General features: G+C 42.7%; 2 protein-coding genes across 2 annotated transcripts in view; both read left to right on the top strand.

The window, feature by feature from the left end:
- Positions 1–7,628, top strand: part of LOC115137093 (putative lipid scramblase CLPTM1) — a 20,050-nt gene extending 12,422 nt beyond the window's left edge. The window contains exon 15 of the mRNA XM_029673137.2: positions 6,598–7,628. Coding sequence (XP_029528997.2) covers positions 6,598–6,869 — 272 coding nt within the window. The 3' untranslated portion in view covers positions 6,870–7,628. The remainder of the gene's footprint in view (positions 1–6,597) is intronic.
- A 34,041-nt stretch (positions 7,629–41,669) lies between these two features.
- On the top strand, positions 41,670–68,160 carry LOC115137092 (galaxin-2-like). The gene is made up of 9 exons (XM_029673136.2): positions 41,670–41,800; positions 43,008–43,242; positions 51,242–51,384; positions 60,728–60,822; positions 61,590–61,819; positions 66,721–67,049; positions 67,275–67,331; positions 67,489–67,547; positions 67,754–68,160. Exons 2-9 carry the CDS (start codon positions 43,073–43,075, stop codon positions 67,775–67,777), a joined length of 1,107 nt encoding a protein of 368 aa, XP_029528996.2. The 5' UTR covers positions 41,670–41,800; positions 43,008–43,072; the 3' UTR covers positions 67,778–68,160.
- Positions 68,161–72,089: the final 3,929 nt, after the last annotated feature.

Genomic DNA, 72,089 nt, shown 5'->3' with positions numbered 1-72,089 from the left:
CAATCCCTCCATCAGTGCTCAGACTGTCCGCAACAGGCTGAGAGAGGCTGGACTCAGGGCTTGTAGGCCTGTTGTAAGGCAGGTCCTCACCAGACATCACCGGCAACAACGTCGCCTATGGGCACAAACCCACCGTCGCTGGACCAGACAGGACTGGCAAAAAGTGCTCTTCGCGTTTTGTCTCGGCATCCGGGAAATTTTGGCATAAAAACTATATCCATACTATGACCAATAAACATACTATATACTCAATTCATGTCACAGTGCAGTCGTATGATTATTGGAAGACTGCTCCGATGGCAAGGTGGGTGTTGCAGTGTGCAACAGGCACTAGCCTTTCTCTATCAGAACAAAAGGTGACTCCAGTATGTCGACAGAATCAAGCCATTCGACAATAATGTTCCTACATTATATTTGTCAAACATGACGGGCGTTTAGCCTATTGTGGCAGACCAAGGGGTTTGGTCAAGACGTTTACACAGATCAGACACGGACAGAGTAAGATTAGCTCGGTTTCAAGGGCGTTTATTTAAATAATAAATCAAAAGAAAAGGATAGGTCTCCCCCATGAGACCCTTTCCAGGATACCGTCTTCTGGGCTCCGGGTCTTGCTGTATCCTGTCGGGCACAAAAACTGAACTCCCTCCTTTTACCTCAGGCACCGTCTCCAACTATACGGAAGTCACCTTTCTTCCCCCAGTCCCTTTTTCTGTGTGCTACCCTTCTGGCAGCTTTATGGGACTCGTACAGCTGATAGAGCAATCAGCCAACCACATTCAGCCCCAATTAGTCCTGTCTGGAGAGCCCGTCGAGACCTGGTACATCCAGCAGAGGGAGCCATCGCCTCGTGGTGTAGAATCCGTCTGCCACCAGGCCTCGACGAGTCTCCGAGTGGTGGCTGACCTGCTGTACGCTACATTCTCAGGCGCCTTATGTCAGCATCGGTCCGGACAGGTTGTAGCCAATAAGCATAGGCTATCACCTACACTTTAACATGTACGCTAATTATTTATGTATATTTACAAACACTTGTGTTTTTCATAAGAATAGTTGGGGGGGTTGGCTATTTTGGTTAATGGCTTTGGTGCCCTGGCAGCTATTGAAGGCCGAATGGCCATGACCCTACAATCATGAAATTCCAGGCCTGGCTATACATACATTTTTAGTCCCTAAAAATAGAACTCAACTCGGCAAGTCTATTATCCTGCTGATGGCCCATCAAGGTTGGATGGCTTCTTTTGTATCCCAATAATAGTTTAAAAAAAAAAAAAAAAAAATGTCACCTTTATTTAACCAGGTAGGCTAGTTGAGAACAGGTTCTCATTTGCAACTGCGACCTGGCCAAGATAAAGCATAGCAGAGTGAACAGACAACACAGAGTTACACATGGAGTAAACAATTAACAAGTCAATAACACAGTAGAGAAAAAAAAGGGGAGTCTATATACAATGTGTGCAAAAGGCATGAGGAGGTAGGCGAATAATTACAATATTGCAGATTAACACTGGAGTGATAAATGATCAGATGATCATGTACAGGTAGAGATATTTGTGTGCAAAAGAGCAGAAAGGTAAATAAATAAAAACTGTGGGGATGAGGTAGGTGGAAATGGGTGGGCTATTTACCAATAGATTATGTACAGCTGCAGCGATCGGTTAGCTGCTCAGATAGCTGATGTTTGAAGTTGGTGAGGGAGATAAAAGTCTCCAACTTCAGCGATTTTTGCAAATCGTTCCAGTCACAGGCAGCAGAGTACTGGAACGAAAGGCGGCCGAATGAGGTGTTGGCTTTGGGGATGCTCAATGAGATACACCTGCTGGAGCGCGTGCTACGGATGGGTGTTGCCATCGTGACCAGTGAGCTGAGATAAGGCGGAGCTTTGCCTAGCATGGCCTTGTAGATGACCTAGGCTGCCGAACGATTTACACTTGACACGATCACTTTGCCTACTCCTAATTCTTGCCTTTATATGTTGGCATGCAGAACCTTTATTTAACCTATTCTGATATGTTGATAGGCATTGCACTGAATTGTACAGTATTATGCCTGTTGAGAGGAATTTTGATCATATTACCGTTCATATCAACACACTCCTAACTCCCGTTCAACAACTCTCTAAATCAATGTTTTTATGCGCTACAAATGGATAACTTGAAATAACGTAGGTTGATTTAAATAATCAAAAGCAAAATGTGATTATTAGCCTAGTGGTATTTTAGGCATATGTCAATTAGGCCTGATTTAAAATCATTGTCAAGAGAGAATTTTGCATGTAGGTGTAGATTATTTATGGGTTGATAATTATACGGAAAAAAGTAGAGGTTGCTTAACCAACGTGAGCCGAGGTGTAACCTAGAAACGTGTAAACAGCATTGGAAAGGAAAAGGCACAGCGCTCACTGACCATGAGAAATTGTTTTATTAAGCAAGTTTTAAAACATTGACGTTTCTGCCTTCAGTGGATAATCACAAAGTGAATGGACAAGTTTATATAGGGCAGGGGTGCTCAACTCTTACCCTACGAGGTTCGGAGCTTGCTGGTTTTCTGTTCTACCTGATAATTAATTAATTGCACACACCTGGTGTTCCAGGTTCAAGATCAGTCCCTGATTTAGAGGGGAACAATTAAAAAATGCAGTGGAACTGGCTCCGAGACCCAGATTTGGGATTGGGGGATCTAGGCCATGGGGAAGACAATTAGGGATAACTCTCTTCAGCTGGTGGTGCTCACGAGAGATGTGTGGTAGACTATACAGATTGGTGCTCAATGTCTCCACCTAGTGATGAAATACAGAAGTGGAACCAGTAAAAACAATTGGAAAACTTGGCAAGCTTTTTTCATCTACAGTAGGTGAAATTGATATACAACCATTAGTATATAATTCATGTTTAATATGTTAGGGCTGCTTATGAGGTGTTGACAACTAGGTGGAACTCATGTGACTGGAGAGGCTTCACGCATAGCAAGTTACGGTGTTAAAACTAAACAGTATGTACTCTTAGGCCTACAGCTCAATGGTGGTTATACAATGATACCATACTAAGCTTACTAATGATAATGACATTACTTATTATAGTGATGATCATAATAATTGTAATAATAACAATAAGGAGGTGGGGGGGGAAAGGAGGGTAGAGGAGCGAGAGCTGCTTGCAGATTGTGACTAATGACATGTTGGCTTACATTATTTTTCTGCCTGTTTTGGAACAGTGTACACAACACTATATAAATAAGTAATACCAGAGAGTCGTCTTACAAAAAAAGCCTTTATTACAGCATAGCAAAGATTAAAAACAGACATTTGTGAAATTGCTTTAGCTGACCGTTTTGCAGTTATTTGAGGCTTTGTGCTCACGCAATCAGTAGGCTATTAAACACTCAAACGGGCAACAAAAGCAGCATGTCTTATTCCTGTTGATTTACACTACATGACCAAGTATTTGGACACCTGCTCGTCAAACATCTCATTCCAAAATCATGGGTATTAATATGGTGTTGGTCCCCCCCCTTTGCTGCTATAACAGCCCCCACTCTTCTGGGAAGGCTTTCCACTAGATGTTGGAACATTGCTGCGGGTTCTTGCTTCCATTCAGCCATGCGCATTAGTGAGGTCGGGCAACTGATGTTGGGCGATTAGGCCTAGCTTGCAGTCGGCTTTCCAATTAATCCCAAAGGTGTTTGATGGAGTTGAGGTCAGGGCTCTGTGCAGGCCAGTCAAGTTATTCCACACAGCTCTCGACAAAGCATTTCTGTATGGACCTCGCTTTGTGCTTGGGAGCAACAGGTCTGAAGGACATTCCTGCAGTCAGCATGCCAATTGCACACTCCCTCAACTTGTGGTGTGACAAAACTTCATTGTTAGTGGCCTTTTGTCCCCCGCACAAGGTGCACCTGTGTAATGGTCATACTGTTTAATCAGCTTCTTGATATGCAACACCTGTAAGGTGGATGGATTATCTTGAAGGAGAAATGCTCACTAATACGGATGTAAACACACTAGTCAAACATTTTTGATAAATAAGCTTTTTGTACGTATGGAACATTTCATGGATCTTTTATTTAAACTCGTGAAACATGGGACCAATTACTATACATTTTGAGGTTTATATTTGTATTCAGTGTAATTAAGTGTTTCCTGTATCATCAATTTTCGCCACTATGCACATATCAACATATAGGGAAAGTTGACAATTCAATGGCGCACTGAAGGTTGTTTCAGCACCGTGTACAGCTATATTTTTCAGCACAGGGCCGAGTGATTCACTTGTTTGGGGCTTTCGTTCAAAACAAGTTATACTATAAAGCAGGGTTAAATCAATTCTTTCTGATCATCTTTAGCATACCCAGTCTTTAGTTTGAATTATGCGGATTATAATAAATTGACATTTTTTTAGGGGTTGATGCATTTTTCTTTAGGGTAATTCAGTTCTGTGATATTAAGTTAAATGTAAAACTTTAGAGGACTTAAAGGAAAGGGGGATACCTAGTCAGTTGTACAACTGAAATGTGTCATCCGCATTTAGCACAACTAAGCCTCGGATACATTGCAAGTTTGGCCATTAGGCTACACTTTACAATATGACTCAACTCTGACTGACCGCAGAATCTATCTGTGGTCTAAACTGGCACAAATTGGGATTTTTCACACCTAGCCGAGCTGTTAGACTGTCCCTTGTAAATTAATGGAGGTGTGAATATTTCTGTCAGTTGGCGGGTTGTTCCACATTACAGCTCCTAACACGAATCTGATAATTAATTATGAATAGGATTTATTTTGTTTGCATTCTTTATTGTAACCACAATATCAAATTATTTAACATATACACGAGCAGATTCACTTAGTCAAAACATTTATTTATTAAAGACTATCAGAAAGAATGTCTGTACTTATTTATTTTGATCCAAAGCTAAAAATGAGTGAGTCACTCAGCTTTATGCTGAAAAATAGCCTACTAAATAGGCCAAGCCTAAAGTAATTCATTCAATTGGGCGGCAGGTAGCCTAGTGGTTAGAACGTTGGACTAGTAACCGAAAGGTTGCTAGATCGAATCCCCGAGCTGACAAGGTAAAAATCTGTCGTTCTGCCCCTGAATAAGGCAGTTAACCCACTAAAGCTGAGGTTGTCAATGAATTTGCCAATGCACCATGTATTGCGCTTACTACAGGTCAGGGATAGGCAACCCCAGTCCTCGAGGACTGGTGTCACACCATCTCTATCACAGCTGATTAAACTAATTGCATTCTAAACTGAAGATCATGATTAGTTGATTATTGGAGTCAGGTGTGTTAGCTGGAGGAAAAGTGTGGCCCAGAGGACTGGAGTTGCCCATCCCTGCTACAGATGGACCTACAGAGAGCTACTTAGAAACATTTCACCCCAAAAACATCTATTGGTATTTGTTTCATTCGTATATTGTTGACATAGTCCCACATTTGTTTTGCATGTTAGCAATCACGTTTAAGATATAACTTTTTTAAAAATACAGAAATACAGCCGGTATGATGCGTGACAGCGAGAAGAGAGAAATTACGTTTTTAAGTTAATTTCCTGCAATTCTACACATGCTATTCTAGTAATTTTGCCATGTGGCGGAAAGAAAGAAAATGGCAGTTTTACAGCTAGTTTCCTGCAATTCTACACATTTTGCCATAGGGTGGAGGCAAATGTTTGCAGGTTTTAATATGCTAACTGATGGACAGTGGGCCTCACCCCGGTCAGTAATTCGACCATGCTTACTACAAGTTTAGTTAGCTGGCCGCTAGACTAACTTCTGTTAGTTTTACAGTTTGTTAATTTTACCGTTTGTAATCTATTATTCTAACTCTCAACAGTAAGTTGAGACCTCGACTGAGTTGGTCCATTTGGTCTACAAAATGGTCTGCGGGCCCATCCCTGGTTTACATGAAGGGGAGGAGACCAGGTTAAAGAAGGATTTTCAAGCCTTGAGACATGGATTGTGTAGCTGTGCCATTCAGAGGAGGTGTGGGCAAGATACAGATTGAAGTGCCTTTTGAACAGGTTATGGTAGCGGTGTCAAGAACTGCAGCGCTGCTGGGTTTGTCGTGCTCAACAGTTTCCTGTGTGTATCAAGAAATGTCTACCACCCAAAGGATATCCAGCCAACTTGACACACACTGTGGGAAGCATTGGCGTCAACATGGGCCAGCATCTCTGTGGAACGCTTTTGACACCTTGTAGAGTTCATGCCCCGACAAATTAAGGCTGTTCTGAGGGCAAAAGGTGGGGTGCAACTCAGTATTAGGATGGTGTCCTTAATGTTTTGTACACTCAGTGCGCAATGTCCAAGCCATGTTTTACATATTGACATCACATGCATATTGCACTTTATTTTAGTGTTGAGTAATTGTTTTACTTTATGAAAATGCAACATGTTGGTACTCGTGATGGTGCTCTCTTCAGGCTTTATATGACTCATGATCAAAACAATTGTTACTACAGTAATTGTTAGCGTTTCATTTTCCTGCTGTACTGAAACCGAACCGTGACCCCCGAAACAGCGATATGTACCAAACTGTTGGTTTTGGTGAACGTTACATCCCTAGTTCCCCTGTAATAACTCTGTTTCCCTCCCACAGACGTAGTATTCTTTGTCTACCTGTACCAGCGCTGGATCTACAGGGTGGATCCCAACCGCATGAACGAATTTGGCACCAGCGGAGCGGAACCCACTGGAGTGGACCCTAACAAGGACAGCACAGCGCAGGGGGAGGTCGCAGCCATTGGGGAGGTCGCAGCCATTGGGGAGGTCGCAGCCATTGGGGAGGTCGCAGCCATTGGGGAGGTCGCAGCCACTGGGGAGGTCGCAGCCATAACAGAAAAAGCAAAGGATGAGAAGAAGAACGATTAACCACGACCAACTTATCCGCCTTTCTCGCCCTCGCTCCTGGGGTGAAGAGGACCTGTGGAAACCAGGCAGAGTGAAATGTCATTTGCCAGAGAAAAGAAGTCATTGTATTCTGTCATGGACACCGCTACAAATTTCAGTCTAACTCTCCCTCTTTGTGTGGGGGATCTGCAGCGAATCGTAATTAATGTGGACTTCCTATTTTATTTTTTTTATTTTTAGTTCAAGTGAAGTAAAACAAATGTGATGTACTGTATTCTTTATATTTTGGGTAACAGTAATGATTTGGAGGCCAGGTTGTGAATGTTGGAGGCCCAGTTGAGGGTGGATAGTTGCAGTACATATCTCAGAATTTTCAGATCTTTGCGCCGTCTGTGGATTACTTGTGATTTCTTAAAAAAAAAAAAATCATTCCATGTGTGAACGCAATGTGTCATGGTGGGGAAATTGGTGAGTTGTGCTGGAGGAATCTGGAAGGGTCCAGAACCAAGTGTGACGTGAAGGGAACCAAGATGCACAACCTGTCCAACACTACCCGCGAAAGACAGTCTACCCTCCATTTTAAACAAATGGTCGATGTTCCGAACTTGAACAACAACAAGAAACAGCCTTGTAGGTATTAATAGAAATATATTAATTATGATGGCTTGATTCCTGTTTTTCAGTCACTTGAATTTATTTTGTATGTTCTGAAACTACAGAATCTCGGGTTGTAATGTTAATAATACTGATGTCAAAGTGTCTAGTAATAGCGGATTTAACAATTTTTGCCTGGACTTATGATTTTTCAATTGTTCTACTACATTCACACTCCAAGCAGGACCACCTTGACACACACTTGAGTCGACAAAACATTAAGGACACCTAAGACATTAACGCCCTCAGAATATCCTCAATTCGTCTGGGCATGGATACTACAAGGTGTCGAAAGCATTCAACAGGGGTGCTGGCCAATGCTGACTCCAATGCATCCCGCAGTTGTCAAGTTGGCTGGATGTCCTTTGGGTTGTGGACCATTCTTGATACAGACGGAAAACTGTTGAGCGTGGAAAAACCCAGCAGCGTTGCAGTTCTTGACACAAACTGGTGCGGCTGGCACCTGCTACCATAACCCGTTCAAAGGCATATCTTTTGTCTTGCCCCTTTACCTTTTGAATGCCACACATGCGCAATCCATGGCAAGGCTTTTTAAAGGTTATCAAAACGTCATGCCAGGGTAAGCCTACGCTATACATCAGCCCTTTTTCACCCCAATTTTGATCTTGTCTCATCGCTGCAACTCCCCAACGGGCTCGGTAGAGGCGAAGGTCGAGTCATGCGTCCTCCGAAATAAGGCCCACCAAACCGCACTTAACACCTGCACCAATGTGTTGGAGGAAACACTGTTCAACTGACGACCAGGGTCAGCCTGCAGGCGCCCGGCCCACCACAAGGAGTCGCTCGAGTAAAACCCCCCACCCCGCCAAACTAGAGGTCGACCGATAATTAGAGGCATAGTGGATTAATTAGGGGCCGATTTCAAGTTTTCATAACAATCGGTAATCTGCCTTTTTGGACACCGATTATGGCCGATTACATTGCAATCCACGAGGAGACTGCGTGGCAGGCTGACCACCTGTTACGCGAGTGCAGCGTCAAAAGGACCTGTGGCTGCAAGGAGCCAAGGTAAGTTGCTAGCTAGCATTAAACTTATATTATGAAAAACAATCAATCTTAACATAATTACTAGTTAACTATACATGGTTGATAATATTACTAGGTTAACTAGCTTGTCCTGCGTTGCATATAATCAATGCGGTGCCTGTTAATTAATCATTGAATCACAGCCTACTTAAATCATCACCCGTTTGGTGAAGTTTAACAAAAGCGCATTTGCAAGAAAAGCACAATCGTTGCACAAATGTACCTAACCATAAACATCAATGCCTTAAAATCAATAAACAGAAGTATATATTTTTAAAACCTGCATATTTAGTTTAAAGAAATGCATGTTAGCAGGCAATATTAAGTAGAGAAATTGTCACTTCTCGCGTTCAGTGCAAGCAGAGTCGAGGTATATGCAGCAGTTTGGGCCGCCTGGCTCGTTGCGAACTGTGTGAAGACCATAAATAATTTGCCAGACTTTTACATAATTATGACATAACATTGAAGGTTGTGCAATGTAACATCAATATTTAGACTTAGAGTTGCTACCCGTTCGAGAAAATACGGAACGGTTCTGCATTTCACTGAAAGAATAAATGTTTTTTTTATCGAAATGCTAAGTTTCCGTATTTGACCATATTAATGACTTAAGGCTCGTATTTCTGTGTGTTTATATTATAATTAGGTCTATGATTTGATAGCGCAGTCTGACTGAGCGGTGGTAGGCAACAGCAGGCTCGTAAGCATTCATTCAAACAGCAATTTACTGCATTTCCCAGCAGTTCTTAGCAATGCTTGAATCACAGCTCTGTTTGACTTCAAGGCTATCAACTCCCGAGATTAGGCTGCCAATACAATAAGAACATCCTTGACTATTGTCAAAGGTATATGAAATTCAAATGGTATAGAGGGAAATAGTCGACGCGTCATAATACCTATAATAATGACAACTTAAAACGTCTTAACTGGGAATATTGAAGACTCATGTTAAAAGGAACCAACAGCTTTCATATGGTCTCATGTTCTGAGCAAGGAACTTAAACATAAACTTTTTTCATGGCACATATTGCACTTTTACTTTCTTTTCCAACACTGTGTTTTTGCATTATTTAAACGAAATTGAACATGTTTCATTTTTTATTTGAGACTAAATTGATTTTATTTGTGTTAAAATAAGTGTTAATTACGTATAAAATCGGACGATTAATCGGTAGCGGCTTTTTTGTGTGGGGTCCTCCAATAATCGGTATCGGTGTTGAAAAATCATAATCGGTCGACCTCTAGGCCAAACCCTCCCCTAACCCGGACAACTCTGGGCTAATTGTGCACCGTCCTGTGGGACTCCCGGTCACGGACGGTTGTGACGCAGCCTGGGATCTAACCCGGGTCTGTAGTGATGCCTCAACCACTGCTATGCAGTGCCTTAGACCGCTGCGCCACTCGGGAGTCCACACAACCCTTATTTTAAGTGTTCCAATAAATTGCAATGTCCTTACTGTAAGACGGCGCTACAGGGAGACAGCTGATCGTCCTTGCAGTGGCAGACCACATGTAACAACACCTGCACGGGATCAGTACATCCGAACATCACACCTGCGGGACAGGTACAGGATGGCAACAACAACTGCCCGAGTTACACCAGGAACACACAATCCCTGCTCAGACTGTCCCTAATAGGCTGAGAGAGGCTGGACTGAGGGCTTGTAGGCCTGTTGTAAGGCAGACATCACTGGCAACAAAGTTGCCTATGGGCACAAACCCACCGTCACTGGACCAAACAGGACTGTGTGTTACAGGGAAGACGACATCCTCCCTTATGTGGTACCCTTTCTGCAGGCTCATCCTGACATGACCCTCCAGCATGACAATGCCACCAGCCATACTGCTTGTTCTGTGCATGATTTCCTGCAAGACAGGAATGTAGGTGTTCTGCCATGGCCAGCGAAGAGCCCGGATCTCAATCCCATTGAGCACATCTGGAACCTGTTGGATCGGAGGGTGAGGGCTAGGGCCATTTCCTCCCCAGAAATGTATAGGAACTTGCAGGTGCCTTGGTGGAAGAGTGGGGTAACATCTCACAGCAAGAACTGGCAAATCTGGTGCAGTCCATGAGGAGGAGATGCACTGCAGTACTTAATGCAGCTGGTGGCCACACCAGATACTGACTGTTACTTTTGATTTTGACCCCCCCGTTGTTCAGGGACACATTAATACATTTTCTGTTAGTCACATGTCTGTGGAACTTGTTCAGTTTGTCTCAGTTGTTGAATCTTGTTCTGTTCATACAAATATTTACATATGTTAAGTTTGCTGAAAATAAACACAGTTGACAGTGAGAGGATGTTTCTTTTAATTTATTTATAATTAAGTTTATTTTTAATTAAGTTAAACATCCCAAAACAATGCACCAATTACAGATAGCAACAAAACATGTAGTCAGTCTTTTGTGATAATATTACAGAAAACCACTACCCAGACAGACAAAATATGACTTATCCTGAGATATGGCTCACTAGAGATCATAAAGATGCTAGTTTTAAGCTTATCGTCAGTTAACATAGACACTCCACTGTCCCTAGCAGAACTGGACACACACACACACGCTTCTGATCAGCGTTGTGAAGCCACTGTGCAGTGTCAAAACGAAAGTATACTGAACAAAAATAAAAATGCAATTAAATATTTTACTGAGTTACAGTTCATATAAGGAAATAGAAGTAAGTCAATTGAAATTAATTCATTAGGCCCTAATCTATGGATTTCACAAGACTGGGCCAGGGTGCAGCCATGGGTGGGCCTGGGAGGGCATAGACCCACCCACTAGGGAGCCAGTCCAAATCAATCAGATTGAGTTTTTTTACAGGCAGAAATATTCACCCCCTGATGATTCCGCAGGTGGAGAAGCCAGATGTGGAAGTCATGGGCTGGCGTAGTTACATGTGGTCTGCGGTTGTGACGCCCGTTGGACGCACTATCAATATCTCTAAAACGATGTTCGAGGCAGCATATGGTAGAGAAATTACCATAAAATTCTCTGGCAACCGCTCTGGTGGTCATTCCTGCAGTCAGCATACCAATTGCACAAATCATCTGTGGCATTGTGCTGTGAGATAAAACTGCACATTTTAAAGTGGCCTTTTATTGTCCCCAGCACAAGGTGCACCTGTGTAATGACCATGCTGTTTAATCAGTTGTGGGAAAAGTACTCAATAGTCATACTTGAGTAAAAGTAAAGATACCTTATTAGAAAATGACTCCAGTGAAAGTCATCCAATAAAATACTACTAAAGTAAAAGTATGTGGTTTTAAATATAAAGTAAATGTGTTTTCTAAAATATTCTTAAGTATTAAAAGTTAAAGTATCAATCATTTCAAAATCCTTATATTAAAGAAACCAGATGGAACCATTTTCTTGTTTTTATTTTATTTACAGATAGCCAGGGGCATACTCCAACACTCAGACATCATTTACAAACTAAGCATGTGTTTTTAGTGAGTCCGTCAGATCAGAGGCAGTAGATATGACCAGGGATGTTCTTTGATAAGTGTTTGAATTGGTCCATTTTCCTGTGCTGCTAAGCATTACACATGTAACGAGTACTTTTGGGTGTCAGGGAAAATGTATGGAGTAAAAAGTACATTATTTTCTTTTGGAATTTAGTGAAGTAGTCAAAAAAAGAAATAGTAAAGTACAGATATCCCCAAAAACGACTGAAGTAGTACTTTAAAGTGTTTTTACTTTAGTTTACACCACTGTGTTTAATCAGTTTGATATGCCACATTTGTCAGGTGGTGAGATGATCTTGGCGAAGTAGAAATGCTTACTAATTGGGATGTAAACACATATGTGCACAAAATTTGAAATAAGCTTTTTGTGTGTATGGAAAATGTCTGGGATTTATTTTAGCACATGAAACATAGGACCAACACTTTACATGTTGCGTTTTAATTTTTCTTCAGTGTAGTTTAAAGTGCTTCCCACTGTTCTGGTTTAAGGTCAAAGTATTGAGTAATGTTTCATTTCATTCTATGCTTTAAACTTCATTCTAAACTTTAAACTTCAGTGTAACTCAGGACTGGGAATCAAGTTTGGATTATATCCTGTTCCCACTTTACTGGAATCCCGTTCTTGCTGGTGGTGTGTGGTTCAGGCCCTGAGTACAGTACCCCCGCGCAGCAAGACCACAGGGAGGCATTGGGGTAGCGGTGCCCACAGCAGGTGAACCCTGGCTGGGTAGGATAGAGCAGATCTAGCCCTGGGGCAGAGCAGCAGGTCTGGGTGGAGCCGGCCTCCATCAGAACACTCCCACAGCACTGGGTATCCTCTGTGAGCCTGCCCTGAACCTGCAGGTCGTACAGAGTCCCTGCACAGCACTTCATCTGGCCCCTGCCGGGGTTGTGTAGCCCTTCCCTGCCTAGCAGGACATGTTTCCCAACCTGTTGTGTCTCTGCAGAGAGAAAACATTTGACCTCCCAATAGAAAGAGAGCTGTCATGTTGGGTGAACTCAGAGCCATATTGTACAGATTATTTATCATTTAATGGATTTGACCCATTATACTTGAATGGATATAGCACTCAAGGAAATGCAATCTGGAGAGTCTAGCTATAAGAATGATTAGTTTTAGCCCATTTATTGCTTGAATCAACATATTGAGGGCTGAAGAGAGATTACCAACTGCAGTACTCAAGAGGGGAGGCCATCCATTTAGCTAATCAATTAATTTGATAACCTTTTTTTGGTTAGGGCAGTTTATTCAAATGTTTACTTTCGGTCGGCGTCTTGAAGCCACTGTACATCATTCAGTGAATCCCAAACAGTGGTGTAAAGTAGTTATGTAAAAAATACTTGAAAGTACTACTTAAGTAGTTTTTGGGGGGTATCTGTACTTTACCATTTATATTTATGACAAATGGGTACTTTTTTCAACCACTGATCCCAAACTAGCCCCTCAATCCTACCAACTCGCTCGGAGGTGGCCTCCGTTGTCACGTGTTGCTGATGAAACTCAGAGGGTGACTTCAAGAGAGGCGAGAGGATCAATAAACCCCTCAACTTCAGGCCACACCCGTGACTTGAATGAAGCAATTCATTTTCCACATTTAAATAATAGAACAAGCATGAAATGCAAATTAACTAATTCCCCTGTCTTTTTTTCACTATCTTCAGTAACAGTTAAACATTTCATTTAGGATGTATTTTGTTTCATGTGTCATGCCTCAATCAGACACAAACATAATAAACAGGGCTCATAATTAGACACGCCTCTTCTTTTGTACGAAAACTCCAAACATAACGCAGTGCATGTTGGGATGCCACTTGGCTCTGGAGCTGGCAGCCTTGCTGGCTCGGTCGAAGTGGCTATACGAGAGTCTAATTTGCCCCATACACCCTCGATAATGTTCACGCATATGGCTGAGGTATATGTGAACGCGCAAATGGAGGTGTGAGGATAAGGGAATGATTTTAGAATCAGCCACAGAGTCAAAACTAAAGTACATTCAAGTGTGTCAGTCTCAACAGCACTGTTCTCACAAACTTCCTGCTTATTTCAGTCATTAATGAACAACGTTTACTGGGAACATACAGTTGAAGTCAGAAGTTTACATACACTTAGGTTGGAGTCATTAAAACTCATTTTTCAACCACTCCACAAATTTCTTGTTAACAAACTATAGTTTTGGCAAGTCGGTTAGGACATCTACTTTGTGCATGACACAAGTAATCTTTCCAACAATTGTGTACAGACAGATTATTTCACTGTATCACAATTCCGGTGGGACAGAAGTTTACATACACTAAGTTGACTGTAACTTTAAACAGCTTGGAAAATTCCAGAAAATTATGGTCATGGCTTTAGAAGCTTCTGATAGGCTAATTGACATCATTTGAGTCAATTGGAGGTGTACCTGTGGATGTATTTGAAGGCCTACCTTCAAACTCAGTGCCTCTTTGCTTGACATTATGGGAAAATCAAAAGAAATCAGCCAAGACCTCAGAAAAAAAATTGTAGACGTGTACAATTCTGGTTCATCCTTGGGAGCAATTTCCAAACGCCTGAAGGTACCACGTTCATCTGTACAAACAATAGTACGCAAGTATTAACACCATGGGGCCACGCAGCCGTCATACCACTCGTACTTTGGTGCGAAAAGTGCAAATCAATTCCAGAGCTACAGCAAAGGACCTTGTGAAGATGATGGAGGAAACGGGTACCAAAGTATCTATATCCACAGTAAAACGAGTCCTATATCGACATAACCTGAAAGGCTGCTCAGCAAGGAAGAAGCCACTTCTCCAAAACCACCATGAAAAAGCCAGACTACAGTTTGCAACTGCACATGGGGACAAAGATCGTACTTTTTGGAGAAATGTCCTCTGGTTTGATGAAACAAAAATAGAACTGTTTGGCCATAATTACCATCGTTACGTTTGGAGGAAAAACGGCTATGCTTGCAACCCGAAGAACACCATCCCAAACGTGAAGCACAGGGGTGGCAGCATCATGTGGGGGTGCTTTGCTGCAGAAGGGACTGGTGCCCTTCACAAAATAGATGGCATCATGAAGAAAGAAAATTATGTGGTTATATTGAAGCAACATCTCAAGACATCAGTCAGGAAGTTAAAGCTTGGTCGCAAATGGGTCTTTCAAATGGACAATGACCCCAAGCATACATCCAAAATTGTGGCAAAATGGCTTAAGGACAAAAAAGTCAAGGTATTAGAGTGGCCATCACAAAGCCCTGACCTCAATCCCATAGAACATTTATGGGCAGAACTGAAAAACCGTGTGCGAGCAAGGAGGCCTACAAACCTGACTCAGTTATACCAGCTCTGTCAGCAGGAATGGTCCAAAATTCCCCAACTTATTGTGGGAAGCTTGTGGAAAGCTACCCGAAACGTTTGACCCAAGTTAAACAATTTAAAGGCAATGCTACCAAACACTAATTGAGTGTATGTAAACTTCTGACCCACTGGGAATGTGATGAAAGAAATAAACGCTGAAATAAATCATTCTCTCTACTATTATTCTGACATTTCACATTCTTAAAATAAAGTGGTGATCCTAACTGACCTAAGACAGGGAATTTTTACCAGGACTAAAAGGCAAGAATTGTGAAAAACTTGAGTAAATGTATTTGGCTAAGGTGTATGTAAACTTCTGACTTCAACTGCACATTAGTAAGATTCCACAAATCCCAAACAAGAATCAACCAGCCTCCTCCTGGAGTCACACACCGAGGCCAAGCACAAGTCACACAGCATAACAAAAACAGCTACCCACTGTCTGACCCCTTTCCTGGAAACGCAAAAGCAGACATCCCTGGCTGAATGCCTCTGACTGGAAAAAGGGGAAGTAAGTACAGAACAGTAGGGGACTCTTAGACCTTTGGCTGCAGTGGAAGACGCCATTTTGAAAAATGTCTGTGGTAGTCTGTGACCGCCTACAGAATTCTCCCACATCCTGAGGTATTGGAAATGTTCTTTTGAATCACAATTAAATCCATCTGTGTCTCGCACACATAAGCAAACAAATATGCACACCCAGTCTCAGACAGTGGATTGGAAAATATTTTCCATAGTTATAGTACAAACACTCACATACATTTCAAGACATTGCATCAACAGGATGGATACAGTCTGCTGAATATGAAGTGATCTAATTATTGGATTGTTACTGGATTGTTGATATGAATGAGTGATCCACACGTCATGGGATGGCAGAAAGAAGTGGCCACCTGGGGAGCACTGGTGCCCATCCTCCACCACACTGTGTAAGGTCTGGTTACACCATAGCACCCCATGGTCCTCTATACCATACGGCAGGGTTCCCTAAACTGGTGGCCCGTGGGCTGAATTTGGCCTCCGGGTGGTTTTATTTGGCCCCCATGTTTTGTTTTCATTGTTGGACATTGAAGAACACCAGGATATCAGCCCCTAGTGATTTTCATTTGGGATATCTGTTCCCAAGTATTTCCACGCATAATATAGAGACACATAATTATATACAAAAGGAAGGTTTGACATTTTTATGTTTTAATCAAATATTATATCTGTTTGGGCTTCTTGCAGCCAATTTGCAGTCTACAAATGATTTGCAATTATGTTCTGGCCCCCCGACCATCCGCTCAAGAACAAAATCAGCCCGCGGCTGAATCTAGTTGATGATCCTTGCCATACGGAGTTGTAGCGCGGCACTGGGAGAGAGACACACGCCAGTCAGCAGGGTGTCAGCACACACACAGCATGAATAACAGACAGACAACTTTTATGCACTCACAAACCTTAGCATGCACGTACACAAAATGTATACCCAATTACACAAGAAAGTTCACATGCTAGAAAAGAGAGTCTAACTTTCTTACCTGTGCACACATCCTCTACCAACAGAGTGACAAGCGATAGAAAAGACACCGAAAGAGAGCTCTAGTTGTCCTTCGTCTGACGCACACTCACATTCACAAAAGAGGAGCTCCTCCATTGTTAACTGGTTGCAGGGCGGGGCTTACAGTACTAACTGTGCAGCTGAAAATGACAATACAGTATATAGCTGAAGTAAAGCAAACACCACTATAAATAGCCATTGTTACTGGTAAACCACGGGGCAGATTTTCTCCCGGATAGACTTTTAGATCAAGCAGCACTCTAGAAAATTGGCCTTGAGTATAGAGACACCCTCTTCCAGTGTTGTGTTCGAGACCACCTAAAGCGAGACCGATTCAAGACCAAGTCCGGAGAGAATCCAGTCTGAGTCAAGACCGGAGGGGGGACAAGACTGAGTCAAGACCGAGACTAGGAGGGGGACGGAGAAGTCAGAGACCGAGACCAGAAAAATTTGATTCCAATTCAAGACCATGACTGTAATTTTTCCGTCACCATAATAAGAGTTCAAACTGTACAGAATTTCTGTGTTCATATTCCAGAAGAACATATGGATTCTTTCGTCATTCCGAATGGTGAAAAATGCTTGTTGTGGGCAAATAGAGCCACTCTACAAATTTTTACTAACCCAAACATAATGGGGAACAATGAGGGCCTTCTACGCTTTCAGAGAAAGGCTAAGGATTTATAAAAAAAAATACAAACAACAATAATATTATTATTTTCAATTATGTTCTGATTTAATCTCTTCAATTTTCGTTAGAAAGGAAAAGGTTAACGCTGAAGAAGAAAAATTATCCCCAAAAAATTATCCCATCAGGATTTTTTCTTTGGTGGGCTCTAGGGAGATAACTCTAGCTAGCTATGTCAGCCATTGTCTAGGCCATCAGAAGCTTGATATTAGGCATCTGCCATTCAATTGTATTAGGGACATTTTTCAGTGGAATCAAACAATCACATTGACTTTTAATGGTCAACAGGTCGAAGTTAGGACAGGTCACTGTGCAATAGCGACCAGTAGTTTTCCCACAGTCTAGCTAGCTACAGTTGAAGTCGGAAGTTTAAATACAGTTGACGGACTGGTGCACTTCACAAAATAGATGACATCATGAGGAAAGAAAATTATGTGGATATATTGAAGCAACATCTCAGGAAGTTGAAGCTTTTTTGCAAATGGGTCTTCCAGATGGACAATGACCCCAAGCATACTTCCAATGTTGTGGCAAAATGGCTTAAGGACAACAAAGTCAATGTATTGGAGTGGCCATCACAAAGCCCTGACCTCAATCCTGTAGAAGATTTGTGGGCAGAACTGAAAAAGCATGTGCGAGCAAGGAGGCGTACAAAGCTAACTCAGTTACACCAGCTCTGTCAGGAGAAATGGGCCAAAACTCACCCAACTTATTGTGGGAAGCTTCTGGAAGGCTACCCGAAATGTTTGACCCAAGTAAAACTATTTAAAGGCAATGCTACCAAATACTACTTGAGTGTATGTAAACTTCTGACCAACTGGGAATGTGATGAAAGAAAGAAATGCTGAAATAAATCATTCTCTCTAATATTATGCTGACATTTCATATTCTTAAAATAAAGTGGTGATCCTAACTGACCGAAGACAGGGAAGTTTTACTAGGATTAAATGTCAGGAAATGTGAAGAACTGAGTTTAAATGTATTTGGCTAAGGTGTATGTAAACTTCCGACTTCAACTGTAGATATTCCATAAAGAAATCTGCCGTTTCCAGCTACAATAGTCATTTACAACATTAACAATGTCTACACTGTATTTCTGATAAATGCGATGTTGTTTTAAATGGACAAAAAAAAGTGTGCTTTTCTTTCATCGGCATTTCTGAAATGTCTATGTGTTCTGGGACCACCGTCTCTGGGAGGCTTGGATCGTTGAAGTGTCGGTGCATAGATGCACATGGAGTGGTGTGGGTGTGAATACCTGGGTATCATTTTATAATCGGGAAAATAATGAACACCCCAAACCATTTCTGTGTGAGCTGAGTTTTTCAGATTACGTTACCTAGAGGTTCTGTCAACCACCGCCCAACCGATCTACAGGTAGCGACCACTGACAGGAGAAGAGAGGGTAACAGCACCCGGAGATGTGCACCTCTCGGGCTGCTGCGCTGTGGTCCTAACTATTTATGACGTTATATAGGGATTCTGTATGGAGATATGAAAGAAGTGAGTATTATTCCCGAATTTGCCGTTAAATAGAACAACTAGTGTGAATATCTAAACCCCTGTATGAATAGAACACTAGTCTAATGGAGGAATTGGTGAAGAAAAGTATACTGGGTTACTAGTGAGGATAAAGTAACAACGGAAAAAATGATAATACTGTAAAACTTGCACACCCACACGTCGACCTACGTAAGTTGTGAAAAAGAGTATTCTGAGAAATGTTCAGAGTGGTCCCTTTATGGATCATTTGAGGTATGATAAGGTTAAACATTGTCAGGACTTGACTTACCCCTAACCAATAAAACGATAAATAGAACCAATGAATGTTGAACATGATTTTCTGTTAACTAAACGTAAGGCTAAGTGATGTATTACCCTAACTTACTTTGGTAAACCGGTGCAGACGTCCTTGTGCTGAGACCAAGAGTGACTTTGGAAGAAGCCCCCCAAGACTGCTGAAGAACACACACATGCGGTACACAGTGTTGTTGTTGTCCCCATCCTTTACTTTCTTTTTTTTTTTTACAAAACATAAGCCGTTTTTGGGAGTGTTTTTTTTCCTCCCTTCACCTAACAGTTGCTTGCCCATCAAAACTACACCTAAACAAGAAATAAAAACCATTTCCACACATATAATAAATAAAGGAAATGTATTCCATTGAGAATACTCTGATGGGTGACAATATTATCGATTGTGAAGTTGTGACTGAAAACGCTGAAGCACCGCGTGTAATTTCGGTCTCAAGGAGCCAGGAAACAGAGCCTATGTTCTGTTTAAGTTTTCTTAACAAAAAAATAGACGTTTTTTTTTTATCATACTTTCAAATCGCATACAGCCCAGATGTTTTGATTTTTATAGACCATAAAAAATAAGAGACTTCTAAATGCATCTACATTTGCCAAACAACTATTGATAATTTGTGTAAGGCACATATGTCAGAGTCAAGGCCCGCGGGCCACATCCGGCCCGCAAGAAGGTTTTTTACGGCCCCTGGGATGATCTTGATTTATTATTAGAACCGGCCAGCAAGCCGGCAGCCCGCAGATCTTTTACACGCACCAATACTACATTTCCCACAATGCAAAGGTGACGCACCGAGCAGTAGGCTGCTTCATTTCAATATTTATTGGCACAGCAGTCGTCAGCATCACAGTAAAATTAACTTTCAGATACCCATCAAAAATGGCAAAACGGAAGGTGGATACTGAGAACCGGGGGTTTCAAACAAGGTGGGAGTCGGAGTATATGTTCACGAAGGTAGCTGGAAAACCTGTGTGTCTTCTGTGTGGAGAAAGTGTGGCGGTACTGAAAGAGTATAATCTGAGACGACATTATGAAACGAAACACGCGGACAAAAACAAGAATATGGACATGGAACAAAGGCTACAAAAGGCAGAGGAATTAAAACGAGGCCTCAAATCTCGACAGGCTCTGTTCAAAAAAGCCAAATCACAAGGCCAGGCTGCTGTCAAGGCCAGTTTTATTTTGGCAGAAGAGATCGCTAAATCAGCCCGGCCATTTACGGAGGGGGATTTCATCAAAAACTGCATGATTAAAGTTTGTGACGAAGTTTGCCCAGAAAAAGGCAACTCTTTTTAAATGTGAGTCTGAGCAGAAACACCATTGCCGAGAGAGTAGACCAGTTGTCCATCAATCTAAAAGAGCAGCTTGTGAAAAAGGGAAAAGATTTTATTGCATATTCCTTGGCTGTGGATGAGAGCACCGACATTTCTGACATTGCCCAGTTGTCAATTTTCATCCGCGGAGTGGACTCCAACCTAAGCGTGACAGAGGAGTTTTTGGCTTTACGTCCTATGCATGGCACAACTACGGGGCATGATTTGTATGAAGAGGTGTCAAGATGTGTAAATGAGATGGAGCTGCCTTGGGAAAAACTCGTGGGTTTGACAACCGACGGAGCACCTGCGATGTGTGGACACAGGAGCGGACTGGTGGCGAAGATACGGGAAAAGATGCAAGAGGAAAACGCGACAGGTGAGCTGACAGCTTATCATTGTATCATACACCAGGAAGCGTTGTGCGGTAAAGCCTTGAAAATGGAGCATGTAATGAGCATCATCACGCGCACAGTTAACTTTATCAGAGCCAAAGGTTTGAATCACCGCCAGTTCAAGGCATTTCTGACGGAGTTAGAAACGGAGCATGGTGATTTGCCTTATCACACAGAGGTGCGATGGCTAAGCCAGGGAAAGGTGCTTCAAAGATGTTTCGAGCTTCGTGAGGAGATTTGTCTGTTCTTGGACAGCAAAGGGAAAGACACAACACAACTCCGAGACGAAATGTTTCTGTGTGAAATGGCTTTTCTGTGTGACATTACGAGTCATCTGAATGCAATAAACTTGCAGCTGCAGGGTCGGGATCGTGTCATCTCTGATATGTACAGTACAGTGAAGGCATTTAAAACCAAACTGACTCTGTGGGAGACGCAGATGCGGAAAGAAAATTTGAGCCACTTTCCCAGCTGCCAGACCATGAAAGAGAAGCTCTCTACCAGTGCGTTCCCGAGCACACAGTTGGCTGATAAAATAGGTATGCTTGCCGCTGACTTTCGACGCCGATTTGCTGACTTTGAAGCACAAAAAAGCAGGTTGGAACTGCTCGGTAACCCATTTGCTGTTGACGTGGAAAGCTCACCACCAAACCTCCAAATGGAGTTGATTGACCTCCAATGCAATGATGCACTGAGGGCAAAATATGCGGCAGTGGCGGAGTTCGCCCGTTTCCTCCCCGGCACAATGCCCCAGCTGCGCATCCAGGCTGCTCAAACGTTGTCTATGTTTGGCAGCACATACCTGTGTGAACAACTGTTTTCTTTGATGAACCTGAACAAAACATCACACAGAAGTCGACTTACTGCTGAACACCTCCACTCAATTCTGAGGATTTCTTCAGCTCAGAGCCTTACCCGAACATTGATGAACTTGTGGAAAAGATGGGACACCACCAAGTATCACCCTCAACCTCAAACAAGTGAACATTACTGTGCAATCACATATTTAGAGTTTTTACTCAGTTCAAGTTTAAAAGTTAAAATTTAATATTTGTTTTCACTGCATGTTACTTCTCCTTAAACAAAGTGTTGTTTTTGATTAATAGATTTTTGCACTTTATTTTTTTGTATTTCAATCCAATTATATTTTAAAAATATTTCAGTTGAGTGGATGATAGAAAATTGCTATTATTGTTTTTTCTTTGAAGTAAATTTAGCCCACTTTTGCTAAAATAGAAAATATAGTCTACTGATGGTGCCTTGAATACCGGTTTCTTTCATTTAATGTTCATGTTATGGGGATATTTATATAAAGGAAATTTGTCTTTTGTGTCTGTTGAAAATTAAAGATTACTGACAGAGCCATAAGAAAATATTGCTTTATTTATCTGATCATATTGTAATATATTTGTTAGGTTTTCAGTAGGTTCAATTAGGTTCACTAGACTATATGCGTCATTTAAAATTTTTTCAATGAACATTCGAACAGTCCGGCCCTCGTCTTGTAGCTGATTTTTTTATTTGGCCCTCCGTCCATTTGACTTTGACACCCCTGCTCTAGGGAGTACTGGGAGAATAGAGCCGTTCCCTCTTTAGCAGAAGTTGTGCCCAGCTGCAGTGATGCACCTCTTCAACCAGCATTAAAAACAAAAGGAAGGCAGCGGATGTTGAGGCCTGGAAGGGCTTGAGGGAGCTGTGTGTACATGGTCAACATGGTCAACATGCCTTCAGTCGTGCTGGAATGTCATCCACCCAACGCCATCTGCAGTGTGTGAGTTTTGGAGGAGGCTGAGCTGTGGGGATTGTGGCTCAGATACATATTTCTGTGCCACCTGTGCTGTGAGAAAAACACAACACTCCCAACATAGTCCATCAGTTGGAGTTATAGAAGGTAAAGTATGTCAACAAACCTGTAAACTTCTGGCTTTAAAAAAAACTGCTTCCCCAGTCAAAAACGTTGACCATCTACATACAGTTCAGTTTCTATAAAAGTTACCTTACCGCTGCAGGGAACTGTAAATGTGCCGCTTTTTGAGTTTTCTAACAACTTGTGCAATGAGATATCCCCCTGATAGTGTAGTTTCAATTGTGCCGGTGATGTCTGGTGAGGACCTGCCTTACAACAGGCCTACAAGCCCTCAGTCCAGCCTCTCTCAGCCTATTGCGGACAGTCTGAACACTGATGGAGGGATTGTGGGTTCCTGGTGTAACTCGGGCTGTTGTTGTTGCCATCCTGTACCTGTCCCGCAGGTGTGATGTAGCGATCCTGTGCAGGTGTTGTTACACGTGGTCTGCCACTGCGATGACGATCAGCTGTCCGTCCTGTCTCCCTGTAGCGCTGTCTTAGGCATCGCACATTGCAAATGATTGGTCTTTTGGTGTTTTTCAGAGTCAGTAGAAAGGCCTCTTTAGTGTCCTAAGTTTTCACAACTGTGACCTTAATTGCCTACCGTCTGTAAGCTGTTAGTGTCTTAACGACCGTTCTACAGGTGCATGTTCATTAATTGTTCATGGTTCATTGAACAAGCATGGGAAACAGTGTTTAAACCCTTTACAATGAAGATCTGTGAAGTCATTTGAATTTTTACAAATTATCTTTGAAAGACAGGGTCCTGAAAAAGGGACATTTCTTTTTTTGCTGAGTTTACAACAACTTTGTGTCTGCCTGTCTGTCTTAGTCAGGGCAGTTCATCTCATGTGTCCTGGTGGGCCTACGATGGGAGTGGAGGGGACAGGATGACCATGACTGTCTAAGCCAGTACAACTGTCTTCTGACTGTTGTTGACGTTAGAGGTAGGCCTTATATCAAAATTGGAAACTAAGACATCTGGCTCCTTTACCATCTTACAAACTGAACCAGAGCATCAATTGGAGCAGCACCATGCTCAGAGACAGTTTCTTCCACTAAGCCATAAGACTGTTAATGAAAACTGAACTGACTCTTTGCTGCTATGGCAACTACTGTACTGTACTTAATATACTGTAGTTATCTACTTATGTCATTGTATTTGCACAAATGACAACCTTGATTCTGATTTCATTTGATCTAGTTTACCATAACCCTCTTCACTCTGTCGTTATGATGAAAATATGGAGTCATTTCAAAAGTTCTTAAGAGACATGTATCTCACCGGCATCGGATGTCATTTTCAGCAATGCAATCTAAGAAACGGAATGTCCTCATTTCAGGACGAGCTCATGAACATCTAGCTGCAGTTTTGCAGCTGTCCGCTGGAACCTGTCACCCTGACCCGCCACAGACTCTGGCCTGCCCCCTCCCTTCTGCCGCAAGTTCAGGGGACCTCCTTCGCCAGCTTGCAGCCCTGCAGCTGGAATGTGGGGTGACTTTGAGGGGGACCACCTTGGCTTTCCAGAAATCCAAAGCATGCTGGAAGGTAGTTGTCGTGTTATGAATTGGAAATCAAACCACACGTGTTTTTTACTATGAGGTTATGTTTTTTCCCCCCTTTCATCTCCAGACAGCTGAGCTCTACACGGAGCTCCCAAATGAGTCATCTGAGGAGTTCAAACACTGGCAGTTTGTACGAGAAACGGAGGGAGGTTGGCAGGAAGTTTGCACCACTGACGGATGAAACAAAGTGTATCGTCTGTCCACAGGCATGTCAATGATAACAATTAAGGAACAACTAGAAAGTTCAGTAAGCTAGGATTCTTCTTTGCATTCACTGTTGTTCATCTATAAAAGGGGAAATATATCCAACCTCAATTGTCTTATCATTGCTTTGCCAAACAGTTTTAATGTTATGCGGCAATACCATTGCAAGCCTCTCAAAAACCCAACCCCTCGGCCAAGTTGTGGTAGGTGGAAATGGGTAAACTACAGGATTGCCAGACAGGGCAAAGTTTTGTGGGTGGCTATGCCATCCAGGCTGCTACGGTTGCCATGAAGGCCTGTCTGGATCTACAGCATGCTGGATAACGGTGCTCTGGTAAAACTAGGTGGACCAATCATCTTCTTAGTAGACACTAACGATTACAGATACATTCATGAAGAAACTACAGCTTAAATGACCGATGCTTCCCAAAAAGCAAAGGTGTTTAAGAAATACCCTTGCAAATGTCCGTTCCCTGTATCCCTAAAAATGTTGTATCATTAATTATTTGCATTATTGTTTTAAAGGATTTTTTTTAAATGAATTTATTTGCAAATTATGGTGGAAAATAAGTATTTGGTCAATAACAAAAGTTTATCTCAATACTTTGTTATATACCCTTTGTTTGCAATGACAGAGGTCAAATGTTTTCTGTAAGTCTTCACAAGGTTTTCACACACTGTTTCTGGTATTTTGGCCCATTCCTCCATGCAGATCTCCTCTAGAGCAGTGATGTTTTGGGGCTGTTGCTGGGCAACACAGACTTTCAACTCCCGCCAAAGATTTTCTATGGGGTTGAGATCTGGAGACTGGCTAGGCCACTCCAGGACCTTGAAATGCTTCTTACGAAGCCACTCCTTCGTTGCCCGGGCGGTGTGTTTGGGATCATTGTCATGCTGAAAGACCCAGCCATGTTTCATCTTCAATGCACTTGCTGATGGTAGGAGGTTTTCACTCAAAATCTCACGATACATGGCCCCATTCTTTCTTTCCTTTACACAGATCAGTCGTCCTGGTCCCTTTGCAGATTAACAGCCCCAAAGTATGATGTTTCCACCCCCATGCTTCACAGTAGGTATGGTGTTCTTTGGATGCAACTCAGCATTCTTTGTCCTCCAAACACGACGAGTTGAGTTTTTTACATTTTGGTTTCATCTGACCATATGACACTCTCCGAATCTTCTTCTGGATCATCCAAATGCTCTCTAGCAAACTTCAGACGGGCCTGGACATGTACTGGCTTAAGCGGGGGGACACGTCTGGCACTGCAGGATTTGAGTCCCTGGCGGCGCAGTGTGTTACTGATGGTAGGCTTTGTTACTTTGGTCCCAGCTCTCTGCAGGTCATTCACTAGGTCCCCCCGTGTGGTTCTATGATTTTTGCTCACCGTTCTTGTGATCATTTTGACCTCACGGGGTGAGATTTTGCGTGGAGCCCCAGATCGAGGGAGATTATCAGTGGTCTTGTATGTCTTCCATTTCCTAATAATTGCTCCCACAGTTGATTTCTTCAAACCAAGCTGCTTACCTATTGCAGATTCAGTCTTCCCAGCCTGGTGCAGGTCTACAATTTTGTTTCTGGTGTCCTTTGACAGCTCTTGGGTCTTGGCCATAGTGGAGTTTGGAGTGTGACTGTTTGAGGTTGTGGACAGGTGTCTTTTATACTGATAACAAGTTCAAACAGGTGCCATTAATACAGGTAACGAGTGGAGGACAGAGGAGCCTCTTAAAGAAGAAGTTACAGGTCTGTGAGAGCCAGAAATCTTGCTTGCTTGTAGGTGACCAAATACTTATTTTCCACCATAATTTGCAAATAAATTCATTAAAAATCCTACAATGTGATTTTCTGGATTTTTTTTCTAATTTTGTATGTCATAGTTGAAGTGTACCTATGATGAAAATTACAGGCCTCTCTCATCTTTTTAAGTGGGAGAACTTTCACAATTGGTGGCTGAATATATACTTTTTTTGCCCCACTGTACCTTCCAACTCGATAACCTAACAAGTATGTACAAATTAGGTGTAAAAAATACAATACCTAAAAATGCTTATAGGAAAAGAGTTGTCAAAGACTCAAATCCTTCCATAAGAAAAATGCCTGCTCTCTCTCTCTTACATCTGCATCTCAAATCTAACTCCAACTATCAAATCAAAAAAAGTAACGTAAGTAAAAGTTTCAGAATTTCATGACTTACTATTGTGACCCTATATATATATATATATATATTGCCACTATTGATTTCAACCAGCTTAAATAATCTTGGACTATTTAATGGCTTCAGGTTCCCCTTCAACTCCTGACGTGGCTGTAGCTTGTCTGCCTCCTCACTGTAATGGGCTTTTGTGGCAGGTGGTAATGCCTGCCATTTGCCATGTGTACCTGCCATATCGCCTGACATACAACAGAAAACATGACAATGTCAGTCACATTGTTTTATCTGATCTATTCTATCAAGGCATTACAACAACAAAACGTTTACTGGTTGAAACAAAGTAGAAATGTGTGTCAGATGGAGTCAGTGGACTTTAGAATGTGTCGTTGGACCCATACAGTTCTGAAGAGGAACCCCCTCTGATCATTCATCTCAAAATAATAATAATTAACCTACATCAAAGACACACCTATTGAGAAATGCATATAGTCCACAATACTTGAATGCCTGCCTTGTTCTTGTAATTGCAAATCGGTCATTAAAGCCAAACCTGCACAAACTGTTTGCTTTAAGGTGGCCCCTCATTAACAGGTAATTAAAGCCAAACCTGCACAAACCGTTTGCTTCAAGGTGGCCCCTCATAAACAGGTAATTAAAGCCAAACCTGCACAAACCGTTTGCTTTAAGGTGGCCCCTCATAAACAGGTCATTAAAGCCAAACCTGCACAAACCGTTTGCTTCAAGGTGGCCCCTCATAAACAGGTAATTAAAGCCAAACCTGCACAAACAGTTTGCTTTAAGGTGGCCCCTCATTAACAGGTAATTAAAGCCAAACCTGCACAAACCTTTTGCTTTAAGGTGGCCCCTCATTAACAGGTAATTAAAGCCAAACCTGCACAAACTGTTTGCTTTAAGGTGGCCCCTCATAAACAGGTAATTAAAGCCAAACCTGCACAAACCTTTTGCTTTAAGGTGGCCCCTCATTAACAGGTAATTAAAGCCAAACCTGCGCAGACCTTTTGCTTTAAGGTGGCCCCTCATTAACAGGTAATTAAAGCCAAACCTGCACAAACCTTTTGCTTTAAGGTGGCCCCTCATTAACAGGTAATTAAAGCCAAACCTGCACAAACCGTTTGCTTTAAGGTGGCCCCTCATTAACAGGTAATTAAAGCCAAACCTGCACAAACTGTTTGCTTTAAGGTGGCCCCTCATAAACAGGTAATTAAAGCCAAACCTGCACAAACCTTTTGCTTTAAGGTGGCCCCTCATTAACAGGTAATTAAAGCCAAACCTGCGCAGACCTTTTGCTTTAAGGTGGCCCCTCATTAACAGGTAATTAAAGCCAAACCTGCACAAACCTTTTGCTTTAAGGTGGCCCCTCATTAACAGGTAATTAAAGCCAAACCTGCACAAACCGTTTGCTTTAAGGTGGCCCCTCATTAACAGGTAATTAAAGCCAAACCTGCACAAACCGTTTGCTTTAAGGTGGCTCCTCATTAACATGTAATTAAAGCCAAACCTGCACAAACTGTTTGCTTTAAGGTGGCCCCTCATTAACAGGTAATTAAAGCCAAACCTGCACAAACCGTTTGCTTTAAGGTGGCTCCTCATTAACATGTAATTAAAGCCAAACCTGCACAAACTGTTTGCTTTAAGGTGGCCCCTCATTAACAGGTAATTAAAGCTACTTGAAGACTTGAAAAAAAGGAGCCTTTATGTACTATGAATGATCTGTATTGTGTCACAGCCAGAGGGGAAGTGAGGGGTGTTTTGAATCTGGGTTCTACCAGTCAATACGAAACTAGAGGCAAAACACACACGGCTACTGGAAAAAGTTTAAATAACATAAGAATCAACATTATTATCACAACAGCAGAGGATGGGATCCAGGATTTGCATGTTACGTTTTTCAGGAATTTGATGGAGGGAATCCAATAGACAGACAACAATTGATGAATGAATACTTAATTGTTCTGTTAGGTTCTAATTTGAAGAGTAAATGACTCCACGGACACTAGGAAAGCTGAACCAAGTTTAATTCTTCCCAGAGGATCAATACAGCTGCATTCAGACAACACTTTTCTACCACCACAAATATATATACTCCAATGTAGACACTCCTTCTCTCCAATCCTTACATCTGTTATGGTCCGACATGAAGACAAACCATTTTTTCTCCCTTAAGGGAAACTGACCTGACCTCAACTCCCTTGAGGCCTAAATCCAAAGATCTCCACTTGTCTCCCCCAACACATTCCAAAGTCATCTGGCTCCTACAGATAACCATTAACTTCTGATGTAAAACCAGTCTCTTTCACTCCTTCTATACTATGCTTCTGAGTATAACAATGTTTCAAGTTTAACCCAGAATCTAATCTAATGGCACACATCACAGGACATTCAAAACTTCACTTAAATACAACATATCAACATAGGACATACTTCACAAGACAACGTCAGACCAATAGATAGAGGTATACTGTAGGTGGTGGGTTACAGTTTAGTCTTCCTGTATTTCGGAACCTGATGCTGGTTGATATGAAGAACTTGTGTGCCCTGTTTGTTCTACAGGGTGGGGGTTTGAGCCTTCGACCTGACAGCAGCAGTTAGTACTGGTCACATAGTGGGTGTGTCGTAGTAAAATTGTCTGGATTCATGCATGGTTCTTGATTTGTAGCGTGATAGGATGCTTTGAGACTGCCGAACCATACCACCCAAGGAAGTAGAAGGTTCCTTGATGGTATGGTACGGGGGTCCTCTTCAAATATAATATTCAACCATGTTTGTGCACATTATACTTTGAGAATTTAACATTTCTACGAAATGATTAAGAACTAGGAATTACAAAAAAAAACATTCCACCAGGGGGCACTGAATTTCAGTTTGGTTCATAAAAAATCTAACTGGAATGGCTTCAAATATCAACTCCACATCTTTACCACATGCTAACAACATGCAATATTCAACCGCGTTTGTGCACTGTATACTTTAATATACACATTTATGGGTGATTCTGCAACTACAGGCACTTATGTCATCGGGGCACATTTTTTAAACATTTTATTTCAAACTATTATTTTATTCTTTATGTTAAGTTCACACTACAATCACCCCAGACTTTAACACCTCTCGATCAAGGATTTTAGCTACCTTTCAGATGCATTTTATACCTTAATTTCACTGTTTTGCCCGTGACCCAGACATTTGAGCTTCTCTGTTTTTTTATGAGAAAAGATTATATAATTAATGTTATATACTAGAGAAAGAGTTAATGAAATCTATATTATTGTGAGTATGCTCTGAATATACACTACCGTTCAAAAGTTTAGGGTCACATAGAAATGTCCTTGTTTTTAAAAGAAAAGCACATTTTCCGTCCATTAAAATAACATAAAATTGATCAGAAATACAGTGTAGACATTTAATGTAGTAAATGACAATTGTAGCTGGAAACGGCAGATTTCTAATGGAATATCTACATAGGCGTACAGAGGCCTATTATCAGCAACCATCACTCCTGTATTCCAATGGCACGTTGTGTTAGATAATCCAAATGTATAATTTTAAAATTATAATTGATCATTAGAACAGCCTTTTACAATTATGTTAGCGCAGCTAAAAAATGTTGTTCTGATTAAAAAAGCAATAAAACTGGACTTCTTTAGACCAGTTGAGTATCTGGAGGATCAGCATTTGTGGGTTCAATTACAGACTCAAAATGGCTAGAAACAAATAACTTTTTTCTGAAACTCATCAGTCTGTTCATGTTCTGAGAAATGAAGGCTATTCCATGCGAGAAATTGCCAAGAAACTGAAGATCTCGTACAACGCTGTGTACTACTCTCGTCACAGAACTGCACAAATTGGCTCTAACCAGAATAGAAAGAGGAGTGGGAGGCCCCGGTGCACAACTGAGCAAGAGGACAAGTACATTAAAGTGTCTAGTTTGAGAAAGATGCCTCACAAGTCCTGTTGACATTGAGCCTCTCATCTCCTCATTGGTTTTTAGGAGCATATACCCACATGGGTGATTGAAAGATTAACCGAGGTCCCCACTCCAGTCGGTTGTGGTAATGCACCTTAAAGTTGGTTGCCAACTGCCATATAAAGTCCAAAGAAGAAGAAGCCTGAAGGAGGAGAGATTAATAGAAACAAACTCTGTTAACCGTTTATATCAACAGCAAGCTAGCTAGCTAAATTGCCATAAATGTTGAATGCTTTGCGACCGGCCCCCAAATTTAATATAATTAGTTCAGAGTTTATTTTAATATTTCAACCTGCGTGTCCTGATCGCGTCTGGTGTGGGGTGACAAATCAACAAGAGCGCATGTGGATTTTGTATTAATTTGGGGACAAGTCAAAAAAGCATTCAATATTCATGGAAATTTAGCTAGCCAGCATGCGGTTGCTATTTAATTTGTCCAGGGATATAAACATTGGGTTGACAATTAATCCACAGATAAATCGGTCAACCGGGTTAGTTTCTAATCATCTCTCTCTCCTCCAGGCTTCTTCTTTGGAATTCGGCATAGAACGCTGGGTCACTCGGGTGGCCCCTTTATCAGAAGTTTAAGAGGGAATATTCAGAGATAAAAAGTTTCCTATGAATTATTCATAATATGTCCGTTTTTTGGGTTGTCAGGTGGCAGGGTAGCCTAGTGTTTAGAGCGTTGGACAAGTAACCGAAAGGTTGCAAGTTCAAATCCCCGAGCTGACAAGGTACAAATCTGTCGTTCTGCCCCTGAACAGGCAGTTAACCCACTGTTCCTAGGCCGTCATTGAAAATAAGAATTTGTTCTTAACTGACTTGCCTAGTTTAAATAAAGGTCAAATAAAAACAATAACAATTTAAAAACAGTCCAGGATAGGGACACATTGCCTCTGCAAAACCCACGCCAACCTCCAGTTCATGGCGGACAAACTACAGTATCACAAGGTGATCAGCTGCAGCAACTTTGAGAACCTTATTGAGTCTTTGTGCTGTGAGAACCTGACAGAAAAAGTGCTTGTACAGAGAGTGCTCCCATTGCCAAGCAAAAGAGTGTAAAACATTGAGCTTTGATGCTGGTGAGCAGACATGGTTGAGTGGGAAAACAAAGTTTGAAGAAGGCGATAAGAGAAACATGGAGAAGTTCACGGTACATTTGACAGTAAAAGGGAGTGTGTCACATTGCAGATTCTAGTGGACCTCTCCAAAGGATTGAAAGAGAAGTTGGGTAAACACCTGTACAACATTCAACACCAATACTCCAAACAGAGAATGAAAAGAGGATCTGGGGAAAAAGGAGGTAATCGCGCATATTGACTTTGCAGAGAACTACCTGTGTAAAATACACCAGTGAAATCTAGGCAGTTCACTTTGGTGATTCTCACAAGCAGGTGATCCTCCACACGTGTTGGATATACCACAAATGATAAGGTTTCACTTTGCTCTTTGACCTCTTCTATGCGGCATGACCCCTCTGGTATCTGGCCCATCTCTCAAAAACACCAGCCTACTTCCTTGAGCTATCTCCAAAGGCTACTGTTGTACACTTTGTGAGTGATGGGCCTTCAACCCAGTATAGGTCTAAAAAATAATTTCTCTCTCTCCACCCTTACCTTCCAGAAAGTCACATGGAATTTCCTAGTAGCCAGATGCAAACATTACTTTTGTATGTATTTTTAGAAGAAAAAAAAACATTTCTAGAAGGAGGAGCAGTTATTCCACTCTCACATATATAAAATCAGCAGTATCTTCTAGGCTGCAAGTATCTTTTTTCATGTGTGAAGCCTAATGAAAGGGACAGACACTGTTGAAAGGCTAATGTTTAATCGAAAGTTCAGCATTAGAGTCATTACTAGTGGATTTCAAGTCCGGTGGTTATCCACAATGTTCAAACATTGTTTGAGGATGACTAAAACAAACCAACTTTGTCTGATTGCGATGTGAGACAACATCATATGATACAGACCACAGCATGTGGTTGGACTATTCCCAGAGGCCCATCCAGTGACCAAAAGGCACATGGGGCTGGATGCCTTGTTCTAGGAGGAACTTAGCTCTCTTTCTAAGCCTTAGATACTCACTATACAGTACATACAAAGCAGGACATAAAATCAAACATTAAATAGAACATGTGCATCTCTCAATGTACTCTTCCCTCAATATACAGGCGTGACATGAGGTCAGACCCAGCAGCAGAGAACCAGACGGGGAATCAGTGCTATAGGGGAAATACTTTACTAGGAAACGGTTAAACAGAAGGTACAAATTAACACTGGGGGGGAAAAATAAACACCAGGACTTGAAAACGTACTCAGGAGACAAGCGCAAATGAATCAAGCTTCTGCAAAGGGTAACAGAAACACACCTCTTACAAGGGAATCATATTTAGTATTAGAAAACACCTTTGCGTCATCGTCTCTAGGGCTGTCTCTGTCGCCATCTGGTGACAGGTGGAAGCATGACAATAGGTGCTAGACGTTCTAGTTGCATCTAAGTGCAGTCAATGACAAAACATTGTTCTCATGTTGAAAAGATGCTAGTTCCAGTGGTTTGAAATGTTTGTCCTATATTAATTAAATGTGTAACATTTCTATCACAACCCATAGGTAAATGAGTATATTATGTATAAATTACATTGATTGATTTGTTTTAGATAGGGAAATCATATGGTTGTTATCATAATCTCACAAGTTTGGTTGGAAATAACATATTTATCATGATAAATATATGTTTTCAGCTGTCACCAATGCAAGTTTATACATTCAGGTGTTGTGTTGAATTATTAATATTAGGAAAACCTTAATCACTTAAAATAATATTTAAAAACGTTAATGTACAAATGTATAAGAAATGTGTTCAATAAAATGATTTTAAACTAAAATGGATGTTTAATGATGTGATGGAAATTACATTTGTCTTTGGCTGTCCAGGAAAAAATACAAGAATATATACAATCCTGAATAGTACGATCACAGCTATTATCAGATATTGTTTCTACAATTATAATACTGGTAAAATTGTGTATCAATACATTTTAACTTCTGAAAGTGCCCGAAGTTGTAGAATCACCTTTATGACATGAGTAACAATTAGGTGGAAATTAACAAAATAGTTAGTTGAAATTGTTAATGCAGTAATTTTCACTTTACATTTTACATTTACATTTACATTTAAGTCATTTAGCAGACGCTCTTATCCAGAGCGACTTACAAAATTTTCACCATCTGCAACTGTCAAAGCAGGTCCCAGACAAAACAAATGACTCATACAACATATTATTGACTGAGATTGGGTCATACTATGGTTGTTGGGGAAAGCTAGCCAACTGGATATTGTTGTCAGGGGTGGTACTTGTAGGTGTGGCTGAAATAGACTACTTATCTTTGTGCATCTTAGTTTTTAATCTATGAATGAGACTGCTTTATTGAAAGAGTCACCATGACAATTCCACTTCTGATGTTTGGTACGTGACCATCCCTTTCAAACTCTGCACATTCGCTAGAATTTGGGTAGAACCTCTAGACTTCCTTTTTTTAACATTTGCTTTTTGAATTTGTACAGTTTTGCTGACTCTACCCTGCTACAATGCTCATGGTAAGTGGAAAGCACTATCTTCTCTTGCGTCTGCTTGTATGATGGAAATGGGGCCAGCTGTTGAGAGGTGTGGGCTACTACTCTGCCTCTCAGATTGACGTGTGTACAGTATACAGCAGAGATAGTATTGTAATATGGGCTACTACTCTGCCTCTCAGATTGATGTGTGTACAGTATACAGCAGAGATAGTATTGTAATATGGGCTACTACTCTGCCTCTCAGATTGACGTGTGTACAGTATACAGCAGAGATAGTATTGTAATATGGGCTACTACTCTGCCTCTCAGATTGATGTGTGTACAGTATACAACAGAGATAGTATTGTAATATGGGCTACTACTCTGCCTCTCAGAGTGACGTGTGTACAGTATACAGCAGAGATAGTATTGTAATATGGGCTACTACTCTGCCTCTCAGATTGATGTGTGTACAGTATACAGCAGAGATAGTATTGTAATATGGTCTACTACTCTGCCTCTCAGATTGATGTGTGTACAGTATACAGCAGAGATAGTATTGTAATGTGGGCTACTACTCTGCCTCTCAGATTGATGTGTGTACAGTATACAACAGAGATAGTATTGTAATATGGTCTACTACTCTGCCTCTCAGATTGATGTGTGTACAGTATACAACAGAGATAGTATTGTAATATGGTCTACTACTCTGCCTCTCAGATTGATGTGTGTACAGTATACAGCAGAGACAGTATTGTAATATGGGCTACTACTCTGCCTCTCAGATTGACAGCAGAGACAGTATTGTAATATGGGTACAGTATACAGCAGAGACAGTATTGTAATATGGGCTACTACTCTGCCTCTCAGATTGATGTGTGTACAGTATACAGCAGAGACAGTATTGTAATATGGGCTACTACTCTGCCTCTCAGATTGATGTGTGTACAGTATACAGCTGTCTACTACTCTGCCTCTCAGATTGATGTGTGTACAGTATACAGCAGAGATAGTATTGTAATGTGGTCTACTACTCTGCCTCTCAGATTGATGTGTGTACAGTATACAGCAGAGATAGTATTGTAATGTGGTCTACTACTCTGCCTCTCAGATTGATGTGTGTACAGTATACAGCAGAGATAGTATTGTAATATGGTCTACTACTCTGCCTCTCAGATTGATGTGTGTACAGTATACAGCAGAGATAGTATTGTAATATGGTCTACTACTCTGCCTCTCAGATTGATGTGTGTACAGTATACAGCAGAGATAGTATTGCAATGTGGGCTCCTCTTCGGTTACGATAAGCCACAGTGGAACTTGTGAATTATTGTTTATTGGGGGTGTTGTGCCTGAGAATTTATGCATCATCAGGGACAAATTATTTTCTTCCCGGTACGGGACTTTTTTATGGGCCTAATCATAGAATGACATATAGAATCCCAAGTATTTATGCGTCCGCTCATGGGCGGCGTGTTTCAAGTTTTTCAATGTTCAACGTAATATAAAGTATTCCAACCACCTTCGCATTTGCAGACGTATGTAAGAGCCTACTACTCTCGATGTGATCAGTTTATATACCGTTGAAGTCAGAAGTTTACATACACTTAGGTTGGAGTCATTAAAAAAATCGTTTTTCAACCACTCTACAAATTTTGTGTTAACAAACTATAGTTTTGGCAATTTGGTTAGGACATCTACTTTGTGCATGACACAAGTAATATGTCCAACAATTGTTTACAGACACATTATTTCACTTATAATTAAGTTTAAATGTATTTGGCTAAGGTGTATGTAAACTTACGACTTCAACTGTATGTATACAGTCTCCTACTGTTCTGTACTTAATTTCCCTGGCGAGGGATGTCTGCTTTTGGGTCTCCAGGAAAGGATTCAGACAGTGGGTAGCTGTTTTATTATGCTGTGTGACTTGTGCTTGGCCTCGGTGTCTGACTCTAGGAAGAGGCTGGTTGATTCTGGTTTGGGATTTGAGGAATGTGACTAATGTACAGTTGAAGTCAGAAGTTTACATACACCTTAGCCAAATACATTTAAACTCAGTTTTTCACAATTCCTGACGTTTAATCATAGTAAACATTCCCTGTCTTAGGTCATTTAGGATCACCACTTTATTTTAAGAATGTGAAATGTCAGAATAGTAGTAGAGAGAATGATTTATTTAAGCTTTTATTTCTTTCATCACATTCCCAGTGAGTCAGAGGTTTACATACACTCAATTAGAATTTGTTAGCATTGCCATTAAATTGTTTAACTTGGGTCAAGCATTTTGGGTAGCCTTCCAGAAGCTAACCAACTTGCCAAAACTATTGTTTATTAACAAGAACTTTGTGGAGTGGTTGAAAAACTAGTTTTAATGACACCAACCTAAGTGTATGTAAACGTCTTGACTTCAACTGTGTGTGTGTATGTATGTATGTATGTATGTATGTATATATATATATATATATATATATATATATATATATATATACACTGCTCAAAAAAATAAAGGGAACACTAAAATAACACATCCTAGATCTGAATGAATGAAATATTCTTATTAAATACTTTTTTCTTTACATAGTTGAATGTGCTGACAACAAAATCACACAAAAATGATCAATGGAAATCAAATGTATCAACCCATGGAGGTCTGGATTTGGAGTCACACTCAAAATTAAAGTGGAAAACCACACTACAGGCTGATCCAACTTTGATGAAATGTCCTTAAAACAAGTCAAAATGAGGTTTAGCAGTGTGTGTGGCCTCCACGTGCCTATATGACCTCCCTACAACGCCTGGGCATGCTCCTGATGAGGTGGCGGATGGTCTCCTGAGGGATCTCCTCCCAGACTAAGGAATCCGCCAACTCCTGGACAGTCTGTGGTGCAACGTGGCGTTGGTGGATGGAGCGAGACATGATGTCCCAGATGTGCTCAATTGGATTCAGGTCTGGGGAACGGGCAGGCCAGTCCATAGCATCAATGCCTTCCTCTTGCAGGAACTGCTGACACACTCCAGCCACATGAGGTCTAGCATTGTCTTGTATTAGGAGGAACCCAGGGCCAACCGCACCAGCATATGGTCTCACAAGGGGTCTGAGGATCTCATCTCGGTACTTAATGGCAGAGCACATGGAGGGCTGTGCGGCCCCCCAAAGAAATGCCACCCCACACCATGACAGACCCACCGCCAAACCGGTCATGCTGGAGGATGTTGCAGGCAGCAGAACGTTCTCCACGGCGTCTCCAGACTGTCACGTCTGTCACATGTGCTCAGTGTGAACCTGCTTTCATCTGTGAAGAGCACAGGGCACCAGTGGCGAATTTGCCAATCTTGGTGTTCTCTGGCAAATAAAAAATTATTCCATTTGCACAACAGCATGTGAAATTTATTGTCAATCAGTGTTGCTTCCTAAGTGGACAGTTTGATTTCACAGAAGTGTGATTGACTTGGAGTTACATTGTGTTGTTTAAGTGTTCCCTTTATTTTTTTGAGCAGTGTATTATTTCTTTGCACAGGAAGAATGCCCTTTTATAAACACATTTCATTCAATTCTACTGCACTTTATATGATTGGAGACAGAATATATTTTGTTAATAGGTCAAAAATTAGAGTAGCCTAATCTGCTGACACGGACAAACAGATCAATAAAATAAAAAAAATCCAATACGCTAACAAATCTCTGTGGCCAAATCATGCTTTCTGGTCTAGAAGCCTATTAGGGATATGTGCAATCTATACTGAACAAAAATATAAAACGCAACATGAAATGTTGGTCCCATGTTTCATGAGCTGAAATAAAATACTTCAGAAATGTTCCATACACACATGAGGCTTATTTCTCTAAAATTGTCTCCAAATTTGTTTACATCCCTGTTCGTGAGCATTTCTCCTTTGCCAAGATAATCCATCCACCTGACAGGTGTGGCATATAAATAAACTGATTAAACAACATGATCATTACACAGGTGCACCTCATGCTGGGAACAATAAAAGGCCATGTGCAGTTTTGTCACACAACACAATGCCACAGATGTGGGAGCGTGCAATTGGCATGCTGATTGCAGGAATGTCCACCAGAGCTGTTGCCAGATAATTTAATGTTAATTTCACTACCATAAGCCACCTCCAATGTCATTTTTAAAGAATTTGGCAGTACATCCAACCGGCCTCACAATCACAGACCATGTGTAACCATGCCAACCCAGGACCTCCACATCCCGCTTCTTCACCTGCGGAATAATTTGAGAAGCCAGCCAGACAGCTTATGAAACTGGGTTTGCACAACTGAAGAATTTCTGTACAAGCTGTCAGAGACAGTCTCAGGGAAACTCATCTGCGTGCTCTTCTTTAAAAAAAACATTTATCCTTTATCTAGGCAAGAACAAATTATTATTTACAATGATGGCCTACCCCAACCAAATTCGGACGGCATTGAGCACTGCCCTATGGGACTCCCAATCAAGGCCGGATGTGATACAGCCTGGAATTGAACCAGGGACTGTAGTGACACCTCTTGCACTGAGATGCAGTGCCTTAGACCGCTGCGCCACTTGGGAACCTCACAGGGCAGATGGCAGACAGCGTGTATGGCATTGTGTGGGTGAACAGTTTGCTAATATCAGCATTGTGGAACAGAGTGCCCATGGTGGTGGGGATATGGTATCGATGGCAATTTGAATGCACAGCATAAGCCCATTCATCCACCACCATCACCTCATGTTTCAGCATGATAATGCACAACAAGAATCTGAACACAGCAAAAAATTGCATTTTATCGATGGCAACGTCGTGTTTTGAATGCACAGAGCCATTTGGGAAAACATTCCACAGGCCACAAACAACAGCCTGATCAATTCTACGAGATCCATGACACAAATGGCCCACGGGTTTTCATCCACCACCATCACAGATGCATGTTTCAGATTAGGGCCTAATTTATGTATTTGAATGACTACATTTCCTTATACTAACTGTAACTCAGTAAAAATCTTTGAAACTGTTGCATGTTGTGTTTTATATTTTTGTTCAGTGTAGATAAGATGAAATTAGTTGTCATCATTACTTAAGCCTTCTAGGGCACACATGGTTGATGATATTTACTAATTTCATTTTCGATCATGGCCGATTACATTGTCCTGCGTGGCAGGCTGACTACCATATATATTAAACTTATCTTATAAAAAACAATATAACATAATTGTTAATACACATGGTTGATGATATTACCATTTAAGCTTGGGTGATTTAACAAGGGCATTTAACAAGGGTGAAAAAAGCACTGTCGTTGCACCAATGTGTACCTAACCATAAACATCCATGCCTTTCTTAAAATCAATACATAAGTATATATTTTTAAACCTGCATATTTAGTTAATATTGCCAGCTAACATGAATTTCTTTTAACTAGGAAAATTGTGTCACTGCTCTTGCGTTCTGTGCAAGCAGAGTCAGGGTATATGCAGCAGTTTGGGCCGCCTGGCTTGTTGCCAGAATTGTACATAATAATGACATAACATTGAAGGTTGTGCGATGTAACAGCAATATTTAGACTTATGGATGCCACCCGTTAGATAAAATACAGAACGGTTCCGTATTTCACTGAAAGAATAAACATTTTGTTTTTTAAATTATAGTTCCCATTTTTGACCATATTAATGACCTAAGGCTTGTAATTTCTGTGTGTTATATTATAATTAAGTCTATGATATGATAGAGCAGTCTGACTGAGCGATGGTATGCAACAGCAGGCTCGTAAACATGAATTCAAACAGCACTTTCCTGCATTTGCCAGCAGCTCTTCGCTGTGCTTCAAGCATTGCGCTGTTTATGACTTCAAGCCTATCAACTCCCGAGATTAGGCTGGCAATACTAAAGTACCTATTAGGACATCCAATAGTCAAAGGTATATGAAATGCAAATGGTATAGAGAGAAAAAGTCCTATAATAACTACAACCTAAAACTTCTTACCTGGGAATATTGAAGACTCTTGTTAAAAGGAACCACCAGCTTTCACATGTTCTGAGCAAGGAACTTAAACGTTAGCTTTTTTTACATGGCACATATTGCACTTTTACTTTCTTCTCCAACACTTTTGTTTTTGCATTATTTAAACCAAATTGAACATGTTTCACTATTTATTTGAGACTAAATTGATGTTTATTGATGTTAAGTTAAAATAAGTGTTGTTGTAATTGTCATTATTACAAATATGTATATATACTTTTTTTATTTTTTATAACTGCCCGATTAATCGGTATCAGCTTTTTTTTTTGGCCCTCCAATAAATCGGCATTGAAAAATCATAATCGGTCGACCTCTACTACTGGCTGTGTAGTTTATAGAGTGATGGGGATATTAAGACTGATTTTAACATTTTTGAATTCAAATGACTTATATGGAGCTGCAGAGACCTTTAGGAAGTGCTAACTGGAGATATACATACCGTTGCTTCCTGACAATACCTTGTTCAACTTCAGTCACTGTATCGGCAGTTGTAAAATGCGATTATAAACAATACATTTTGCATTGCTTTACTTTTTTACTGTAAAGCGATTTACAGTTCCAATATTTTCTTTGTGAGCATTTTGCAAATATCACACTTAGATTAATAAGCATTCCTCATGACCTGAGATAGAGCTTTTCACAGAATACGTAGCCAGTGCTTTGTCTTGATGTTCCACAGGGCAAGTCAATCCTTTTGGAGTTCCAGTCTCTGCCCATGCTGGGAAGTTCTATGACACGTGAGTATAGCAAGTACCCTTATTATCTGTGCTCTGGGTAGAAGCTGCCCTAGGGCTCAAATCTTAAGCAGGGATATGAAAAACTGACCTGATAGTGTTTAGGGGCAAATTCATCCTACCTTTAATTAAGGTGGCAGCATTGTGACTCCATTCTTTGTCTAGTATATATATGCTGCACATAGATATAGAAAATGCACTCTAGACATGAAGATTAAACCATGCCTTTCAGGTCTCCCAGAGATCACCTTTGCAGCAAGAGGAAATATGACGTTCTAGATTACACTTGCTGTGAGAAAGTACTACATGAAGGGGTGGGGTTGTCCTGCTGTGGAAACAGGGCCTTCAACCTCATCCAGGCTTCCTGTTGTAAAGGTGAGAGAGGAGACATTACTTTCTAGCAGTATCCCACTGTATCTATTCACTCAAATCTGGTAACTGGGTTGAAAACATTCTCAGCATCTCCCAAGTTTGAATTGGTATTTTGTGTGTTTATCTGTGATTCAACCGATGCAGGTCAGCTGACTCTTAATGTGAGCCAGCTGGTGTCAGATTGCTGTGGGTGTCAGGCCTATGACCCACTCAACCAACTGTGCTGTGACTCTCAGATCCTAACCAGGACCCAACCCCATTCCAAGTGTTGTGGAAAAGGTCAGTGGTGTCAGGTCTTGAGGCCTTTTCTGTCATCATTGGGAAGAATAACACAACTACATTAAAAGGCATACAAATAGGTGGTGTCATAGTGTGCATCTTAGACTTTGCTCACCCCATTGAGGTCTGGTCTAGTCCGAAAGCTTTTGGGGAGATATTTCCCAATTCTCTCATGCAGAGTCATTGTGACAACCTAATTTCCCACCTGCACCCAGAGCTCGCACTAGGTACTTAAATTCGACACACTGAAATTGAAGTAGGAAAAGCATGAAAAAACTCTGACATTCTCAAGTTAGTACTTGAAAAGGTCATTTAATTAAAATTAGAAAACAGAATGATCAAATAGGTTGGTATGACAAATGTGGTCTTGCGAATTAATTTCCAGACAGACATCCCAGTTTTATTTCCTCACGTGTTCCGTGGTCTGGCAGCGCACAATTGGCCCAACGTCATCCAGGTTTGGCCGCCATTGTAAATAAGAAGTTGTTCTTAACTGACTTGCCTAGTTAAATAAAAGGTTTAAAAAAATGGAAAGGAAATACAAAAAGAGAGAGGAAGCATTGAAGCAAGCAGGGAGAGGTTAGTAGTACAGTGGTTCCCAAACTTGGGGTCCGGGACCCATGTGGGGTCTCCTAAATTTTAACTAGGGTCCCCTGAGAGAATCTTTAATCTTAAACACATTCATTTGTTTCTTCAAATGGGTATAGAAAACATTTGAGTCAACTAAGGGTGTGTTACACTGTCAGAATTCACTTTGTCATGTGTTGGGACAGCCTGTGGGACCAAGCATTTTGCTAAAAATAGACAATTTTATATCACGTACACTGAACAAAAATATAAATGAATCATGCAACTTTAAATATTTCTTAGTTACAGTTCATACAAGGAAATCAGTCAACATCCTCATCACTGACTTAGCACTCCTGTGTGTAGTAATTAAGTAGTGAAACACATTGATTAGAACTTGTAAGGTAGTGATGAATAGTAAGTTAGTGGTGATATGTCATCTGGTGGCAACTAGAAACCATTGCATGATAGGAACTATTAAAAAGATCATTGAAAATACATACTAGTGCTCGAAAGTCCTTGAATTTCACTTGCCACCATCTGTACATCTATACTCACTTACTACCCTTCACAATGACAAACTTGAGCACTTGATCAGATTCTGTTCAAAGCACTCAATTGTTAAATACCTGTCCCACAGACCTTTATGATGAAGACCACCAGCTTTGCTGTGGAAATGGCCAAGGAAGGAAGGTCCTGGCCAAAATGTCCGGTCACCACCGGTGCTGTGGAGACCACCAGTTTGACCAGCGAAGCCACTGCTGCTGCTTTGATTCTGGACTACTAACCCTAGAGCCTCTCAATGCAAGCTGCTGTGCATCATCAGGGTCGAAAGTTTCTCAGCACAGGGCAATAGCTCCAAATCCTCCAAACTGGTAAGGTTGCCTTTGGCCTTCAACCATATACTGAACCTCATGTCTCACTTTCTTTATTCAAGTTAATGAAATGGTTAACAGGTTTTAAAATAATAATTTTGATGTCCTATAGCTAAAAGCAACAATGGGTGTGGCATCCGTTGCTTTATGCGTTTGGCCTAGGCATTGAATGGTCTGCCAACAGACATGGCGCCAGGATTCTTGCTCTCTCGGTGTTAAGGGGGAGCTTCACCAATACACGGGGTGCTAAGAAGAGTTGATTTTCATGACTTCAGAGTTAAGGAAGTTCTTGTTTTTTCAATAAAAGCAGATATGACACAGCACATTTGATATAAATGTAGAGGTCTTTATTACCTACCACAGGAGAACCAATAAATTGACACCACGGCTGTCTTTTTGACTTATGTCGATCTGCAATAGTATTGTGAAAAGACAGGACAGGAACACATCAATCTCCAATGCACCATCTGACAAGTTGTTCCATATGTAACCGGTGATGTACTGCACCGCGTTGTGGGGTTGATTGAGACTATAGACGTGAACTTCAGATCAGGTAGTTTTATAATAAGCAGAATTCACTCTGCATCCAAAAGAGTGTAACACATTTGTAGAGCACATGTTCTGCGAATGGTCGCCTCTTTCTACAACAGATGCACAATACAAGGGACTGGGATCATTCAAGGAACTAGCCATCGTTCACACACACACAAATACCTTAGCTAGCTATTAACCACATGTGTAATTCAGAATGTTGATATCCACTTGTAATTGTACTTTTTAGGATCTTAACAATACCATCCACTTATGAGTAACCTCTAAATACACAACAATATTCATGAACACACCGACTTTATGCTTAAAAGAATCAAACTTTTCTGAAGACAGAAAAAGTGTGCCTACCTCAGGGCATCAAAGTGATTTGAGCACTAAGGGCAAAACGTAAGTACACATTCCCCTACTCCCAGGCATGCAAAATAACAAATCAACATGACAATATATGACATTCACAGTACTTTAACAACTGTTACATACAGGAGCACGGAGAAAGGTAAAACACATATCCTGTCACACATCCCCTATACATTGCTCGGTGCTTTCAGTGTTGACAGTACCAAAATACAACACTGCAAAAACAAGCTACAAAGTGATATCGTCTCTGTCCCATTGACCTTAATAGGCCCAAAACTACACCTCCCAGAATGCAGCACCAGCTCAGCTAACCGTCTGCGTCACAGAGAGGCATGCTAGCTAGCAAGAGCAACACTTTTTAGCACTAAAATATATTAACAATAAAACACTGAAAGTCACATGTTTCAATAGTCTCACACTCCCTTATAACAATATCCACAGCATTAACCTTGGGATGTTTTATTTCACGTTATGGACGCCTAGAAAGGAGGTAACTGTTATGGGTGTAAGATGGCACAGTGATGCCATCTGTTGGTAAATGTTCATTACTGCAACTCTTGTGTTTTACCGGGGTGCTTGAGATACACGGATGCGATTGTCATGTACTGAACAAGACTGGTTACTCGCATCAATGCCTCGGTATCGTCATTTAACATTCAAACATGGTGTGAGAGTCGGATAACTAACCATGCTTTCCGCAAATTAGTCACCTGCTCTGGTTTACAAATTATTTGTGTAACATTTCACCCAGAATTGGCCTTAAGGTCACTAGGTTAAGGGAAAAGGCAGCTACATGTGACTATGGTGCTTTAAGAGATGAACTGATCAGAGATACGATTGTGCTTGGCATAACTGATGAGGGTACCCGCAGACGTTTGCTGAGAGAACGTGACCTGACGCTGGCCTTGGCAGTGGAGACATGGTGCAGCAGAGCTTACTGATATACGGATGAGGTCCATGGAGCTAGAAAGGCAACATACGGACAATGTCAATGCTACATTCAGGCAGCCAGTAAAGAAATTCCCCTTTGCCACAGCTAATGCTAATACTACAGCCAACTCTGCAGTAGACAACCCCAATACATGCCGATATTGTGGCATTTCTCATGGACGAGGAAAAGAACACTGCCCAGCCTATGGAAAAATATGCAAATCCTGTGGTACAGCTAATCACTTCGCAAGGGTCTGCATGAAAAGCAAGAGAAAGGAGGGTAAAGTGCACTCCATTGAAACAAACACAGATGAAGGAAACAGCAGCACAGAGGATGTACATGCTAGCGAGTGCATAGGGGCAGTGAGGGCAAAAGGACAAAAGTGGTTTGTCACTTTGCTACTTAATAATAAACCACAGCAATGCTAGCTAGAGTCAGGGGCCACATGCAACGTTATGAGCCTTAAAGACAAAAGGAGGCTCGTGCCCAGAGACAAACTCACACAGAGTAGCACCAAGCTGAAACTGTATTCAGGCCAGTTCATGACCTCTTTAGGCCTGTTTGTGACAGAGTGTGTTTTACGTGGCCAGAAATACACCCTTGAGTTTGAAATAGTTGAGGCTAGTCAACAGCCATTACTGTCAGGTTCTACATGCGAGCGCCTTGGACTTATTAACTTCACCATCCCAGCTGATCTTAACATTATAGACAAAGTCCAGGCTGGGCCCCTGAGCAAGGAGACACTCCTAAGCAAGTACCATGATGTCTTCAACGCACCGGTCGAGTCAGTTCCTGGGGAAGTCCACTTTGAGTTGGACAGCCTGTCCAGTGTGCACCCCGCAATGTACCAGTGGCCATGAAAGCAGCTACGAAGGCTCAGCTTGACAAATACGAAGCAGCCTTCCTGCAGTGCAAGCTCGACGAGCCCAGCAGCTACATGACCACCTTTTGGACACCCTGGGGCAGGAAGAGGTGGTTGAAGCTTCCGTTTGGTGTCTCCGTGGCTCCAGAGGTGTATCAGCGGAAACAGCATGAGCTGTTGATGGGACTCAGTGGCGTGGAACCCATAGCAGATGACATCCTCGTAGTGGGCTGTGGGGACAGTGATGAGGCAGAATGTGACCATGACGCCAACCTGCTGGCCCTGATGGTCAGATGCAGACAGGTCAAGCTAAGGCTAAGCATAAAAAAGCTTCAGTTTAAAGTGCCAGAGGTCCGCTTTCATGGGCACATCTTGTCCTCCACCGGATTGAAGGCGGATCCTGAAAAAGTGAAGGCTGTCTTGGAAATGCCCCACCCATCTGACGTGAAGGGAGTGCAGAGCTTCGTCGGATTCGTCACCTACCTGGACAAATTCCTACCGCGGCTCTCTGAAGTGTGTGAGCCACTGAGGAGGCTCATGGACAAGGACACCATCTGGCATTGGCTTCCAAAACATGACGCAGCGGTGAGGGAAATAAAACTGGTCACCCAGACACCTGTACTGCAATACTACAATGTGTCAAAACCTGACTCAAGCCAGTATGGACTTGGCTGTTGCCTCATGCAAGAGGGCCAGCCTGTGGCATTCGCCTCTAGGGCACTCACCCCAACAGAGCAGAACTATGCCCAGATAGAGAAGGAGTGCCTCAGCATTGTGTTTGCATGCCAACGCTTCCACCACTACCTGTACGGGCGCGACAATATTACCGCAGAGACAGATCACAAGCCCCTTATTGCTATATTCAGCAAGCCTCTTCTGAATGCCCCAAAACGACTGCAGAGCATGCTACTGGCCCTACAAAACTACAACCTCAAGGTGGTGTGTAAGCCAGGGCCAGAGACGTATGTGAGTGACACACTCAGCAGGGCTACTGCATCAGGCACTCACACACGCTCCATGCATGAACAACACGCAGTGTGCAGCTTACAAACAGAGCAAGTGGATGTTGAACACATCAACCAGGCTGACTACCTTAATGTTACGGACCAGCGCCTTATACAAATCAGACAGCACACAGACAGGGACGGGCAACTCCAGGCATTGAGGTCTGTGATTCTGATGGGCTGGCCCGACTGCAGGGAAGAAACTGTTTTAGCCGTCAGAGAATATTGGCCAGTCAAAGAGGAGCTCAGTGTTCAAAACAGAGTAATATTCAAGAGTCAGAGAGTCCTTGTTCCCCGGTCTCTGCGCCCTGAGATGTTGGCACGCGTGCACTCAAGTCACATAGGAGGTGAGGCCTGTTACAGACAAGCACGTGACACACTGTATTGGCCAGGAATGCAGAGTGAACTCAAAGACTAAGTCAGTAAATGCACAATCTGCAATGAATATGCCATTGAGCAACAGAGAGACGATGTCCCACGAGCTACCGATGCGCCCCTGGCAGATAGTAAGTCTAGATCTCTTCCAGCACAATGACAAAGACTTTCTGCTGGTAGTCGATCATTACTCAGACTTTTGGGAGATTGACCTCCTCCCCGACCTCTCAGCAGGGACAACGATCAAACGCTGCAAGGCTCAGTTTGCCCGCTATGGCCAGCCAGATAGGGTAATTTCAGACAATGGACCCCAATTCTCCGGAGTTGAGTTCCGAAAATTTGCTGCAGGATGGGAATTCGAGCACGTCACTTCATCACCACGACACCCAAAAGCTAATGGGAAGGCGGAGTCCGCAGTAAAAATCACAAAGAATCTCTGCAAAAAGGCTCTGCGAGAGGGCAAAAATGCCTGGAAAGCAATCCTGCAGTGGCGCAATACCCCGACAGAAGGCATGGACAGCAGCCCGGCACAGCGCCTCATGGCACGGCGCTTAAAAGCAGCTCTGCCAGTAGCCAGCACTCTCCTGGAGCCATGTGTGGTGACAGACGTGCTGGTGAAGCTACATCACAGAAGACAGGTCTCCAAGTTCATCTACGACAAATCAGCAAAAGACTTACCTGAGCTCAGGGTGGGTGAAACAGTGCAAATGAAGCCACTACCAGGGGACCGGACAGGCCTCTGGAGACTCGGATCCTGTGTACAGAAAGTGGCACCACGCTCCTACTTGGTCGAAAGTGAATGATCACTGTACCGTCGTAACAGGGTTGACCTTCGGATTGCTGAGCCAGCACCTCAGAACCCTGATGGCCAAAGGGGTCGCATGACAAAAGACGGAACCCCAGCAAGTCACATGGGGCCTGAGGCACTGGGCGAAGAGCCAGGGGATCACAGGTCGGCCGCTCCCTTGCCCATCAATTCTCCCCTTAGACATTCAGGTGACACGCCTGTGCGGGAACCCGCAGTCCTCGCAGACAAGCCCCCTGTCTTTTCACGCTGCGGGCGTCTGTCCCAGCCACCAAAAATACTTAATCTGTAGGTTTCCCATCAGGGATTGTTGACAGAGATAAAAGTGAAGAGAATATCAAAATGTGTTGTTGTTACCTGAGAAAAAAGAAACAAAAGACTAAACTGTTCATGTTGGAAATTGTTACTAGGTTTGTTTTGTTAGTGAATTGACACCTCCTGTCCTATTTTATTAAATGGAAGATGTTATGGGTGTAAGATGGCACAGTGATGCCATCTGTTGGTAAATGTTCATTACTGCAACTCTTGTGTTTTACCGGGGTGCTTGAGATACCCGGATGCGTTTGTCATGTACTGAACAAGACTGGTTACTCGCATCAATGCCTCTGTCTCGTCATTTAACATTCAAACAGTAACTGCAACATACCTTTGTTTTCTCAGACGGAGGAGAACAGGAGCTACGAGTAGTACCATGGTGTTAGTAGGTGACGCAAGCACCCAGATGGAATGTAATGTATTTTATGAAACAAATCCCGAAGATGTTATCATTCAGCTACTGTAGCTGCCTACCTAACATCAACGGGTAGCACCAGTAGTGCAACAATAAAAAAAAGTTCCTGGCGATCTGACTTCTGTCTGAACTTGGAATATTCCTGTTCGCGGGCTTTAGCCACTGACCCCCAACCTGGTTGTTCTGTTCTGCGTATTATTCGAATAATTTGAGGTTTGATGGAATAAACTTTTTAACTCTCCTACATAAATATATCGTTTCCAATTGAATTTGGCCAAAGAATTTACCAAATAGCTATAAGCCTGATACAAGTGACCACAAGGCAATGACAAACACCTATTTCATGTGCAAAGGCAAGGTCTTTCAGCAATAACAATACATCCAAAATTCGACAAGTGCATAATCAAACTGTGCATTGGTAATAATGTTTCGGATGAAAGGGTTATCACAACGTCAGAAATTAAATGAATAATTTTCCAAGTGCAGCCACAAAGAGAAGTGCAATGCATTTAGCCTATGCATTTTTTTTTACCTTAATTTAACTAGGCAAGTCGGTTAAGAACGCATTCTTATTTTTGACGGCCTAGGAACAGTTTACCTTGTCAGCTCGGGGATTCGATATGCCTGTAAACTGTGCACACTTGTAAAACGAACTGGCTATCACAATCTTAGTTATTATATTTCTATGCAAACAACTTGTAGGCTGACGATATACACGCATCCTGGTGTGTATTGGTTATAATGTTACGGATTAACATGAAATGTCTATCACATCATCAGACATGAATGGAATAATATCCACAGTGCAGCCACGACGAGAAGTGCATTTACACTATGCCTGTCCACTGTGCACACGGTGTAAAACGAGATGGCTGTCACAATCTTAGCGATTAGATTTCTATTGCAAAAATACTTTTAGGCCGAGAATATGCATGCGTCTTCTTGTTCCATCCAGATCAGCGCAATCGAGTCATGTTGCCACCACCAGACAGGTGCGCTCTGTCAATAAATAGGCCTTTCAGTTACTCATCAACTGGTGTTCTATAGGACATGAGTGTTGGGGTCCAGTGCAAATTAGATTAATTAGCTAATTAATCTTCTGGATATCCAGTGCCTTGGTTCTTTCTGCGTGTATGAACAAGCTGGCAAGGTTGCTAAAATCAAGGGTTTGCCATTGTTTCTTAGGTAGTTTTTTACACCCCGCATTCAGGAAAAACTGCTGAGTTTACTGGCAGTGTGACAGATATACGTAAAGTAATCCTCATACCACCTACGATTGATGTAGCGATCCTGCTGTCCAACTTTTGTGGCTGGATAACGCTGAAGAGGGCGCCTTGGTTCTTCAACAAGTGGCTGTGCTAACACTCATTTTAACTCCCATCGGTGACAGGGTCTGGATTGTCATTTTACTACCCGTACTCTTCTCTTGGTCAGAAAAAGGTCAATCGCAACGGCGCGAGATAGTGAGCTAACTTCTAGCTAGTCGACTTTACGTACCCCTCTAGGAAGAGTGATCACAACACCCTGCTACAACTCAACTCCCCGTGGAGTGGAAGAGGCATGGGACTGTAGGTGCGAGTAAGGATGACAAAGGCAGAGAATTTACTGTTTACTGGGAATTTATTCCGTAACACGGTAATTTTGGGGAAAAGGGGCTGAACGGAACCAAATGTCAAAGCCCCCTCTCCTACCATACCATCTTAGCAACACCCAACATAGGACATACTCATCATCCTTCTGAGAAACAACCAACCCTCAACTCTCTACAGCGCAACACAAGACTGGTTGATTTAGCTGGAGAAGGAGTCTAATGGGATTACAGGTGTATCCTGACGAGGGGGCGGGGTCAGCTCCAATCTGCAATGGGGCTGACCAATCAGCTGCTTAGGGGAATCCAGGAAGCCATTTCCAAAAATACACACATACAAATACACAAACTGGGGATCATAACACTCACATAACGTAGCCTAACTGTAGCCTTTACACACACACGTGCACGATGCCAGGGATCGGATTGGGAACAGAATGGCTGGTTATGAACTCTTACATATGTATTTTTATTTAAAAAATAATAATACTAAAACGCTTAATTGGGCCCCGGTGTAGCGCCGTGCCTGGCCAGCACCCACATTGACACTGATTATTAAAGTGGGCACTTTAATTGTAAACCTTTGTCTGTAGAACAAGAGTGGTGGAATAGTTAGAAACATGACGGTGGATTATGTTTTTTAACATGATTTTTTAAAACTATTATGTAGTTTGGTAAAACTTGTATGTGTATTTGTGTACATTGTTTATGTGTCTTTATGTGCATGTGTTTGTATTGCATCTAAGTGTGTGTCTCTCTCTCTCTCTCTCTCTCTCTCGCTCCACATGCCTCCAGTATGCCTGGGGAGAAGCCTTATGGTCTAGGTGCCTGTTTCAACCCAACAACAGAGCGTTGCTGTGTGAACCCTACATCTCACCAGGGACAAAGTTACTCCCACGACCAGACCTGCTGTGAGGGAACACTATGCCACACCCCATGTAAGACAGCACAAGGTGCCCTGCTAGTGTCTGTATGTTTGTGTGTTTCAGAGGAGGCTGGTGGGAAGAGCTATAGGAGGACAGGCTCATTGTAATGGCTGGAATGGAATAAATGGAACTGTATCAAACACATCAAATATATACAAAAACCAAATGTTTGACTCCGCTCCATCTATTCAATTCCAGCCGATACAATGAGACAGTCCTCCTATAGTTTCTCCCACCAGCCTCCTTTGGTGTGTATGTACACTGAGTGTGCAAAACATTAGAAACACTTGCTGTTTCCATGACAGACTGACCAGGTGAAAGCTATATTCCCTTATTGATGTCACTTGTTAAATCCACTTCAGACAGTGTAGATAAAGGGGAGGAGACAGGTTAAAACCTCTGAGATGTCAAGTCCCTCGTTTAGGGGACCTGCGTGGTTCTGGTACTGGTTCCGACTGACAGGATGTGAAATCTGAAACCAGTTGAAGCTGGGATGTCCCTCCTATCATTTCATTCTGTCTTCAGACTGTCCGTCAACTCCTGTCTAAACCCTTCGTCACTGACAAAGCACATGCTGCAATCCTTATATCGTAGCGCAGCAGTAGAGAGTGGTTTCAGAGATGAATTCATATCCATCTGTGGCGTGTATTCATGGATGCCAAGGGAAGCCAGGCTTCCCCAAAATTGTTTACTGGTAAATATTTATCTTTAGTCTCTCTGTGTTTCATAATTTTCCTTAACCCTTGTGTTGTCTTAAGGGTCAAAAATGACCCGCCACTATGTTTAACAGCAGAGAAAACCCCCTAAATTACATTTTTTTCAACTTGAAATTTAATGACTTTTCCTAGAGTGACCCTAACAGCAGTTCTCTCTCTGTGGATCTAACCCCAAGAAGTTCTGGAAAACGGTTAAAGACCTGGAGAATAAGCCTTTCTCCTCACAGCTGCCCATGTCCCTTAAAGTTTATGATGTGGTTGTTACTGACAAGAAGCACATGGCTGAGCTCTTTAATCACCACTTCAATGAGTCACGATTCCTATTTGACTTAGCCATGCCTCGTTGCCCGTCCAACATTTCCTCATCTCCCACCCCTTCTAATGCAACTAGCCCTGATGCTCCTCCCTCTTTTTCCCCTGCCCCTCTACAAAGTTTCTCCCTGCAGGTGGTCACTGAGTCCGACGTGCTAAAGGAGCTCCTTAAACTTGACCCCCCCAAAAACATCTGGGTCAGATTGTTTAGACCCTTTCTTCTTTAAGGTTGTTGCCCCTATAATTGCCAAGCCTATCTCTGACCTCTCTCCTCTCTGGGGAGGTTCCCATTGCTTGGAAGGCAGCCACAGTTAGTCCTTTATTTAAAGGAGAGATCAAGCTGATCCTAACTGTTATAGGCCTATTTCTATTTTGCCCTGTTTATCAAAAGTGTTTGAAAAACTTGGCAATAATCAACTGACTGGCTTTCTTGATGTCTATAGTTTTCTCTCTGGTATGCAATCTGGTTACCGCTCAGGTTATGGATGTGTCACTGCAACATTAAAGGTCCTCAATGATGTCACCCTTACCCTTGATTCTAAGCAATGTTGTGCTGCTATTTTTATTGACTTGGCCAAAGCATTTGATACGGTAGACCATTCCATTCTTGTGGGCCGGCTAAGGAGTATTGGTGTCTCTGAGGGGTCTTTGGCCAGGTTTGCTAACTACCTCACTCAAAGAGTGCAGTGTATAAAGTCAGAACATCTGCTGTCTCAGCCATTGCCTGTCATCAAGGGTGTACCCCAAGGCTCGATCCTAGACCCCACGCTCTTCTCAATTTACATCAACAACATAGCTCAGGCAGTAGGAAGCTCTCTCATCCATTTATATGCAGATGATACAGTCTTATGCTCAGCAGGCCCCTCCCCAGATTTTGTGTTAAAAGCTCTACAACAAAGCTTTCTTAGTGTCCAACAAGCTTTCTCTGCCCTTAACCTTGCTCTGAACACCTCCAAAACAAAGGTCATGTGGTTTGGTAAGAAGAATGCCCCTCTCCCCACAGGTGTGATTGCTACCTCTGAGGGTTTAGAGCTTGAGGTACCTCATATAAGTACTTGGGAGTATGGCTAGATGGTACGCACATATCAAAGCTGCAGGCTAAAGTTAAATCTAGAATTGGTTTCCTCTATCGTAATCACTCCTCTTTTACCCCAGCTGCCAAACTAACCCTGATTCAGATGACCAACCTACCCATGCTAGACTATGGAGTAATTTATAGATCGGCAGGTAAGGGTGCTCTCGAGCGGCTAGATGTTCTTTACCATTCGGCCATCAGATTTGCCACCAATGCTTGGTTGTTGGCCAAGATCTCGCGATACATGGCCCCATCCATCCTCCCCTCAATACGGTGCAGTCGTCCTGTCCCCTTTGCAGAAAAGCATCCCCAAAGAATGATGTTTCCACCTCCATGCTTCACGGTTGGGATGGTGTTCTTGGGATTGTACTCATCCTTCTTCTTCCTCCAAACACGGCGAGTGGAGTTTAGACCAAAAAGCTCTATTTTTGTCTCATCAGACCACATGACCTTCTCCCATTACTCCTCTGGATCATCCAGATGGTCATTGGCAAACTTCAGACGGGCCTGGACATGCGCTGGCTTGAGCAGGGGGACCTTGCGTGCGCTGCAGGATTTTAATCCATGACGGCGTAGTGTGTTACTAATGGTTTTCTTTGAGACTGTGGTCCCAGTTCTCTTCAGGTCATTGACCAGGTCCTGCCGTGTAGTTCTGGGCTGATCCCTCACCTTCCTCATGATCATTGATGCCCCACGAGGTGAGATCTTGCATGGAGCCCCAGACCGAGGGTGATTGACCATCATCTTGAACTTCTTCCATTTTCTAATAATTGCGCCAACAGTTGTTGCCTTCTCACCAAGCTGCTTGCCTATTGTCCTGTAGCCCATCCCAGCCTTGTGCAGGTCTACAATTTTATCCCTGATGTCCTTACACAGCTCTCTGGTCTTGGCCATTGTGGAGAGGTTGGAGTCTGTTTGATTGAGTGTGTGGACAGGTGTCTTTTATACAGGTAACGAGTTCAAACAGGTGCAGTTAATACAGGTAAAGAGTGGAGAACAGGAGGGCTTCTTAAAGAAAAACTAACAGGTCTGTGAGAGCCGGAATTCTTACTGGTTGGTAGGTGTTCAAATACTTATGTCATGCAATAAAATGCTAATTAATTACTTAAAAAGCATACAATGTGATTTTCTGGATTTTTTTTTTTAGATTCCGTCTCTCACAGTTGAAGTGTACCTATGATAAAAAGTACAGACCTCTACATGCTTTGTAAGTAGGAAACCTGCAAAATCGGCAGTGTATCAAGTACTTTTTCACCCCACTGTATGTACCTATGTATGTATGTATGAGACCATTTCCGGAGACCTTCTCCCTTACCTCACCTCGCTCATCAACTCATCCCTGACCGCTGGCTACGTCCCTTCTGTCTTCAAGAGAGCGAGAGTTGCACCCCTTCTGAAAAAACCTACACTCGATCCCTCCGATGTCAACAACTACAGACCAGTATCCCTTCTTTCTTTTCTCTCCAAAACTCTTGAACGTGCCGTCCTTGGCCAGCTCTCCCGCTATCTCTCTCAGAATGACCTTCTTGATCCAAATCAGTCAGGTTTCAAGACTAGTCATTCAACTGAGACTGCTCTTCTCTGTATCACGGAGGCCCTCCGCACTGCTAAAGCTAACTCTCTCTCCTCTGCTCTCATCCTTCTAGACCTATCAGCTGCCTTCGATACTGTGAACCATCAGATCCTCCTCTCCACCCTCTCCGAGTTGGGCATCTCCGGCGCGGCCCACGCTTGGATTGCGTCCTACCTGACAGGTCGCTCCTACCAGGTGGCGTGGCGAGAATCTGTCTCCTCACCACGCGCTCTCACCACTGGCGTCCCCCAGGGCTCTGTTCTAGGCCCTCTCCTATTCTCGCCATACACCAAGTCACTTGGCTCTGTCATAACCTCACATGGTCTCTCCTATCATTGCTATGCAGACGACACACAATTAATCTTCTCCTTTCCCCTTCTGATGACCAGGTGGCGAATCGCATCTCTGCATGTCTGGCAGACATATCAGTGTGGATGACGGATCACCACCTCAAGCTGAACCTCAGCAAGACGGAGCTGCTCTTCCTCCCGGGGAAGGACTGCCCGTTCCATGATCTCGCCATCACGGTTGACAACTCCATTGTGTCCTCCTCCCAGAGCGCTAAGAACCTTGGCGTGATCCTGGACAACACCCTGTCGTTCTCAACTAACATCAAGGCGGTGGCCCGTTCTTGTAGGTTCATGCTCTACATCATCCGCAGAGTACGACCCTGCCTCACACAGGAAGCAGCGCAGGTCCTAATCCAGGCACTTGTCATCTCCCGTCTGGATTACTGCAACTCGCTGTTGGCTGGGCTCCTGCCTGTGCCATTAAACCCCTACAACTCATCCAGAACGCCGCAGCCCGTCTGGTGTTCAACCTTCCCAAGTTCTCTCACGTCACCCCGCTCCTCCGCTCTCTCCACTGGCTTCCAGTTGAAGCTTGCATCCGCTACAAGACCATGGTGCTTGCCTACGGAGCTGTGAGGGGAACGGCACCTCAGTACCTCCAGGCTCTGATCAGGCCCTACACCCAAACAAGGGCACTGCGTTCATCCACCTCTGGCCTGCTCGCCTCCCTACCACTGAGGAAGTACAGTTCCCACGCAGCCCAGTCAAAACTGTTCGCTGCTCTGGCCCCCCAATGGTGGAACAAACTCCCTCACGACGCCAGGACAGCGGAGTCAATCACCACCTTCCGGAGACACCTGAAACCCCACCTCTTTCAGGAATACCTAGGATAGGATAAAGTAATCCTTCTCACCCCCTTAAAAGATTTAGATGCACTATTGTAAAGTGGCTGTTCCACTGGATGTCTTAAGGTGAACGCACCAATTTCTAAGTCGCTCTGGATAAGAGCGTCTGCTAAATGACTTAAATGTAATGTAAATGTACCTAAATGTTTAATATCCATTAATTTTATGATTATTTATTTTAATTGCGCGCCCTCCAATTTCTAGGTGCTAGGACAGAGAAGAACTTGGACTGGCCTGAGCGGGAGATGCTCTCCCATAGGGTTGGGAGGGTCAAGAGACCAGAGGTGGCAGAACGGAGTCCTCAGGTTGGGGTGTAGTGTTTGAGCATAGCCTGAAGTTAGGGAGGGGCAGTCCCTCTTGCTGTTCCGTAGGCAAGCACCATGGTATTTTAGTGGATGTGAGCTTCAACTGGAAGCCAGTGGAGTGTGCGGCGGACCGAGTTGACATGGGAGAACCTGGGAAGGTTGAAAACCAGGCGGGCTGCAGCGTTCTGGATAAGTTGCAGTGGTTTGATGGCACAAGCAGGGAGCCCAGCCAACAGTGAGTTGCAGTAGTCCAGATGGGAGATGACAAGTGCCTGGATTAGGAGCAGTGCCGCTCCCTGTGTGAGGTGGGGTCTTACTCTACGGATGTTGTAGAGCATGAACCTACAGGAGCGAGTCACTGAGTTGATCTTTGCAGAAAACGACAGGGTCACACAAAGTTCTTTGCCCTCTGGCAGGGCGACACTGGAGTTGTCAACCATGATGGAGATGTCTTTTAGCAGACAGGCCTTCTTGTTGAGGTTGAGCTTAAGGTGGTGGGCTGACATCCAAGCTGAGATATCTGCCTGGCACGCAGAAACACGTGTCGCCACCTTGGTGTCAAAAGGGGTGAAGGAGAAAAGTAGTTGTCACCCGCCAAGCAATGATAGGAGGGACCAGTGAGGATATGACAGCTGAGTGACTTGGTGTATAGAGAGAAGAGCAGAGGACCTAGAACCAAGCCCTGGGGGACACCGGTAGTGAGAGTACGTGGTGCAGACACAGATTCTCTCCACGTCACCTGGTAGGAGCAGCCTGCCATGCAGTCCAAGAGTGTGCAGAGCCTGAGACACAGAGCCCTGAGAGGGTGGAGAGGAGAATCTGATGTTTCACGGTGTCGTAGGCAGTGAATAGACCTGGGAGGAGGAGAACAGAGGAAAGAGAGTCAGCTTTGGCAGTGCGGAGAGCCTCCGTGACACAGATAAGAGCAGTCTCGGTTGAGTGACCTGTCTTGAAGGTGGTTAGTGTTAGGGTAAGAAGATCGTGTTTTGAAAAGAGCGGGATACAGGTCTATAGTTTTAGAGGTCAGATAGTCAAGTGTTTATTTTCCTGAGGAGGAGAGCGACTTGGGCCATTTTGAAGTCAGGGAAGATGCAGCCAGTGGTCATTGATGGGGGGAGTGAGGAATGGGAGAAGGTCTCTAGAGATGGTCTGAAGGAGGGGATGGGGTCGAGCGGGGAGGTTGTCAGGTGGACAGACCTCTCCTGTCGCAGAATTTCATCTGGAAAGAGAGGAGAGAAAGAGGTCAAGGTGTAGGGTAGTTCTGTGCGAGTGAGACCAGTGGACTCAATAGGCTGAGTGAATGAGGAGTGGATGTCGTCAACCTTCTTTTCAAAGTGGAAGGGAGGGAGGAGAAGGTGTAAAGAGTTCCCTAGGGTTAGAGTTAGAAGCTTGAAATTTAGAGTGATAGAATGTAGCTTTAGCAGTGGATACAGAGGAAGAGAAGGTAGATCAGAGGAAGTGAAAGGATGATGGGTCCTCCGGAGGTTTAGAGTTCCACCAGTTTCGCTCCGCTGCCCTGTTCTGTAAGCTTCCATTGAGTCACTTAGCCACAGAGCAAGAGGGGAGGACCAAGCTGGCCGGGAGGAAATGGAACAGTGCGAGTCATAGGATGCGGAAAGGGAGGAGAGTAGGGTCGAATAGGAAGAATCAGGAGACAGGAGGGAGAAGGATTTAGCAGAAGGGAGAGATGACAGGATAAAAGAGAGTTAAGTGCGAGAGCGAAGATTGTCAATACCCCACCAAGGTGGCCTAGAGGCTCTAAGCTTCTTTTTAGAACAATGCCCTATAGACTCTCGGGCCTAGCTCCTCATGTATCAGAGATCTAGCAAAGTTGGTACTCACAAACAGCAGTTTTATGTATAGAAGTAACTTTTTTCTACCAACAATAGGAACTGCCATGGGGAGTACGATGGCCCCCAATTATGCCAATCTTTATGAGACTTTTGGAACACGATTACATTCTCAACCCTGAGCAAAATCCCTTTCTATTGAAGATCAAACTATATTGACGTTATATAAATTATGTATTGGTATTATTTAATGGGAGTCTTGAGATGTTAAAATGAGTTTCTTAATAAGTAAAATGATCATCTTCATTTCACCACGTACTTTGATTACTCTAGTGTCAGCTTCCTTGCCATTCAGATCACCAAAGAAAATGACACTCCTCACCGATCTATACAGCAAGCCCACAGATCGAAACACGCTTCTAAGATGTGGTAGTTTCCACCCTAATCCTCCTAAAGAAAAGCCTCCTGATCAGTCAGTTAAAACATGTCTGTTGAATCTGTAACATTGACAATTTCCTTTTTGAGTCCTTTTGGATACATTCCCTCAACACTCTGTCTCCAAGAGGCCCAAACAAGAAAGTAGACATAACCTTTTCTATAAAATGTGTCATTTTAGGCTGCCCTTTCAAAAAATTCTCCCTATATTATATCAACTTTTTTTCAAAATGATTGACGCATTTGTCTCACCTGTTTTTTATCTATTGCACACGTACAGGGTCTAGGGTCTTCTCGGGTATGACACTACAAGCTTGGCACACCTGTATTTGGGAAGTTTCTCCCATTCTTTTCTGCAGATCCTCTCAAGCTCTGTCAGGTTGGCTGGGGAGCGTTGCTGCACAGCTCTTTTCAAGTCTGTCAAGAGATTTTTGTCTCGAAGCCACTACTGCGTTGTCTTGGCTGTATACTTAAGTTCGTTGTCCTGTTGGAAGGTGAACCTTCGCCCCAGTCTGTGGTCCTGAGTGCTCTGGACCTCCTTTTCATCAACGATCTTTGCTCTGTTCATCTTTCCCTCGATCCTGATGAGTCTCCCAGTCCCTGCCGGTGAAAAACATCCCCACAGCATGATGCTGCCACCAACATGCTTCATCGTAGGGATGGTATAGGCCAGGTGATGAGAGGTGCCTGGTTTCATCCAGACGTGACACTTGGCATTCACGCCAAAGAGTTCAAATCTTGGTTTCATCAGACCAGAGAATCTTGTTTCTCGTGGAGAGTCCTTTAGGTGCCGTTTACTGAGGAGTGGCTTCTGTCTGGCCACTGTACCATAAAGGCCTGATTGGTGGAGTACTGCAGAGATGGTTGTCCTTCTGGAAGGTTCTCACATCTTCACAGAGGAATTCTGGAGCTCTATCAGAGTGACCATTGGGTGATCAATGGGGACAAGATGCACCTGAGCTCAATTTCAGGTATCATAGCAAAGGGTATGAATATTTAAGTAAATAAGGTATTTGTTTTTAATTTTTAATAAGGCTGTAACGTATAAAAAAGCCAAGGAGTCTGAATACTTTCCGAATGGACTATATATTCGCCTGGTTGACATGGATTATTTACCATTCTTAATTTGATTTGAAAAAATACTATCGTATACTATGGTATAAATACTATAGTGTTCACTGTTATGTTTTTCCTGACTTTACTGTAGTATTTACAGATAACTAGTATAAATAATGTAGTAAAATAACTGTAGTGTATATACTATAGTAATTAATGTAGTGTTTTTGCAGACTGTACTCTACTGTAGTATTTAATGTAGTGTTTTTGCGGACTGTAGTATTCCTGTACTGCTTATGCATTACTTTAGTATTTACTATAGTGTTTTTATTTTATTGTCTTTGACATAGAAGTGGAGGCTTTCTCCTTCAGGAAACCTACCTGAAGAAATACTAAAAGAGCACATTTTCCATAAGGCAGGACTGTGCTCTGGATAGTTCAGTGATTCTGCTCTTTTCTATAACCTGTAAGGAACACAATATGGTCTATACTTGGCATGGTGGTTAGTCACTTATGGGTGGCCCAAATTGTGATATGGGGGAGGGGAATGGGCAGAGTATATATGAACATAGAATACTGTAGTATTTACTATAGTTTAATAAAAATGGTGTGTGTGTGGGGGGTGGGGGGGTGGACTGTAGTGTTTGTGCGGACATTACTGTATTTTTTCCAGTAGTGTTTTTTTCCAGATAACACTATTATTTACTGTAGTATTCTATACTACAACGTTGTATTGTAAATACTACACATGATTGAGGGATACTATAGTAGTATACTGCAGTTTACTATATCATTTTCTAGTAATTTCTGTAGTGTTCTATAGTAAACTAGTAATTTTTCCATGTGGGTCACCTCCATCACTATCACTGTCCTCCATCCTTCCCATCTCTCTAACCAGGTGTCTACAAAGGTGCTAGCTGTGTCTGTTACAATCCAGACATCAACATCTGCTGTGCCGGGAAGCTGTCCAATAGGGTGTTTGGGAAAAACCTGGTAAGTCCATTAGCCCATAGATCTTAGGCCTATAGCTAAAGCTTAGTTCACTGAACCTCCTCCGCTATGTAAAAAAATGTGTCCTCATCTCAGTCAAATTGAAGTAAAACAGCTAAATCCTCCATCCGCTTGCTGAGGAGTTGTTGGTCAAGCAATAAAGACAAAAGCTGTACAGTACAGGGATGTATTTTTTTAAAAAGTCTAAATATCTGAAGACGAGCCTGAAACTATACATTGTCCACAGACCCATTTACAGTCCTGTCAGAATGTTCATACAGGTCCCCAGTGGGAAGTGGGTGTTCTATACTCAAGGACAATATATTAGACTGGTGCTTGATCTAAAAGTCTATTAGGGAGAAAATCTGCCCCATGTTTTGCTAGTAACTATTACTATTTTTCTATTGGTGATTGCTTTACTTGGGCTATATGCTGTACGATGTCATTTCCATCTGCATTGTTAGTTCTGTAAGTCCCAACCCACAACCAGTTAGTGTCTCCTCGTCTGTGTGAGCGTTAGTCAGACAATGGAAAATGATAGTTCTCATTGGGTCTCTTTTATCGCTTCACACTCTGTCGGTAGAGGATATGTTGACTGGTAAGAAAGTTAGACTCTCTTTTCTAGCATGTGGACTTTCTTTTGAGATTGTGTGTGAATTTGCATGCTACCGTTTGTGAGTGTATGAAGTTGTCTGTATGTGTGTCTGTTATACATGCTGTGTGTTTGTGTGTGTGTTGTTACCCTGCTGACTGGTGTGTCTCTCTCCCAGTGCTGCGGTACAACTCCGTATGGTATAGAGGACCGAGGGGTGCTGTGCTGTAACCAGACCTTGCACCGTGAGGTGGAGGATGGGTACCAGTGCTCCCCAGGTGGCCACTTGTATCTGCCATCCCGTGACATGGTGTGTGGCTCACGCATTCATCTCAACGATCCAGGCAAACACTGCTGTGAGGAGGAAACATACTACCCTCAGTATGAAATCTGCTGCAACGGACACACGTGAGTAGCTCTGGAAGGCTGGAAATTGTAGGAAGTTTATCCCAAAGACGTGGGGTTATCACTGTCCGCAAGAGCAGTTCAGAGTGCCTTAGGGCAGAACTAAGGCGCTAAGAACAGCTTTGATCTCATTGTCACTAACACCTTGTTTCAGCAGAAGAACAAATATAAAACGCTATGGATGCACCCACGCTCCAAACACTGGCACCGGATCGACTACTGCATAGTGAGACGTTCTGACACTATTGACGTCCTGCTGACACGTGCCATGAGGGGTGCAGAATGCTGGACAGATCACCGTATGATACTGCCTTAACTCCAGGTGAAAATACGTGCCTGCAGAAGTACAGTAAGAGGCATCTGCACTGTACCCAGCTTGTGAAAGTTCTGTAGCTCTCTCTCTGAAATGCTGAGGGAGACTGAGCCTCTTCTGAGTGCAGAGGCCCACTCCACTGGCTACAGAGGTAGGAAACATCAAGACTGATTTGATGAGAACTCGGACACCATCGCAAACATTACTGGACAATATCCACAAAGTGCACAGGGCTCCTCTCAACAGCCCCACATCTGCTACTCTCTGCCAGCAATGGTGTGCATCACGCAAGGCCGTGCAAACAACCTTGCATGCTCTGCAGAATGAATGGTGGACGAATAAGGCACAGGAAATACAAATTTATGCAGACAAAAACTACATGCAATTCAGCTAAAGCTACCCCTGGCTCTAGAAGTCGCTCCATCACCACCCTGAAAACAGCTGATGGTCTCTCTCTTGAAGAACCAAAAACAGATCCTGATCAGGTGGGCTGACCACTTTGAAGCACTACTCAATCAGCGCTGTCCTACAGACCACTCCATCCTGGAAGAACTGCCTGTCCATCTACCCATTCAAGACCATAACCATCCACCAACCTTCCAAAAGGTGTTATCAGCTCTCCGTTCCCTCAAAAACATTAAAACTCCTGGTGCCTACAGCATCCCAGCAGAGCTACTTAAGAAGGGAGATTACTTCTGCACCAGAAGGTTTGGGACCGGTAGATCGTCCCCCAACAGTGGCGGCCTGCAAACATTGTCACCATATATAAGAACAAGGGTGACAAGTCCATCTGCGGCAACAGCCAGGGATATCCCTTCTGGCTGTTGCCTGCAAGGTCCTGGCCAAGGTGATGCTGCCAGAGTCACAATGCGGCTTCAGAAAGAAGAGGAGTACGTCTACATGATATTCACGACACAGCAACTCCAGGAGAAGTGACGTGAACAACAACAGGACCTTTTCATGGCCTTTGTCAACCTCTCCAAGGCCTTTGACACTGTAAGCAGGGAACTACTATGGGGCGTTCTAATCAAATTTGTCTGTCCAGAGTGAGTGCCCTTTGGAGTAAGCAAGCATCAGCTGCCTTCTGGAAACTCAGACACAAGGTCTTCCAAAACAGGGATCTCCACCTCCACACCAACGTCGCTGTCTATCAAGCCATTTGCATCACCACACTTCTTTAGAGCTGTAACGCCTGGGTCACTTACAGTTGCCACAACAAGCAGCTCGAGCGATTCCACATAAGATGCCTGCAGCAATCCTATGAATCACCTGGTGCAACCGTGTGGCGCATGCAGAAATACTTGCTAAGACCAACTGCAAGAGTATGGAGGCCATGGTCACCCAACACCAACTGTGCTGGCTTGGGCATGCCATTAGAATGTCTCAGGAGTGCTTGCCATGGAAGATCCTGTATGGCCAGCTACATCTTGGCCGGCGTTCTGCAGGGGGGCAGACGAAGCGCTACAAGGACCAGCTGAAAACGTCGCGGAATAAGTGCAACATCAAACCCACAGACCTGGTGGACGCCACTGCCGACCGTTCCACCTGGCGGCAGCTCTGCCAGAGAGGAGCACAAAGAAGACAGCAAAAACTTCTCAGGAGATGTGCAACCATGCCTGCCCCCTCCAACACGGACTGCGTAGGCCCCACCTGCAATAAAGTTTATGTATCTCAGATTGGACTCTACAGTCACCAAATAATTCACCGTTAACTCGGAAGTGGAAGTCATCATCGGATACGATGGATGTTCCGCGTTTGTACTATAATTAACTGCAGAAACTATTTCCCCACCCACTGTGTGAGACTGGGTGTGCATCTTTGTGTGCTTGTGTGTGAGAGACATTGATGGATTTAATTGTGATTCAAAAGAACATTCCCACTGTTCCGCTCCTTCAGGATGTGGAACAATTCTGTGGGCGGCCAAATGGATGCGCCATGTCATACAGACTACTGTACGTTAGCCTCCCAGACATGGTTCAACAGGGCGTCTACTGCTGCAGCCAAAAGGTCCCCAACTGTTCTGCACTTCACTTCCCTTGTTCCAGTCAGAGGCGTTCAGACAGTTAGACAGCCAGACATCTCTTAAGACATGTTGTGTCTGCTTTTTGGTCTCTAAGAAAGGGGTCAGACAATGGGTAGTTGTTTTTTGTACTTCGCCCTGTTGTGACTTGTGCTTGACCTTGGTGTCTGACTCTAGGAGGAAACTGGTTGACTCTTGTTTGGCATTTGAGGAAAGTTACTAATGTTTGTTCCAAGTAAATGTTGTTAATTATTGACTGAAGTGTTTATTTGGAATACAGAAAAGTGTACCATGTATGGGGGCATACCTGACACAGATGGGAATAACTTTTTTTAAAACACTTGAGGGGCCTCACGGGTGGCGCAGTGGTTAAGGGTGCTGTACTGCAGTGCCAGCTGTGCCACCAGAGACTCTGGGTTCGCGCCCAGGCTCTGTCGTAACCGGCCGCGACCGGGAGGTCCATGGGTTAGGGAGGGTTTGGTAGGGAAATCCTTGTCTCATCGCACACCAGTGACGCAGTGCGCGCTAACCAAGGTTGGATGCACGGTGTTTCCTCCGACACATTGGTGCGGCTGGCTTCCGGGTTGAATGGCGCTGTGTTAAGAAGCAGTGCGGCTTGGTTGGGTTGTGTATCGGAGGACGCATGACTTTCAACCTTCGTCTCTCCTGAGCCCGTACGGGAGTTGTAGCGATGAGACAAGATAGTAGCTACTAAACAATTGGATACCACAAAATTGGGGAGAAAAAGGGGTAAAATTCAACAAAAAAAACAACAAAACAAAAAATACACTTGAATCTACTTACAGTACCAGTCAAAAGTTTGGACATACCTACTCATACCTACTCATTCCAAGGTTTTTCTTTATTTTTACTATTTTCTACATTGTAGAATAAGACATCAAAACTATGAAATAACACATGGAATCATGTAGTAACAAAAAAGTGTTAAACAAATCAAAATATGTTATATTTGAGATTCTTCAAAGTAGCCACCCTTTGCCTTGATGACAGCTTTGCACACTCTTGGCATTCTCTCAACCTTCATGGTCTGATCGGGCCTGTGGTCTCTTAAGATCCCATGTCACTTATCGTAAGAATAGGGGTGTTAACCCCGGTGTCCTGGCTAAATTCCCAATCTGGCCTTCATAACATCATGGCAACCTAATCATCCCCAGTTTATAATTGGCATTCATCCCCCCTCCTTTCCCCTCCCTGTAACTATTCCCCAGGTCATTGCTGTAAATGAGAATGTGATCTCAGTCAACTTACCTGGTAAAATAAGGGTAAAATAAATGTTTCAATAAATGGTTGAATTGCTGCAAGGAAACCACTACTAAAAGACACCAATAAGAAGAAGATACTTGCTTGGGCCAAGAAACACGAGCAATGGACATTAGACTTGTGGAAATCTGTCCTTTGGTCTGATGAGTCCATATTTTATATATTTGGTTCCAACCACCTTGTCTTTGTGAGACGCAGAGTAGGTGAACGGATGATCTCTGCATGTGTGGTTCCTACTGTGAAGCATGGAGGTGTGATGGTGTGTTTAGGGGAGGGCTGTGCTGGTGACACTGTCAGTGATTTATTTAAAATTCAAGGCACACTTAACCAGCATGGCAACCACAACATTCTGTGGCGATAAGCCATCCCATCTGGTTTGTGCTTGGTGGGACAATCATTTGTATTTCAACAGGACAATAACCCAACACACCTCCAGGCTGTGTAAGGGCTATCTGACCAAGAAGGAGAGTGATGGAGTGCTGCATCAGATGACCTGGCCTCCACAATCACCTGAACTCAACCCAATTGAGAGTTTGGGATGAGTTGGACCGCAGAGTGAAGAAAAAGCAGCCAACAAGTGCTCAACATTTGTAGGAACTCCAAGACTGTTGGAAAAGCATTCCAGGTAAAGCTGGTTGAGAGAATGCCAAGCGTGTGCAAAGCTGGCATTAAGGCAAAGGGTGGCTACTTTCCATTCCTGTGGCGGTCCCCATGAGAGATATATTTTGATTTGTTTAACACTTTTTTGGTTACTACATGATTCCATATGTGTTATTTCATAGTTTTCATGTCTTCACTATTGTTCTACAATGTAGAAAACATTAAAAATAAAGAAAAACCCTGGAATGAGTAGGTGTGTCCAAACTTTTGGCTGGTACTGCATGTTTTTACACTCTTCAGCGGCTTCACAAGCTGATCTAAAGTCTGTGGAAACGTGGTCGAACACATAATTAACAAACAATGCTCCAATGTTAAAGGCTCTAACCCTGTCATTCAAACTGTGGGTCACGACCTCCTAGTTAGGTCCTCAGGAAGTTGCATGGCAGTCTGAATTAATACCGATGCCATTACTTAATACTTTGGCCATGAAACAAGCAATCAATGGGCTAAAACTAATCATTCTTATTGCTGCTAGACTCTCCTGATTGCATTTCCTTGAGTGCTATATTCATCAAAGTGTAATGGGTAAAATCCATGAAATGATAAATAATCTGTACAATATGGCTCTGAGTTCACCCAACATGACAGCTCTCTTTCTATTGGGAGGTCAAATATTTTTTCTCTGCACAGACACAACAGGTTGGGAAACATGTCCTGCTGTGGAGGGAAGGTGTACAACCCCAGCAGCAGCCAGATGAAGTGCTGTGCAGGGACTCTGTACGACCTGCAGGTTCAGGACAGACTCTCAGAGGAGGCCCAGTGCTGTGGGAATGTCCTGATGGAGGCCGGCTCCACCCAGACCTGCTGCTCTGCCCCAGGGCTAGACCTGCTCTACCCTACCCAGCCAGGGTTCACCTGCTGTGGGCACCGCTATCCCAATGCCTCCCTGTGGTCTTGCTGCGCCGGGGTCCTGCACCCAAGGCCTGAACCACACAACACCACCAAGAACGTGATTCCAGGTCAGTGGGAACAGGATACAATCGATCTGTGATTTATGCTACAGCTTGAGTTGCGTCTGTTTATCTCTGAAAGGTCTCTGAAAGACCAACCTACAAGTCAGACAAGTGATATGAATATTGAATTCTATATCTAGTTCATATAAGATAAAGGAGGAGTCTTCTGATGTGTCCCTGCCTGGAGTTTGTCTCTGTCCATTTGATTAAACTGTTGTTCATTATCCTCAGGACCCAGGCTTCTACCACTGGGGGATATGAAGACTGAAGTCCTGTGTCACAGCAGAGGTAAGGCCTCCAGTTTGAAGCACAAGATGACAGGAAACATTACTCACTACTTTGATCTTTAGTAAGAACAGTGGGAAGCCCTTGAATCTACTCTCATTTTGACACTGATGTACATTGGCTTCACAACGCTGATCTGAAAGTGTGTGTGTTTGTCCAGGTCTGCTGGGGACAGTGGAGAGTGTGTCCGTGAAGATGAACGAGCGGTCCATCGGGATGGTAAACGCCTTGTCTTTGCTTGCCTCGCATGGCCAATTCAAAGCCATGGCTTCCCCTCACTACCTCACATTACCCGACCACTGCAGCTCCCCTGAACTGGTGCCGGGCAACAATTACATCTGGGTGAAAAATCCTTTCTCCGACACCATAAGTTTAATCTCTGATCTCAGCGATCATTCCTCCCCTCTTCATTCCATCCTTTCCAGGTGCTCAACCTTTATCCAGCCTAGAAGAAAGAGAAGGTGAACCATCTCAACAGAAAATGAATTCTGGGTTTTGACACAGGCTATTGTACAGAAATCTGTTATGTTATCTGACGATAAGCTTAAAACTAGCATCTTTATGATCTCTAGTGAGCCATATCTCAGGATAAGTCATATTTTGTCTGTCTGGGTAGTGGTTTTCTGTAATATTATCACAAAAGACTGACTACATGTTTTGTTGCAATCTGTAATTGGTGCATCCATTTTTGGACTTCTAAATGAATTATATCTACATATTGTTTATTAAAAAATATAATTTGTCTCATGGGCTTAGTTCAAATGTCGTACATCGTCAGAACCCAAAATAGGCTTGTTTTACTATGTAAACAATTTATTACTGAACAAAAATATAAACAACCATTTCAAAGATGTTACATTGCATCAGTTAATTACATTAAATTATTAGATCTTTCGTTAGGGTTTCACAATACAGATATGCATCTGTTGGTCACAGATACCGTCATAAAAAAGGTAGGGGCGTGGATCAGAAAAGCAGTCAGTATCTGGTGTGACCACCATTTACCTCATGCAGTGTGACACATCTCCTTTGCATAGAGTTGATCAGGCTGTTGATTGTGGCCTGTGGAAAGTTGTCACACTCCTCTTGAATGGCTGTGCAAAGTTGCTGGATATTGGCCGGAACTGGAGCACGCTGTCGTACATCTCGATACAGAGCATCCTACATGTGCTCAATGGGTGACATGTCTGGTGAGTATGCAGGCCATGGAACTACTGGGACATTTTCAGCTTCCCGGGGAATTGTGTACAGATCCTTACAACATGGGGCCGTGCTGCCTTATTATGCTGAAACATGAGGTGATGGGGCCGGATGAATAGCATGACAATGGGCCTCAGGATTTCTTCACGGTATCTCTGCATTCAAATTACCATCGATAAAATGCAATTGCGTTTGTTGTCCGTAGCTTATGCCTGCCCATACCATAACACTGCCACCATGGGGCACTCTGTTCACAACGTTGACATTAGCAAACTACTCGCCCATATGGCGCCATACACGTGGTCTGTCATTGTGAGGCTGGTTGGACTTACTGCCAAACTCTCTAAAATGATGTTTGTAGGCGGCTTATGGTAGAGAAATGAACATTCAATTATCTGGCAACAGCTCTGGTGGACATCCCTGCAGTCAGCATGCCAATTCCACGCTCCATCAAAACTTGAAACATCTCTGGCATTGTGTTGTCTGACAACTGCACATTTTAGAGTGGCCTTTTATTGTCCCCAGCACAAAGTGCACCTGTGTAATGATAATGCTGTTCAATCAGCTTCTTGATATGCCACACCTGTCAGGTGGATGGACTATCTTGGCAAAAGAGATATGCTCACTAATGGGGATTTAGGGATGTAGTCCCATGTAGCTCAGTGCAAGGGTTGTGGGCTGAGCAGGTACATAAAAAAAATATTAACGCACTCTCTACTGTAAATTACTGAAATGTGAATGTAAACACATTTGTTTAAAACAATTGAACAAAATACGCTTTTTGTGCGTATAGAACATTTCTGGGATCTTTTATTTCAGCTCCCGGAACATGGGACCAACACTTTACAGGTTGTGTTTTAATGGTGCTAGGTTAATGAAAATGTTTTGTCTTAATTAGAGTACCACAGAGATTTACACAGTTATCAAATAATCAAAGCTTGAGGATTAGTTGAATATTTGAATCAGCTGTGAAGTGCAAGGGCAAAAATCTAAATGTGCACCCCTTGGGGTCCCCAGGGCCAAGTTTGGGAAACACTGCTTTATGTTATCTCTCATACATTGTGTACAAAACATTGAAAACCTGCTCTTTCTATGATAAATTGACTAGGTAAACCCAGGTGATGTCATTTTTAAAATCATTTTCAATCAGCATAGATGAAGGGGAAGGGACATGTCTCGTGTCTGAGCTGTTGAATTGAAACTCCACTTTGTCCCTATACCGACATTTTGCTTGTTTGATTGCCTTCCGGAGGGAATAACTACACTTTTTATACTCTGCCATATTCCCCGACATCTTTCCATGGTTGAGTGCTGTGCTTCGCGCTTTCAGTTTTGCGTGAATGCCGCCATCTATCCACGGTTTTTGGTTAGGGTATAATAACTTGACCAAGAAACTGAAGTTGAAATTGTGTTTCTATTTCAGGAACAAATCTTGCTTTTCAAAGTTAGTCAGAAAAGTTATTGTTCAATGCACTTTTTTTATATCAGTGCTGGATTATGGTGATATTGTCTATATGCCTCAGTAAGTACCTTAAACTCTGGACACAGTGTATCATGGTGCTTTAACTTAAGATGTATTTCAAACGCTAGATCACTTACCCATCACTGTGATTTGTATGCTATGGTGCAATGGAACTCTCTCTCCACCAGGAGGCTAAAGCTCTGGTACACTTTTGTGTACAAAGCATTTGTATCGCTGTTCTTTACTGACCAGATCAGTCACTCAATATAGTCTTCATTCACAATCGCTGCTGTCCTTGTCTGTTCCTAAGGCTAGAACTGAAATGGGGAAAAAATATTTTCCCCATAATGCCCCGTCATCTTGGAACATGCTTCAGAAGATTTTAAAGTTAAGGGAGTTAGTTCCCTTGTCTGTTTTTAAGACTCTGATCGACAACACTGTTTGTGGAGACTGCAGTTGTTTCTAATCTTCAATTGTATCTTTAACTTGTGACACTTTGTCTTTTGTGTGTATTCCTTATTTTTCTGTGTTTTATGGACACCTTGCCATTTCCCTGTTTTGCCTTCTTGCAAGGTCGCCCTCACAAATAGGTTTTTAGCCTCAATGGGTTTGACCTGTTTAAGTAAAGGTTAAATTAAAAAACTATTACTTGTTTTGTAAATGCATCAGTTGTTCTGCGCTCTGGCACACTCAAAAGAGACTGCTCTGAAATCAAAGTAACTTAGATAGCTAGATAGCATATGATATGCTAACTGTATAACAGTCATTCAAGTTCTTGTTAGCTAAACAAATGACACGTGCATCTCTAGCTGTGTGTAGCCACCGAAAAGGATATGAGGGGAAAAAGTCAGTCACTCACCCACTCCTCCAATGGCATGACATGACATCCTCCTAGCAGCTAGCTAGCTGACTAACGTTAAGCTCCGTGTTTTTAGCGTTCTACATAAATATATACGCTAGTCTATTAGCCACGTAATGATTGACTTGTGATTATTGCCCTTGCTAGTTTGTATTGACATTTCCCAGCCTTAGTTACATTTGTCCAGATTATTGAGTCATTGAAACTGAAACAGTTCATCCCGAATGGAGGCAGAAAATAATGTACCAGGCCAGCTGTGATTTACAACGCGATAGCAATATTTTTTGAACTACCAAGAAATGTATTGGTGAATTATATTAATAATGCATTGAACTGCATCCATCTATTCTGCCAACTGTTGGATTCGAAATGTTGAACATTGAGATATTAAAGACATGATAGATCAGACGCATAGTATATTAAGGAGTGAGATCTGTAAAAAGACACAGAGTGGCTGTGGAATGTGCTGGGTGGACGGGAGGAGGTCAAAGGATTGCTATAGGGGAGGCAGATGGACATCTGTGGACTAGGCGAAGGAGGGGTTGAGGTCAGATCCCCTGAAGGGAGTAATAAAGGTTTTACTACCCTCTTCCTGTGGCACCATAAGATGTAAGGATTGGAGAGAAGGAGTGTCTTAAGTGAGATATATATATCAGTGATGGAGAGAAATGTTTGGATGTCTGAATTACAGCTGTACATACCCTTTGGGCAGAATTAAACTTGGTTAAAGCTTCTCTAGAGTCAGGTTCTTATTTTTCAGAATAAATAACTCAAACACAACAATGCCTTAGTGGACATCATGGAACGTTGAGTCAAATATATAACCTATTTTTAAAACCTTTTTTAAAGTTGGTTTTGTAGCATAAACTTGGAATTTGATATTTTTTACTGATATTATGATTGTCTGTTTGTTTTATACCTGCAAAGTATTTAAAATGCTGTCAGTTCCTCTTTAAACTGCAGGTCACCGGTTACTTTGTGTGCTAAACATGAAATATTTTTTGCAATTGTAAGTAATAGTTGTACATTTCGATATGGGAAATCCTTAATGGTGGTGTTTTTGTATTCTTATGATTGGGCCCTACTGGCATGTTATGTCAGAGTTTATGGACTGCTTATCCTTTAACATCATGCTGTGTGTGACTACTGTCTTTCCATCAGCCCTATGCAGTGGTGTAGTGGTGTCTGGAGAAGTGTATACTCTGTATACTAATTTATACTCAATACTCAAATGACCCAC

The sequence above is a fragment of the Oncorhynchus nerka genome, linkage group LG11 (assembly GCF_034236695.1).
Source record: "Oncorhynchus nerka isolate Pitt River linkage group LG11, Oner_Uvic_2.0, whole genome shotgun sequence".
Taxonomy (NCBI): domain Eukaryota; kingdom Metazoa; phylum Chordata; class Actinopteri; order Salmoniformes; family Salmonidae; genus Oncorhynchus; species Oncorhynchus nerka.
Note: the sequence above shows the minus strand (reverse complement) of the source record. Positions and strands in the feature narration are given on the sequence as shown.

Coding starts and splice junctions, on each gene's coding strand:
- LOC115137092 (XM_029673136.2), top strand. CDS start 43,073: ATGTCCGGTCACCACCGGTGCTGTGGAGACCACCAGTTTGACCAGCGA. Junction 51,385..60,727: donor AACACTATGCCACACCCCAT/GTAAGACAGCAC, acceptor CTCTCTAACCAG/GTGTCTACAAAGGTGCTAGC. Junction 60,823..61,589: donor GGGTGTTTGGGAAAAACCTG/GTAAGTCCATTA, acceptor TCTCTCTCCCAG/TGCTGCGGTACAACTCCGTA.